The 70,146-nt window shown below is 44.0% G+C and overlaps 5 protein-coding genes and 1 non-coding gene across 7 annotated transcripts in view; 5 read left to right on the forward strand and 1 right to left on the reverse strand.

Moving 5' to 3' along the window:
• Nucleotides 1-803: 803 nt before the first annotated feature.
• Nucleotides 804-3,445, forward strand: LOC121581545 (B-cell lymphoma/leukemia 10). Its single transcript, XM_041897040.2, has 3 exons — nucleotides 804-1,548; nucleotides 2,055-2,343; nucleotides 2,561-3,445. Exons 1-3 carry the CDS (start codon nucleotides 1,498-1,500, stop codon nucleotides 3,022-3,024), a joined length of 804 nt encoding a protein of 267 aa, XP_041752974.1. The 5' UTR covers nucleotides 804-1,497; the 3' UTR covers nucleotides 3,025-3,445.
• Nucleotides 3,446-6,057: 2,612 nt separating this feature from the next.
• On the forward strand, nucleotides 6,058-18,073 carry mcoln3a (mucolipin TRP cation channel 3a). Its single transcript, XM_041897039.2, has 13 exons — nucleotides 6,058-6,263; nucleotides 7,029-7,288; nucleotides 7,582-7,749; nucleotides 8,071-8,224; nucleotides 14,977-15,058; nucleotides 15,159-15,255; nucleotides 15,568-15,667; nucleotides 16,092-16,204; nucleotides 16,399-16,548; nucleotides 16,632-16,733; nucleotides 16,901-17,023; nucleotides 17,268-17,474; nucleotides 17,711-18,073. Exons 2-13 carry the CDS (start codon nucleotides 7,052-7,054, stop codon nucleotides 17,831-17,833), a joined length of 1,656 nt encoding a protein of 551 aa, XP_041752973.1. The 5' UTR covers nucleotides 6,058-6,263; nucleotides 7,029-7,051; the 3' UTR covers nucleotides 17,834-18,073.
• A 3,878-nt stretch (nucleotides 18,074-21,951) lies between these two features.
• On the forward strand, nucleotides 21,952-30,725 carry ssx2ipa (synovial sarcoma, X breakpoint 2 interacting protein a). 2 transcript variants are annotated; one of them, XM_041896440.2, is made up of 14 exons: nucleotides 21,952-22,200; nucleotides 25,563-25,690; nucleotides 25,876-26,048; nucleotides 26,277-26,489; nucleotides 26,715-26,825; nucleotides 27,045-27,180; nucleotides 27,368-27,443; nucleotides 27,571-27,763; nucleotides 28,009-28,180; nucleotides 28,437-28,576; nucleotides 28,917-29,093; nucleotides 29,196-29,313; nucleotides 29,543-29,696; nucleotides 29,928-30,725. In XM_041896440.2, the coding sequence occupies exons 2-14, from the start codon at nucleotides 25,648-25,650 to the stop codon at nucleotides 29,953-29,955; spliced, it is 1,734 nt and encodes a 577-aa protein (XP_041752374.1). In that variant the 5' UTR covers nucleotides 21,952-22,200; nucleotides 25,563-25,647; the 3' UTR covers nucleotides 29,956-30,725. The 2 variants fall into 2 exon arrangements, with proteins under 2 accessions (XP_041752374.1, XP_041752375.1); XM_041896441.2 differs by having other exon boundaries at nucleotides 28,920-29,093.
• An 86-nt stretch (nucleotides 30,726-30,811) lies between these two features.
• LOC121581074 (guanine nucleotide-binding protein G(I)/G(S)/G(O) subunit gamma-5) lies at nucleotides 30,812-37,504 on the forward strand. The gene is made up of 3 exons (XM_041896444.2): nucleotides 30,812-30,987; nucleotides 36,284-36,447; nucleotides 37,229-37,504. The coding sequence occupies exons 1-2, from the start codon at nucleotides 30,907-30,909 to the stop codon at nucleotides 36,407-36,409; spliced, it is 207 nt and encodes a 68-aa protein (XP_041752378.1). The 5' UTR covers nucleotides 30,812-30,906; the 3' UTR covers nucleotides 36,410-36,447; nucleotides 37,229-37,504.
• On the reverse strand, nucleotides 37,228-40,430 carry LOC121581073 (sterile alpha motif domain-containing protein 13). The gene is made up of 4 exons (XM_041896442.1): nucleotides 40,133-40,430; nucleotides 38,920-38,962; nucleotides 38,706-38,817; nucleotides 37,228-38,599 (listed from the first exon to the last, which is right to left on the reverse strand). The coding sequence occupies exons 2-4, from the start codon at nucleotides 38,955-38,957 to the stop codon at nucleotides 38,450-38,452; spliced, it is 300 nt and encodes a 99-aa protein (XP_041752376.1). The 5' UTR covers nucleotides 38,958-38,962; nucleotides 40,133-40,430; the 3' UTR covers nucleotides 37,228-38,449.
• A 29,690-nt stretch (nucleotides 40,431-70,120) lies between these two features.
• The window catches only part of LOC121581718, a 79-nt gene continuing 53 nt past the window's right edge, over nucleotides 70,121-70,146 (forward strand). The window contains exon 1 of the small nucleolar RNA XR_006003253.1: nucleotides 70,121-70,146. This exon is cut by the window's right edge and continues 53 nt beyond it. This is a non-coding gene — a small nucleolar RNA (small nucleolar RNA SNORD79).

The following is a 70,146-nucleotide window of genomic DNA, read 5'->3' on the forward strand; positions in this document are numbered from 1 at the left end:
GCGCTGCCTGCTAATTATCTATTGGCTATGTTTTAACTAGTCAATTTCAAATTATTTTCTTACAATTTGTATTTTCTAACAGTTTGAATTGAGGAGTGTTCCGCCTCCTCATTGATTCACATAAAAGTAGCCCATTTCAGTGTTCCGGGCAATTTATGTTTGATGCTTTACTGAGCCGGACAAACTTCTTTCTTGGAGGAGAGCCCAAGCACTCCCCAGTGTTTCCGCAGATCAAGTATGCAGACATTTGTGCAGTCTTGCGTGAACTGGCACATTTTCTGGCTGGCGCTCGCATTGCGGGTTTGAGCGTACGCTGCAGGGACCACTGTAGAATGATCACACCCATTTGTTGGTACGTGTGAAAAGGTTAACCCTTTTAGCTAACCCTAACCGCAATCCTTTAACCTAACTCCTAACCTTAACCCCTAGCCTAGCTAACGTTAGCAAGCTAGCTAACGTTAGCCATCTAGTTAGAATTCGTAACATATCATACGTTTGGCAAATTCGTAAGATATTGTATATTTTGAAAATTCGTAACATATAATACGAATTGTCATTCGTAACATATCATACGAAATGAGTGATGTCTACAAATTCATATATACCATACGAAACGTAACATATCAACTAAATGTCCTGTCTCGATTTCCATACAGAATACAAAATGCACTGAGACCAGGTTGCAACACAACACAATAACATTGGTTATTAACACCGGTTTGTCGTTATGTTAGCTAATTGGACTGTCACGGTGACCAATACTGGTTATCTCTCCCTCGCCCATCGACATAAACATAACTTTCTTTTACAAGTGAACTACGCCATGCTGTTGTTGTTGATAGCTAGCCAGCATAAACTAGCTAGCTGGTAAGGGCTCATCAAGACGACTGACTGAACCCATTTGATTTGTCTCCACTCGACTCTCAGCTGTGCGACATACGTCAACAATTTGGGCAGGCGAGTCTGTGTAGCCTCGGCTCTCCCCAAATTCTATTGTGGCTAGCATAACATAGGTTCTAGTTTCTGTGTGCCAAATTAGAAAAATAGTTACCACGCTATGCTTCAGTTATTTGACCATGTCAAGGAAAAAAAAGTAGAATTCAGAGAATAACAATAGATTATTTGAACACAGGAATATACTGTTTATCCCTCAATGGAATAAACAGTGGTGATGCGATAGTTGCCGACTAGTATAGCGCTACTGAATGAAAAGCACTCATCATTAAATTGTCCATACATGACTTGCGTAAACTCATCCATGGAATCAGGAAGTAATAATTGGCAGCGGTTCACTAATGAGGAACTTATATTTACCAAGGCTCTGGAAGCTTATGTTTTGTATCGGCAAATAACTAGACTATAGGATATTAGACGAGTTACGCACTGGAAAATACAATATCCGTGTTCCGGAGCCTATCTTTTGGTTTAAATATTTTTAGTGTGCCTTTTTATTCTCGTGAAGTACCCGGAAGACTTTAATTTGACACCATAGGTAGGATGGATGTTCCTCACCTGACAGAAGATGACATGGCCGATATAAAAAAGGAAGTAAGTGGCTTATTTGTCTGACTGTCAATTCAACTGTTAGGGAGTCGGTTTTACAATAATTATTTACCATAATGTTATTAACTTATAGAGATGGGATCTTTAAATGTTGAAATGCGCATAATAAAGAAGTGAAAGTAACCAACTTATGCTGAACCCTCTATTGGCTACCCCATTTTCACAGTAGCCTATATGTGTGTATAGTGTAATTTTCACAGTAGCCTATATGTGTGTATAGTGTAAATAAAGTTATTCCTTTGCGTATTATACCTAACCCCTTAATCTTAATGATTAACAAAGGCATGTCCTTACTCTAATCATTCTTTGTCCACACGTTTACCTGTCCTTCAGTACAGTTATAGTATAGCCATCAGTAGTCAGTGCCCTGGTCACACACACTTGATAAAACACATATCAACTAATTATGGCCCAAATAACATACAGATGGTCTAGAACCCATCCTTCAACAAAACACACCCACAGTTTCCATCTTGCTCTTCTCTGTCTAGGTCCTAACGAGGCTGCGGCCGTACCTCTGTGACAAGATCCGGGCCGACCGTCAGTTTGACTACCTGCGTTCGCGTAAGATCCTGACGCGGGACGACACAGAGGAGATCAGCTGCAGGAGCACGCAGACCAAGAGAACAGGCATGCTCCTGGACTACCTGGCTGAGCACCCTCTGGGGCTGGACGCCCTGGTCGAGTCCATCCAACAAGGACGTACGCTCAACTTCATAATCACCAAGATCACTGATGAAGTGCAGAAGGTGAAGATCGAGAGGATAGAGGCTCTCAGAGGTACGTTGTGTGTGTGTGTGTGTGTTCAAGTGTTGTTTCCTATTCTTTTTTTGGTGACATCTAATGGAGGGGGTTCGGTGAACCACACTTGAGTGACAAGTAATCTTGCCTGAGACCTGACGATGTGTGTTAGCTCCCCGAGCTAATAGGCTTTGCTCAGTGGTCTAACACTGTCTTAGTACCATTATCATGACCATCTCCCATTGGCCCTCTACAGCAGGGGCATCCAGTTCCTCCTCGGGCTTCCTGCCAACTCAGGACACATCCGGGGCCAATAAAGACCTCTCCAGGACACTGTCATATGAGTCCAACCTGGCATCCACCATGTCGTACCACGGAGAGGGGAGCCCATCCACCTCTGATACCCTAAGTTCCCTCAACCTGCCCGCTGCCCCCAGCCAAGGGAAGGAGGTGTTGTCATCCATGGGAGGTGGTAGCATGGCTGTGTCTTCATCCCAGGTCTCTTCCACACTGCCCAGGCCTGGAGACCCAGGGGCTCCCCCCCTACCGCAGGGAGTGCTGCTACTGCCAGAGGCCTCATCTAACATGAACGCTGGACCACACAGGAGCACGGCAATCAGCGGAGGGGACACCAACTTCCAGCCCCTGAGGTCACGCTCCACCCTCACTTCCATGTCATACAGGGACCTCTCACCTCAGCCCCCACCAAAATCTTACTGAAATATCTCATTTACATAAGTATTCACACCCCTGAGTCAATACTTCGTAGAAGCATCTTTGGCAGCGATTATAGCTGTGAGTCTTTCTGGGTAAGTCTCTAAGAGCTTTCCACACCTGGATGGTGCAACATTAGCCCATTATTGTTTTCAGAATTCTTCAAGCTCTGTCAAATTGGTTGTTGATCAGTGCTAGACATACCATTTTCAAGTCTAGCCCTAGCTTTTCAAGTAGATTTAAGTCCAAACTGTAACTCTGCCAGTCAGGAACATTCACTGTCTTCTTGGTAAGCAACTCCAGTGTAGAATTGGCCTTGTGTTTTAGGTTATTGTCCTGGTGAAAGGTGAATACATCTTGCAGTGTCTGGTGGAAAGCAGACTGAACCAGGTTTTACTATAGGATTTTCCTGTGCTTAGCTCCATTCTGTTTATTTTTTAGCCTGAAAAACTCCACAGTCCTTAACAATTACAAGCATACCCATGACATGCAGCCACCACTATGTTTGAAAATATGGAGAGTGGCACTCAGTAATGTGTTGTATTGGATTTGACCCAAACATAACACTTTGTATTCAGGACAAAATGTTAATTGCTTTGCAACTTTGTTTTTGCAGTATTTAGTGCCTTGTTGCAAACAGGATGCATGTTTTGGAATATTTGTATTCTGTACAGGCTTCCTTCTTTTCACTCTGTCAATTAAGTTATTGTGGAGTAACTACAAAGTTGATCCATCCTCAGTTTTCTCCTATCACAGCCATTAAACTCTTGTCACCATTGGCCTCATGGTGAAATCCCTGAGCAGTTTCTTTAATCTCTTTCATCAACTGAGTTTGGAAGTATGCCTGTATCTTTGTAGTGACTGGGTATATTGATACACCATACAAAGTGTAATTAATAACTTCACCATGCTCAAAGGGATATTCAATGTCTGTTTTTTTTTAACCCATCTATCAATAGGTGGCCTTCTTTGCGAGGCTTTGGAAAACCTCCCTGGTGTTTGTGGTTTAAATTTTTAAATTTTAGTAATTTAACAGAAGCTCTTAGCCAGAGCGACTTGACTTACAGTAGTTTGTGCATACATTTTTGTAACAAAGGGGTTGAATACTTATTGACTCAAAACATTTCATATTTTCAATTTTAATACATTTTTAAACATTTCAAAAACACTTTGACATTATGGGGTATTGTGTGTATGCCAGTGACAAAAAAATCTAAATGTAATCCATTTTAAATGCAGGCTGTAACACAACAAAATGTGGAAAAAGTAAAGGGGTGTGAATACTTTCTGAAGGCACTGTAGGTACACTTTATTCTGGACTTGGACTAAGGTCGTAGGTCGTCATTCTCCAACACCGCTGCTCATCTCCTTTCCGGTGAATTATGGGTGTGTGAGTTCTTCATGAGAGACTGGCATCCATATTTATAAAACAATGATATACCTATGCTAGCATCAACATGCCACACCATGCCAGCTACAGTTGGGAATTGTCAAACTGTGGTAAGCCTATGTAGCCGGCGCGGTCTGCTCGTTGCCGACTACTGCGTTGTGTTCCGGTGCACTGAAGACAAGACACTGGCGTACTTGAAGGCACTTTATTGTGTACAACTCTCTCAATCTGTTCAACATCAAGGAGAGAAAATGTTCAAAACTCTACCCTCGACCAGAATCCGCCTCTCTCAGTCGAGTAGAATGCAGACTCAGTATAATCACATTCAAAAATCCAAGGAATAAAATACAACATAATTGGAAAATAAACATCGCATCTGGTGTATATCTTATGTATGTGTCATATTGCATGTTATCTCTGCCAAAAACTCTGAGCTTTTAGCCTTTACATTAATACTGTGCAACACGACATAAACCATCTTTCAAATAGGTAATACATACAGTAATATGCACGAAGCAACATGTAATCCTTCACATTTGAGCTTTTCAGTGCCATTAAACACTAATCAATACATGAAAACATTTTAAATGAACACATATTTTTAACCTGATATAGGGAATACATACCTGTTCAACATCAAGGAGAGAAAATGTTCAAAACTCTACCCTCGACCAGAATCCGCCTAACATAAAAAGAACTCTAAAAAATAGCTAAATTCACGACACAGCTTGATTAAATGTACGTACACTCATCATATAATATACATACAAGTTACTATGTGCACTGAAACGTTTTAGTTTTAACAGGTATATCAAGTTTATGTCACGCCGAAGTGAACACATACCTCTCTCAGTCGAGTAGAATGCAGACTGAGAAAATCATGAGACAACTCCGCATATAACCAAACCAACACTCTAGAGGGCGCACTTACACAACTAACTCTCCCAATATCTGTAAACTACACGAAATGCTGAACAATACAATATTTTGGTGAAATCAACTCACAGAATAAAAAATAGAAAATGAACGGTTGCAAAAATCTGTAATTCTTTGACCTGTTACACCTACACTGAAATGGTTTATGTTTTTACTCTTGACTAGAGTATTGTTGTACAACTTAAGATCAATTTTCTTATTGTGATAGGGCATGAATGAGTCATGGTACAATGGTGTTACTTATTATCAAAAAGAAGAATGATTATTTCATTTTAATACCTGCTATTTTGATAATTGTTGTATCTGTACTTTTTATGTTGGAGATCTTGATAATGTAGACCTATAAATAAATCAAAGGAATATGAGACACAGGAGACATTCCTAATTTCCGGTAAAATATGTTAATGTTTGTTAAAGATCTGAATACATTATATTCTTATTTTCTGTTTGCCCAAGTTTCATTATGATTGTATGATACTAAGACGTAAATTAGGCAATTACATGCAAATTGCACTGGGCCTTTACTAGTCCTGTATTAGTGACCAATATAGCCATCTGTAGCATGGGCAAAAATGTTTTTAGTTAGACAATTAAATTTTTTCACAAAAGTGGTGCACTGGTCCTTTACTAGTTCTGTATTAGCGGACACAAAAGTAGTGCACTGGGCCTTTATTAGTCCTTTATTAGCGGACCTATAGCTGTCTGTAGCACGGGGATTTTGTTTTTTATTCCCCACCCCAAATATCTTCCCGCTACTATGGAAAAACAGGAAAACCGTCGAATGACGCGCTAGAATGACAGTCACAGTGATTGAGTGTCTCTGTGTCTGTTCTGTCCGATGTTGACAGAAAAAATGTGCTTGTTCACGCGCTAAACAAGCTGCTCAGTAGATCGCGGCAGGTGCAGCTCTGGATTACAGGTAAATGTTCTACGTATGTGCAAACATTTAGTAGGAATGACCTAGCAAAGTGATAAAGCTGAAGACATTTAAATACAAAGAGCAATTAACGAGGTTATAACCTGATTTATATTTGGTAATTTGGGACAGTAAATGTTTGTCTTTTTTGCCACCTGTGTTAGACAGACAGTATAAATTATAGTTGAACAGGAACTTTATGTGGACCACATTACATTTTTTAAAGGTATTTACTAAAGTATTTTTTAAAGTTGTTTATGTGTTTGCTCTGCTGTAGGCCTACATTTTCATGCTAATGAGTACTGAAAAATAAGTAGGCTAACAGTTGCTTAGAGGTAATAACACTTTATTATCATTATCACAGGCTAGTGTAATTTGTCATGTTTTAGTGTAATTCATGCAGCCCATGGGAGCCCATGGGAGCAGAAAACGTGACAGTGACAAAAGTCATTGAATGCAGTCAAACCTGTTTAGATGAAGATCAGAATGAAAGGAATGGTTGAACACTATCTCTTTCATCACATTGAATTGTAAATAATCATTCTGCACTTTCAGAAACATGTCTGATTGACTCTGCCTGACTCTCTCTATATTAGTTTCAGTAGCCTAGTACTAGTTCATAATTCCAAGATGGTGAAATCCTGTGTTTCACTAAACACCAGCTGAAATGACAATCAGAATGCTGATTCATTTTAACCACTGCCACTTCTTCCCTTGACCGTGGCTGTCATGTAAATCTGTGTGTGACTAATCGAGTGGTACCTACAGTATAGAAGGATCGCCTTGCACAGATGGATGATGTGGAGCCCATTGTGCCCCAGGGGCCAGCAGAGGGGAGGAGCCCAAACGGCCACTGCACCCTGTGCCCCATCTCCAAACAGAACCCCAGTGATTCCAAAGTGGTGGAAGACTTCAGGAGGAGGCTCAAGTACTTCTTTATGAACCCCTGTGAAAAATATAGAGCCAGGGGCCGGAAACCATGGAAACTGATGTTACAGATTCTGAAAATTGCCATCATCACGTTCCAGGTAAGCTACTGTAGAATACAGTGTAGGAGGAGACTTAGGCTACTACTGTTGGTCATGTAAAATATAGGTACAATATACACACTTAGAGAGAAGTGAAATACCCAAAGATTTAACCATTTCCCCATTAAACCATGACTGTGCGCCAAAGTGGGATTTCACAATTATGGAAGTCCCTAGAAAGAGAATGTCTAAAATCAAAAATATTTTATTCACTTAATACAAGGAAAAAATCTGAAATGCTTTGTGTTATGCAGAATTGATGTATGTATCTATTACATGTTTGTTTTCCTCAGTTAGTGTCTTTTGGATTGAGTAACGAGATGATGGTGACCTTTAAAGAGGAAAACCTGATGGTGTTTAAACACCTCTTCCTGAAAGAATATAAGGACCAACATGTGGACAGATACGCAGTGTACACCAAAACAGATGTGTACGACCACATCTATTACATCATCGATACGGTAATGTAGTCTTCAATTTACATAAAAACAGTGAAGTCTTTCTCACTGTTTGTTGGCTGCCGGTGTAGATTAATTGTCTTCTGTAGATTACAGCACAGTATTTAAAGCATACAGTAGCTGATTCACCGATGTGTCATCTAAAATTGTTACACAGAGTCATATGAGACTTTTCAAACAGTGGAGTTTATAGTGAAATTATAGCTACCCTAAAAATGTTGACGACAAAACAATATAGTGCGTTTCCTCATTTGTGCCACCTGTGGCAAATCTGGCCAAGAACATGGTTGTATATCATGTCTCACTATATTTTCCTATTTTTAGTTTATAAACCTGCAGAACCTGACGGTAGGGAACCATGCCTATGAGAAGATAGAGGGGGAGTACACCCCTCTGACCCTCTGTCAGGAGTTCTACAGGAAAGGCAGCATCTCCCCTGGCAACGACACCTTTGACATAGACCCACATGTCGACAAAGGTACAAGAGCACACCATTTCATTATGTATTTATTTTTTAGTGATAGCCTCAAGTGTTCTATACGAGAGGATAATAACATGGTTTAGATATGTTAAAAAATATATACGATAAGGGAGAATAATTTTTAGTTTTAATATACACTACCAGTCAAACGTTTTAGAACACCTAAAAGGTTTTTCTTTATTTGTACTATTTTCTACATTGTAGAATAATAGTGAAGACATCAAAACTATGAAATAACACATATGGAATCATGTAGTAACCAAAAAAGTGTTAAACAAATCAAAATATATTTTATATTGGAGATTCTTCAAATAGCCACCCTTTGCCTTGATGACAGCTTTGCACACTCTTGAAAACATGACACTTTTTTGGTTACTACATGATTCGATATGTGTTATTGTCACGATCGTCTGAAGGAGGAGACCAATGCGCAGCGTTGCGAGTGAACATAATGACTTTATTAACTTAAAGCAACCACGAAGAAAACAACAAATGACGATACGTGAAGTTCTAAACTGAAATACGACTAACAGCAACAAAGAAACAATAACCCACAAAACAAAGGAGAAAACACACAGAATATATATGGCTCCCAATCAGAGATAACGAGCCGACAGCTGACACTCGTTACCTCTGATTGGGAGTCATCGACCAATCACCACATGACACAAACAAAATGAAACTCACCCATCCCCAACACCACCAAATGAAATACACCCAACACAAGAAAATGAACAACCCTGGCTCAATATAAACGTCCATAGAGCCAGAGTGTTACAGTACCCCCCCCTAAAGGTGCGAACTCCGGCGCACCAACATCCGGACTAGGGAGGGTCTGGGTGGGCGTCTGTCCATGGTGGCGGCTCTGGCCCCGGTCGTGATCCCCACCCCACCACAGTCACAACCTGCTTCGGTAGCCTCCTCCCAATGACCACCCTCCACCTAACCCCACCTGGACTAAGGGGCAACCCCGGACTAAGGGGCAGCATCGGCCTGAGGGGCAGCACCGGGATAAGGGGGCAGCACCGGATAAGGGGCAGCACCGGGACAAGGGGGCAGCACCGGACTACGGGCAGTACCGGACTAAAGGGCAGTACAGGACTAAGGGGCAGCACCGGGCTAAGGGGCAGCACCGGGCTAAAAGGCAGCACCGACTAAGGGGCAGCACCGGACTAAGGGGCAGCACCGGGCTAAGGGGCGGCACCGGAGCTAAGGGGCGGCACCGGACTCAGGGGCAGCACCGGACTAAGGGGCAGCACCGGGCTAAAGGGCAGCACCGGGCTAAGGGGCAGCACCTGACTAGATGGCGGATCCTGGCTGGCTGGCTCCTGGCGGATCCCTGGCGGGACGGCTCTGGCGGATCCTGGCGGGACGGCTCTGGCGGATCCTGGCGGGACGGCTCTGGCGGATCCAGGCTGGACGGCTCTGGCGGATCCAGGCTGGACGGCTCTGGCGGATCCTGGCTGGACGGCTCTGGCGGATCCTGGCTGGACGGCTCTGGCCGGATCCTGGCGGGACGGCTCTGGCGGATCCTGGCGGGACGGCTCTGGCGGATCCAGGCTGGACGGCTCTGGCGGATCCTGGCGGGGACGGCTCTGGCGGATCCTGGCTGGACGGCTCTGGCGGATCCTGGCTGGACGGCTCTGGCGGATCCTGGCGGGGACGGCTCTGGCGGATCCAGGCTGGACGGCTCTGGCGGATCCTGGCTGGACGGCTCTGGCGGATCCTGGCTGGACGGCTCTGGCGGATCCTGGCCGGGACGGCTCTGGCGGATCCTGGCGGGACGGCTCTGGCGGATCCAGGCTGGACGGCTCTGGCGGATCCTGGCGGGACGGCTCTGGCGGATCCTGGCGGGACGGCTCTGGCGGATCCTGGCTGGACGGCTCTGGCGGATCCTGGCTGGACGGCTCTGGCGGATCCTGGCTGGACGGCTCTGGCGGATCCTGGCTGGACGGCTCTGGCGGATCCTGGCTGGACGGCTCTGGCGGATCCGGCTGGACGGCTCTGGCGGATCCTGGCTGAACGGCTCTGGCGGATCCTGGCTGGACGGCTCTGGCGGATCCTGGCTGGACGGCTCTGGCGGATCCTGGCTGGGACGGCTCTGGCGGATCCTGGCTGGACGGCTCTGGCGGATCCGGCTGGACGGCTCTGGCGGATCCTGGCTGGACGGCTCTGGCGGATCCTGGCTGGGACGGCTCTGGCGATCCCTGGCTGAACGGCTCTGGCGGATCCCTGGCTGAACGGCTCTGGCGGATCCTGGCTGGACGGCTCTGGCGGATCCTGTCTGGCGGAAGGCTCTGGCTGATCCTGTCTGGCGGAAGGCTCTGGCTGATCCTGTCTGGCGGAAGGCTCTGGCTGATCCTGTCTGGCGGAAGGCTCTGGCTGATCCTGTCTGGCGGAAGGCTCTGGCTGATCCTGTCTGGACGGCTCTGGCGGATCCTGGCTCGGCGGCTCTGGCGAATCCTGGCTGGATGACGGATCTGGCTGCTCACGGCTGGCTGACGGATCTGGCTGCTCATGGCTGGCTGACGGATCTGGCTGCTCTTGGCTGGCTGACGGATCTGGCTGCTCATGGCTGGCTGACGGATCTGGCTGCTCATGGCTGGCTGACGGATCTGGCTGCTCATGGCTGGCTGACGGATCTGGCTGCTCACGGCTGGCTGACGGATCTGGCTGCTCGTGGCTAGCTGACGGATCTGGCTGCTCGTGGCTGGCTGACGGATCTGGCTGCTCATGGCTGGCTGACGGATCTGGTTGCTCATGGCTGGCTGACGGGTCTGGCTGCTCGTGGCTGGCTGACGGATCTGGCTGCTCATGGCTGGCTGACGGATCTGGCTGCTCATGGCTGGCTGACGGATCTGGCTGCTCATGGCTAGCTGTGACGGATCTGGCTGCTCATGGCTGGCTGACGGATCTGGCTGCTCATGGCTGGCTAACGGGTCTGGCTGCTCATGGCTGGCTGATGGTGCTGGCTGGGCGGCTAGCGGTGGAGGCGGACCCCAGCCTCGGATTGCAGTCATCACCTCCAGCAGGACGGCTCCCATCCGCATGAGCCGCTCCTGCCGTCACTGAACCCGAGCCTCCAGTCCAGCATAGGCTGCGTCGGCTCCTGCTGATTCCATAGCAGGTGTATGATTCTGTCTGGCGGACGGCTCTGAAGGCTCATGGCAGACGGACGGCTTTGCAGGCTCAGTACAGACGGGCGGCTTATGCAGCGCTTGGCAGACGGGCAGTTCAGACGCCCTAGGGCAGACGGCAGACTCTGGCCGGCTGGCGACGCACATCGTGGACCTGGTGCGTGGAGTAGGAACAGACCGGTCCGTACCGGGAACACCCACCACTGGCCTTAACTGGGGATCAAGAACGGACCGGACCAGACTGGGAACACACTTCAGTCTCTCATGCCGTGCCACAACAACTTCCCTCCTTCCACTCGCCAATGGCTCCCGTACTCCGTTAGCCTTCTCTCCTTTTCTCCCTGTGGCAGCCTCCTGCTGCCCAGCTGCCCAAGCCATGTGCCCCCCAAAAAATTTCTTGGGGTTGCCTCTCTTCCACGGGCTTCCAGCCTCGCCTTCGCGCTGCCTCCTCGTACCACCTCCTCTCGGCTTTGGCTGCCTCCAGCTCTTCACGAGGGAGGCGATATTCTCCCGGTTGTGCCCAAGGATCCTTTCCGTCCAATAACTCTTCCCATGTCCCGACCTTAGGAGGCGTCCATAACTCCTGTGTAGGTAGGTCCTGTTGCCGCTTGTTACGCTGCTTGGTCCTTTTGTGGTGGGTTATTCTGTCACGATCGTCTGAAGGAGGAGACCAATGCGCAGCGTTGCGAGTGAACATAATGACTTTATTAACTTAAAGCAACCACGAAGAAAACAACAAATGACGATACGTGAAGTTCTAAACTGAAATACGACTAACAGCAACAAAGAAACAATAACCCACAAAACAAAGGAGAAAACACACAGAATATATATGGCTCCCAATCAGAGATAACGAGCCGACAGCTGACACTCGTTACCTCTGATTGGGAGTCATCGACCAATCACCACATGACACAAACAAAATGAAACTCACCCATCCCCAACACCACCAAATGAAATACACCCAACACAAGAAAATGAACAACCCTGGCTCAATATAAACGTCCATAGAGCCAGAGTGTTACAGTTATTTCATAGTTTTGATGTCTTCACTATTTTTCTACAATGTAGAAAATAGTAAAACTATAGAAAAACCCTTGAATGAGTAGGTGTTCTAAAACTTTTGACCGGTAGTGTATGCGCCCACATTGACTGGAAATAAACAGTACAGTGAGGGAAAAAAGTATTTGATCCCCTGCTGATTGTGTACGTCTGCCCAATGACAAAGAAATGATCAATTTTAATGGTAGGTTTATTTGAACAGTGAGAGACAGAATAATAACCAAAAAATGAAAGGTGTTTCTTCCATTTGCGAATAATCGCACCAACTGTTGTCACCTTCTCACCAAGCTGCTTGGCGATGGTCTTGTAGCCCATTCCAGCCTTGTGTAGGTCTACAATCTTGTCCCTGACATCCTTGGAGAGCTCTTTGGTCTTGGCTATGGTGAAGAGTTTGGAATCTGATTGATTGATTGCTTCTGTGGACAGGTGTCTTTTATACAGGTAACAAACTGAGATTAGGAGCACTCCCTTTAAGAGTGTGGTCCTAATCTCAGCTCGTTACCTGTATAAAAGACACCTGGGAGCCAGAAAATCTTTCTGATTGAGACGGGGTCAAATACTTATTTCCCTCATTAAAATGCAAATCAATTTATAACATTTTTGACATGCGTTTTTCTGGATTTTTTTGTTGTTATTCTGTCTCTCACTGTTCAAATAAACCTACCATTAAATGTATAGACTGATCATGTCTTTGTCAGTGGGCAAACGTACAAAATCAGCAGGGGATCAAATACTTTTTTCCCTCACTGTACATGCCCGTCTGAAGTTTGCCAATGAACATCTGAATGATTCAGAGGAGAACTGGGTGAAAGTGTTGTGGTCAGATGAGACCAAAATCGACGTGTTTGGAGGAGGAGGAATGCTGCCTATGACCACAAGAACACCATCCCCACCGTCAAACATGGAGGTGGAAACATTATGCTTTGGGGGTGTTTTTCTGCTAAGGGGACAGGACAACTTCACCGCATCAAAGGGACGATGGACGGGGCCATGTACCGTCAAATCTTGGGTGAGAACCTCCTTCCCTCAGCCAGGGCATTGAAAATGTGTCGTGGATGGGTATTCCAGCATGACAATGACCCAAAACACACGGCCAAGGCAACAAAGGAGTGGCTCAAGAAGAAGCACATTAAGGTCCTGGAGTGGCCTAGCCAGTCTCCAGACCTTAATCCCATAGAAAATCTGTGGAGGGAGCTGAAGGTTAGAGTTGCCAAACGTCAGGCTCGAAACCTTAATGACTTGGAGAAGATCTGCAAAGAGGAGTGGGACAAAATCCCTCCTGAGATGTGTGCAAACCTGGTGGCCAACTACAAGAAACGTCTGACCTCTGTGATTGCCAACAAAGGTTTTGCCACCAAGTACTAAGTCATGTTTTGCAGAGGGGTCAAATACTTATTTCCCTCATTTAAAATGCAAATCAATTTATAACATTTTTGACATGTGTTTTTCTGGATTTTTTTGTTTTTATTCTGTCTCTCACTGTTCAAATAAACCTACCATTAAAAGTATAGACTGATCATGTCTTTGTCAGTGGGCAAACGTACAAAATCAGCAGGGGATCAAATACTTTTTTCCCTCACTGTATGTAAGTTATTTTGTTGGGTTAATCTATTCCAGCTGTTAGATATCTGCTTGGATGCTCAACCAAACACTGACTGTGGACTGTTCCTAATGTTTTGTACACTCAGTGTAAATCTATCACAACAACAACAAACAATCTGGGCACTGACAGCTGGGGGAAGCCAGGGATCTGTAAATAGGTATAGATCCCTGGCTTCCCACAGCTGTCAGTGCCCAGATTGTTTGTTGTTGTTGTGATAGATTTACACTGAGTGTACAAAACATTAGGAACACCTTCCTAATTTTGAGTTGCATACCCTTATGCCCTCAGAACAGCCTCAATTCGTCGGGACATGGACTCTACAAGGTGTCGAAAGCGTTCCACAGGGATGCTGGCCCATGTTGACTCCAGTGTAACCCACCGTTGTTGTCAAGTTGCTGGATGTCCTTTGGGTGGTGGACCATTCTTGATAGACAAGGAAAACTTTTGAGCGTGAAAAACCCAGCAGCATTGCAGTTCTTGACACCCTCAAACTGGTGCGCCTGGCACCTACTACCATTCAAATGCACTTAAATATTTTGTCTTGCCCATTCACCCTCTGAATGGCACACATACACAATCCATGTCTCAATTTTCTCAAGGCTTAGAATTACTTTTTTTTACCTGTCTCCTCCCCTTCATCTACACTGATTGAAGTGGATTTGACAGGTGACATCAATAAGGGATCATAGCTTTCACCTGGATTCACCAGGTCAATCTATGTCATGGAAAGAGCAGGTGTTCCTAATGTTTATACACTCACTGTATAGTATTTTGGAAAAGGATCTCGTTGTCAGTTCATTTGTGTGACTGCAGAAACAGGAAGTTTGGGAATTGTTTGTAACCATTACAAGTGTTTCCACTGAATCTTAAGCGTAGAGACCTAAATGTGTCATGTCATTAAAGTGATTTAAAGTATATTATGAAGACCTTTGTGTTTTTTCTAACAGAATGTATTTCCATATTTCCTCTGGAGCCATTGGAGGATAAAACTTTGTCAAGAGACATGAACTTTTCTCTGGATTTTAAAAGGTGACTGACCAGACCAACAGTCAAACTACAGTTGGTCCCCTATATTAGGTTTATTTTGTTGTACTCAATAATCATAAATGTTTCTCTGTCTCTCACTCAGGCTGTTGTCAGTAAACATCTACCTCACGTTGAAAGCCATCAACCTGCAGACAGTGCGCCACCATGAGCTCCCAGACTGTTATGACTTTAGTATAATGGTAGGTGGTGGGTTGTATGACTCAGGAAACCACTTCCTCAAGCTCTTTTAGGCATTTAAGTGTAGGCTTTTAAGTGTGTGGCAGCTGTCCTCTGTGTCAATGGAGAAGACAAATGGAAACCAGTAGCGAGTCCCCAAAGTTTAATGATTAATTTGTGTCATGGAATAACTAGTCAATTCTCTGTTTTCTAGTAATAGTGCATTTAAAATGTTACTTAAACCAGCAGAAATCCAGCTGTTGAAGCCTGGATACAGTCATCCTTGCTAGAACTCACTAACAATTGATGTCTCTGTCTGACTTTATTTTTGGCAGATAATGTTTGACAACCGTGCACACAGTGGGAGGATAAAGATTAACTTAGAAAATAATGTTGGAATCAATGAATGTAAAGACTGGAATGTTGCAAGCACTTGTAAGTATTTTATAAGACCATCCCAGTATGGTAAAAAATATATAAAAAATGCTTTGCTTGACTAACTGTATTAGTCAGCATACGATATGACTGAGTAATAGCTATATTCTTTGTGACCTCAGTAGTCAAGATTTAAAATGTTTAGTGAGCTGAGCCAGACAGTCTCGTCTCCTTATTTGTAACACACTGTAGTTCTAACAAGTGCTGTGCCTCTCAAAGCCAGAAGGGGGCACAATTTAAAACATTTAGGAAATGTTCATAATCTGTTGTTCAGCATGTTCATCCTCCAAGTTTCTACAGTCCATATTTCATAAATTTACTGTAGAGATCCTACCATATTCAGTGGCAGTAATCTGTCAGCCTCCATCCCATATGAATGAGGAAAAGTGCCACTAGCTAATTTACTGTTTGATTGAATTTGCAGCTGGGAAGAACAACCACCTCCTCTTGCTGTTCGATTCCCTCGTCATCCTCGCCTGCTTTACCTCACTCATCTTGTGCACACGCTCAGTCTGCAATGGATCTCAGCTCCAATTTGTAAGTTAAGAAGACCATTCTATAGGTTTTATAGGTTAAATATTATGGTTGTACATACCATGAATACGGTCAGGTATTCATACAATATACAAGTAGAAGCATACCCAGCTCATGATAGCATGTAGGCCTACTCACTATAGCAATAGCGTTAATATTGATGTGTTTTTGCTTATGGTGTGATTTCTCTCATTCAGCATTACACTGCATTCTTCCACACCTACTTTGGTAAAACTGTGTCCTGGTCTGAGCGCATGGAGTTTGTGAATGGCTGGTATATTCTGATCATCGTCAGCGATACACTCACCATCGCTGGATCCGCCCTCAAAATAGGAATACAGACTAAGGTGTAGTGGCTTCACCTGAGCACATACATTTTGATCATGTGTCTGTATGTCCAATATGACATTCATATTTCTGTATTTTTCAGGACCTTACAAACTATGATGTCTGCAGTATTTTGCTTGGGACATCCACAATGCTTGTCTGGGTTGGAGTTATCCGCTACCTGGGTTTCTTTAAGAAATATAACGTAAGGACTAACATAAGAAATTAACTAAATTGAACAGCAATGTTCCATCAGCACCACCGCAATGATTTGTTCTTTGAATAGGAACATTACAGTACATAGAGTTCATAAAGGACAGTACATATTCAAATAGTGAAACATAGATGGGTAAGGTTCCTTGTTCCTCCTAGATCCTAATTCTGACCCTGAGGGCAGCGTTTCCAAATGTGATCCGCTTCTCCTGCTGCGTTGGCTTGATCTACCTGGGCTACTGTTTCTGTGGCTGGATCGTTCTGGGGCCGTATCATGAGAAGGTAAGTAGGTACACTAAAAACCAAAAAGGTAATACAGTACCTGTATATGTGGGCCCAAGATCTTTTAGAATCCACATATATAAGGTCAGTCCAGTATATGAAGGGCTACAATTTTAAACAATGTGTTACCATGGTTTATTACATATAACTAATAACAGTTTATAAACTACTTATAAACCCTTTAAAAATCCTTTATAACACAACATACCTTAATGCAAAGTGTTACCAATTGATTTTCTACCAGTTCCGGACCTTGGACAAGGTGACGGAGTGCCTGTTCTCTCTGATCAACGGTGATGACTTGTACTCCACGTTCCAGAAGATGAGAGGGAAGAGAAACATGGTGTGGCTGTTCAGCAGGCTCTACCTCTACTCCTTCATCTTTCTCTTCATTTACCTGGTGCTCAGTCTGTTCATTGCCCTCATCACAGACACATACGAAACCATCAAGGTCAGCTTTGGACTTGAATTAACATGGCATGACATAATCAAAAGTAACCATCCCTGTTTATCTTGTGTATGCCTGTTCAATGAGAAAAGATGCTACTTGAATGATCTGGTATAATGTTGCTTCTCCTTCCAGGTATATAGGTATATGTAACGTTACAGCACACAATACAACATGGTAATAGTATAGTACTGTATGTAGATGTTCAGAAAGTTAACTGCCATACTGTTTCTTTTCAGCAACACCAGAAGGACAGAGTCCTGGTGTCCCAGCTGCAGGCCTTTATGGCTGACTGTAGAGACCAGCCTGACTCTGGGAAGTACAAGATAGACAAGGAACCCACCTGCTGCTGCTTTGGATAGACCCTATAAAGTAGCCGTGTGTGTGTGTGTGTGTGTGTGTGTGTGTGTGTGTGTGTGTGACATATCTTAGTAGGCATTAAAGCTCTATTCATGTGTTGGGAAATGTATTTAGAAAATTGTTTAGGGTTTCTATATGGTGATCAATAAGGAATATATTACTTTTTATATTTGATTGTATAATGTGTGAAGGTTATGTAATTATGTATGAACAATTAAATTGTGCTATGGGTGGTATTTTAATGTAACATGACTTTGTATTTGTGCTTGCATTTACTAGGTAACATACAGTGGGGGAAAAAGTATTTAGTCAGCCACCAATTGTGCAAGTTCTCCCACTTAAAAAGATGAGAGAGGCCTGTAATTTTCATCATAGGTACACGTCAACTATGAAAGACAAAATGAGAAGAAAAAAAATCAGAAAATCACATTGTAGGATTTTTAATGAATTTATTTGCAAATTATGGTGGAAAATAAGTATTTGGTCAATAACAAAAGTTTCTCAATACTTTGTTATATACCCTTTGTTGGCAATGACACAGGTCAAACGTTTTCTGTAAGTCTTCACAAGGTTTTCACACACTATTGCTGGTATTTTGGCCCATTCCTCCATGCAGATCTCCTCTAGAGCAGTGATGTTTTGGGGCTGTCGCTGGGCAACACGGACTTTCAACTCCCTCCAAAGATTTTCTATGGGGTTGAGATCTGGAGACTGGCTAGGCCAGTCCAGGACCTTGAAATGCTTCTTACGAAGCCACTCCTTCGTTGCCCGGGCGGTGTGTTTGGGATCATTGTCATGCTGAAAGACCCAGCCACGTTTCATCTTCAATGCCCTTGCTGATGGAAGGAGGTTTTCACTCAAAATCTCACGATACATGGCCCCATTCATTCTTTCCTTTACGGATCAGTCGTCCTGGTCCCTTTGCAGAAAAACAGCCCCAAAGCATGATGTTTCCACCCCCATGCTTCACAGTAGGTATGGTGTTCTTTGGATGCAACTCAGCATTCTTTGTCCTCCAAACACGACGAGTTGAGTTTTTACCAAAAAGTTATATTTTGGTTTCATCTGACCATATGACATTCTCCCAATCCTCTTCTGGATCATCCAAATGCACTCTAGCAAACTTCAGACGGGCCTGGACATGTACTGGCTTAAGCAGGGGGACACGTCTGGCACTGCAGGATTTGAGTCCCTGGCGGCGTAGTGTGTTACTGATAGGCTGATAGGCTTTGTTACTTTGGTCCCAGCTCTCTGCAGGTCATTCACTAGGTCCCCCCGTGTGGTTCTGGGATTTTTGCTCACCGTTCTTGTGATCATTTTGACCCCACGGGGGTGAGATCTTGCGTGGAGCCCCAGATCGAGGGGAGATTATCAGTGGTCTTGTATGTCTTCCATTTCCCTAATAATTGCTCCCACAGTTGATTTCTTCAAACCAAGCTGCTTACCTATTGCAGATTCAGTCTTCCCAGCCTGGTGCAGGTCTACAATTTAGTTTCTGGTGTCCTTTGACAGCTCTTTGGTCTTGGCCATAGTGGAGTTTGGAGGTGACTGTTTGAGGTTGTGGACAGGTGTCTTTTATACTGATAACAAGTTCAAACAGGTGCCATTAATACAGGTAACGAGTGGAGGACAGAGGAGCCTCTTAAAGAAGAAGTTACAGGTCTGTGAGAGCCAGAAATCTTGCTTGTTTGTAGGTGACCAAATACTTATTTTCCACCATAATTTGCAAATAAATTCATTAAAAATCCTACAATGTGATTTTCTGGATTTTTTTTCTCCTCAATTTGTCTGTCATAGTTGACGTGTACCTATGATGAAAATTACAGGCCTCTCTCATCTTTTTAAGTGGGAGAACTTGCACAATTGGTGGCTGACTAAATACTTGTTTCCCCACTGTAGTAGAGGAAATGCGTGCATTCACTCATATCACTCATAGGTAGGCTAAATCAGTGGACTAATGGCGAGTTTCCAGTTAGGATTTATCCTGGTGTTTTACCCAAAAAACAGATTTTTCTGTTTCCATCTATGTGGGCCGGCACCCGTGTCTCACTGGGCCATGGCTCCGGCAGACATGCCCAGACTTGGGTACTTTTCAGAATGCATTTACATAACAATGGCTAACTGTGAACTTCAAAACCTTATCACAAAGCAACTGTCTTGAATGATGCAGAGGTTGTTGATTGTGCTCGCCCCAAGTCTTTAGTGTCACACTCCGGATGGAAACACAATTACACTAGAGCAGGTCTTCTCAAACCTTTGGGCTTGGTGTGCCAAAACATAATCTGAGTGGTGGGCCGCGGGCCAAACAAATAGACGTTATGTATTTAGAAATCGTGACCTTGGGACAATAAGGTTCTGAATACGCAATGCAAAGTTCTGAGATAATGATTATCAATATTTTCACATCCCAGATCTCAGAACTGTTTTGTAGTGAATTCTTCTTTCATAACCCATTAAGGTCCTCACCTTAAAGGTACCTAAATGGCAGAGTATCAAAATCCTGAGACATTTGTAAATCTGTTTTTTTAGGGGGGAGCAATCTCAGATACAGTATAACCTTATGGCTCTGAAATGTCAATCTGGGTTCAGCAATAAGGTTCTATCTAACACTTCTGAATTCGTTTTTAAGAAAACTGTAGCTATTTGAATACATCAATTATAGAATAATACTATTTTACCAAGATTGAGTCTGAACACATCAAATACATGTATTATGATCATCAGACAAATTACTATAATAAATGATGTGACATCTTTTTTTTTTTTTTTTTGTGTATGGGTGGTCCCGGGGATCGAACCCACTACCTTGGCATTACAAGTGCTGTGCTCTACCAGCTGAGCTACAGAGGACCACGATTTAAGATGTCTGATAGTGTTGTTTTTTTGCTTGCGTGGTATTATTGCTCTCTAGACTAGCCTAGACCATACTACACCTTCTAGCGCCAAGTTCAAATAGGTTTATGCAGTTCGAACTTTCTAGTTTCTTTCACTTTTCATTTTTTTCACTTAACATTTACTTTTTGAATATGTTTCAAATCACTTGACTATGGGAAAGGTTTAACAATTTGTCTTTGCAGCAGTAAGTCACTAAAATGCATTGGAAAGTTGAGAAAAACATCAGAGCTCATCAGGCATAAGCGCCTCTAGCCTTTATGCGGCCCTAAGCGACATTTGGTTTGGTGTCCCCCCCCTCCTCTTGGCAGTGGATACTTTTTTTAATAATAATAATAATAATATGCCATTTAGCAGACGCTTTTATCCAAAGCGACTTAGTCATGCGTGCATACATTTTTTTTTTTGTGTATGGGTGGTCCCGGGGATCGAACCCACTACCTTGGCGTTACAAGCGCCGTGCTCTACCAGCACTACCAGTTAAAGTACATTTTCTGCAATCCTACACATTTTGCCATGTGGTATAGAGAAAATGTTGCGGTTTTAAAACGAATTTCATGCAATTCTACTCATTCTGCCATGAGGTTCATATTTTTTTGGCAGTTTTAAAGCTAATTTCCTGCCATTTTACACATTTTGCTATGGGGTGGTGAGAAACTTCTGCAGTTTTAAAGCTAATTTCCTGCAATTCATATATGTTCATATTAGATAGAGTGACTAACAACATCAATGGGGGCCCCTGGGCACATGCCCTGCATGCCTGGTCAGTAATTTGGTGATGATTAGCCTACTACAAGGTTTAGAGAGCTGGCTAGACTCTTACCTAGTGATCTAAATAATGTTAGCTGACATGGGCTCATTGAGTGGCAATCAGTGACTGACATAAGAAGTGGAAAACTGCAGATGCACTACCAAATTTCGAAAGTGCACCTTGTGTATTCTAATTTTCTAAATCTCAACAGTAAATTGACACCCAGACTAAGTTCCTAAAAATTAAAATGATATTTTTTGGGAAACTGGCGGCCAAACTGAACCGCGGGCCCGAGTTTGGTCGGCCCTGCACTAGAGCCTACATTAACATAAAACACTAGCGACCCACTTGTGTGGGTGTAAATCACATTACAAAAGAACTACAATGCACCTGACTTCTTTATTTTGCATAAATAGTCCGTCAATGGTCTGCGCATGATCCAATACAGCGGACTGATACTGATTGCTTGACAACGCATTCGCCAATGACCGTGGTGTTTATTTTGAAGCCAGAAAGAGGTCCCCTTTTTAAAAAAAAACGTTTAAAAAAAAACTTTGTGAATGTGGGATCAACTGGGCCACAGTGAGTCAATGTGAGCGGAATCATTCAAGTGGCTTGGCATTCACTGTCAAGAACTAGACATAGACGACATTGTATGCTACGCTAGCATTCTCGGATTCGCATAGAGTTGCCTGTGCAGGCACTAAGGCAGGCTAATCAAGTCAAGTGAGTATCCACTATTCAGCCATGGCCTTGCTAGCTTCGTTAGCTAGTTAACTTTATACACACATAGCTATTATACAACCAACGTTTCATCAAAACGGAGTTAGCTAGCTACTGCAGGAGCTAGCAGCTTTCTATCTGGCTAGGTAAAGTAACTGTAGGTAAACCAGTTCAAGAACAGATTAATAGTAGCTAAAAATAGTGACTAGTTAACGTTAGACAGCTGACGTTTGCTAGCTAACTTTAACTTGGCTTGTAACTACATTTGTGACTACGTTTTCAAATGAGCCCCGTTTGTTTATTTGACTCAGTTGCAGATGATAAGAAGAAGCAAACAGTAGGAATGTTATAGCTACTGCTTTTCGACTGTAATACCAGTGTTATACTTGTATATACACACCCTTATGTTATACTAGGGAAATTATTTCTTCATAGCTAGGGCTGACAGTGAGGACTTACAGTCATGTGTGCATACATTTCTACATATGGGTGGTCCCGTGTATCGAACCCACTACCCTGGTGTTACAAGCGCCATGCTCTACCAATTGAGCTACAGAGGACCAATCAGAATCAATAATCTATGCATAATCAAAGCAGTCGCTTTGTGAGAAGGTGTTAAAGTTCACAGTTAGCCAGTGTTATGTAAATGCCATCTGAAAAGTACCATTGGCCTGGCTTTGTCCCCATAGATGGAAACAGAAAAGTCTGAGCCTTTTGGGTAAAACACTGCGTTAAATACTGTATGAAAATGTGCCTAAGTGTGTTGACTGTGTATTCACCCAATGATAATGTCAACACTAGCTAAAATGTTTGCTTCTTGTTAGCTAGCTAGTTGGTTGCTCTTCTTGGATTTAGATGGAGGCACAGTGGATGTGGTAACTTTGCCTCCAGTGTGACATAGGGCAAAGTTAAATCAGACAAAAGAGGAAACCAGTATCTTTGGTTAAATAGGAGTGAGTATCAGTGTACATAAGATGCAGCCTGGGTCAGTGGATAAGGGCGCCTTAGAAGGTGTTTTCCCACTGCTTTCTTACATGGCTGTTGCCACTGTGGCTCGACTTACCTTCTACTGTGGTGGTATCACGTGTTGCCCAAGGCAATTGAGACACTCAGGTCTAGATTTACATTTACATTTTCGTCATTTAGCAGACGCTCTTATCCAGAGCGACTTACAAATTGGTGCATTCACCTTATGATAGCCAGAGGGACAACCACTTTACAATATATCCCATTTTTTCTATATCAGTTTTATTTGTATTATTTTTGGGGGTGGGGTAGGGGGAGGGTAGAATGATTACTTTTATCCTATCCCAGGTATTCCTTAAAGAGGTGGGGTTTCAAGTGTCTCCGGAAGGTGTTGAGTGACTCCGCTGTCCTGGCGTCGTGAGGCAGCTTGTTCCACCATTGGGGTGCCAGAGCAGTGAACAGTTTTGACTGGGCTGAGCGGGAACTGTGCTTCTGCAGAGGTAGGGGGACCAGCAGGCCAGAGGTGGATTAACGCAATGCCCTCGTTTGGGTGTAGGGACTGATCAGAGCCTGAAGGTACGGAGGTGCCGTTCCCCTCACAGCTCCGTAGGCAAGCACCATGGTCTTGTAGCAGATGCGGGCTTCAACTGGAAGCCAGTGGAGTGTGCGGAGGAGCGGGGTGACGTGAGAGAACTTGGGAAGGTTGAACACCAGACAGGCTGCAGCGTTCTGGATGAGTTGTAGGGGTTTAATGGCACAGGCAGGGAGCCCAGCCAACAGCGAGTTGCAGTAATCCAGACGGGAGATGACAAGTGCCTGGATTAGGACCTTTGCCGCTTCCTGTGTAAGGTAGGGTCGTACTCTGCAAATGTTGTAGAGCATGAACCTACAGGATCGGGTCACCGCTTTGATGTTAGCGGAGAACGACAGGGTGTTGTCCAGGGTCACGCCAAGGTTCTTTGCACTCTGGGAGGAGGACACAACGGAGTTGTCAACCGTGATGGCGAGATCATGGAGCGGGCAGTCCTTCCCCGGGAGGAAGAGCAGCTCCGTCTTGCCGAGGTTCAGCTTGAGGTGGTGATCCGTCATCCACACTGATATGTCTGCCAGACATGCAGAGATGCGATTCGCCACCTGGTTATCAGAACGGGAAAGGAGAAGATTAATTGTGTGTCGTCTGCGTAGCAATGATAGGAGAGACCATGTGAGGATATGACAGAGCCAAGTGACTTGGTGTATAGAGAGAATAGGAGAGGGCCTAGAACTGGGGGACACCAGTGGTGAGAGCATGTGGTGCAGAGACAGATTCTCGCCACGCCACTTGGTAGGACACAATCCAAGAGTGAGCCGCGCCGGAGATGCGCAACTCGGAGAGGGTGGAGAGGATCTGATGGTTCACAGTATCAAAGGCAGCAGATGGGTCTAGAAGAATGAGAGCAGAGGAGAGAGAGTTAGCTTTAGCAGTGCGGCGAGCAAACGTGACACAGAGAAGAGCAGTCTCAGTTGAATGACCAGTCTTGAAACCTGACTGGTTTGGATCAAGAAGGTCATTCTGAGAGAGATAACAAGAGAGTTGGCTAAAGACGGTACGCTCAAGCGTTTTGGAGAGAAAAGAAAGAAGGGATACTGGTCTGTAGTTGTTGACATCGGAGGGATCGAGTGTAGGTTTTTTGAGAAGGGGTGCAACTCTCGCTCTCTTGAAGACAGAAGGGACATAGCCAGTGGTCAAGGATGAGTTGATGAGCGAGGTGAGGTAAGGGAGAAGGTCTCCGGAAATGGTCTGGAGAAGAGAGGAGGGGATAGGGTCAAGCGGGCAGGTTGTTGGGCGGCCGGCCGTCACAAGTCGATACTACTATACTTAAGTCTACAATGCACAATGTATGTTTAAACAGAGTTTGTCGAGAACTGTACTGTTACCTATTTAAAGGGGAGTGGCGAGAGTGTAGAATGTGGTTGAGCTTGTTTCACCAGGAAAATCTTAAGGATCATATTATAGAGTCAAAGGGAACAATTAAGTGCGAGTCTGCAGTTGCCTCTGTTAAAGCCATTTTTCTCAAACTAAGCATTTTGAATTCAATGCCACTGACATTGTTAATTAAACCTTTCACACACCGCAGTCAGTGGCCTCTCTGTGTGGGTGTCTAAAAGCCATCCTCTGGCATACAGCCACAGACAGCCTAGTTAAAGTTAACATGCAAACTATCTTTACTCAAGCTCAAAGTATCACTCTACTACAATCCAGTGTAACAGCCAAGGCCTGAAAGCCCTACCCACCCCCAACCCGTCCCATGCTGGCACAACACACAGATTACGTTTAATTCCGCATGGCGTTAGTGAAGAATCGACCCAGATTATCCTGCATTGGAGTCTTATGTCACTGACTTGATGCTCTATTTCAGGATTCTGTTCCAGTGAGTGCAGCCTCCGGTCGGTCGGTCTGTCATCTCGCGGATGACCTCCCAAGGGTCCTGACGCTGTGTTGACATGGGAGACTGGTGGACGACAGCAACCATAGAGCCATCAATAGGTAATTTAATTCAAATGGGGACCCGGGGACAAAATAGACAATTGTTTGTTTTTAAATGGATTTTTGTTAGATGGTGTGGGATTTAGCCCTATTTTTGTGCACTTTTCTATTTTTTTGCCTCATAGCTGCCTGTCAACTTGTGATTTATCAATTGGTTGTTATCTCTATTTCCCTGCTGTGTTTAGAAAACCATGAGATCTCCAGCATATCAAGAATGACGATGTCCCCCTCGAAGCATCATAACAACCTTCCTACAATGCACTCCTCCACCATGACACTGTCCAAGAGTTCTTACAATGTGTTAAGTGCCTTCTGCACTGAGGAGAATGTTCCCCAGTGTACCTCATACATCAATCAGGTACTGAAATTAATATTATTTAGGCTACATTTGGAAAAATCCATACTCTTTCAATACTCTGAGTGGCTTTGCGTAATGTGCTACTTGTTTATGTACTTGATGCTTATTTTACTGCTTGATTTGTGGTTTTGTGTATCTGAAGTTGCTCAATGATTATTCATTGATCTAGTTTAATTTTCACTGTATGCTGCTAACCCATTTGTCTGCCCTCTTTTGGGGCTTGTACAGGAGATGGAGTCTCTGGGGTTCTCCTCTGCCTGTATTGAGTCCAGTTCACCAGAGGGAAGCGGGGGGCTGAACACGGTGCCAGCCCTGAACGTCATGTATGAGCTGCTCCAGATGCACCACCGAAGCCAGCGCAGCCTGCAGGAGCAGGAGACCGAGCAGCTGAAGTGCTCCAGCGCCCTGGAACACCTGCAGATTACCAACTCCAGACTCAAGGTCAGTGAGGCAGTCTTCCCCATAGATCGTTTTCCAGGCAGGGTGCAAAATGTCAGTAAATACTAGCTTGGGGAGCTAAGTTGAGGTTTGAGGGTGTCCTGAAAGGTGCTTACTGCTTAGAATACAACATGCTATTGTTATGACCTTGTCGTCAAGGTGAGCACATATTGAGTATGCAAAATTGTGTTGATGTAACATGTACAGAAAGTATGTAATTGTCCAAAGGATCAGCTGGAGCTCTACAAAAGAGAGAAGTCAATACTGCACGAGGCAGAAAGGCAGCTGCAACTCAAAAACAAGACTCTGCAGAACTGCCTGAAAACAGAAAAAGATGAGGTAAAATTGTTAATCATTGAGTGATGTGCTTACGTAGCTGCAAGCATCCATGGGAAATTTAGTTTTGAGTGTGTGAGTCTTAACCAGCATCTTGCTCAGTAGTGCACACCATAGCAAAACATTTTGTAAGCGAAAACAAAACTATTGTGTTCTTATTGGATAGATTCAGGTAGTACATCCCAGTTTCAAAATGTTTTCTCCCTACTGAACACACCCCAGGTGCAGAAGCTCCAGAGCATCATCGCCAGCAGAGCCTCTCAGTACAGCCATGACGCCAAGAGGAAGGAGAGGGAGAGCGCCAAGCTCAAAGAACGCCTCAACCAGCTACTGGTGGACAAGAGGGATAAGAAACTAGGTAGGGGTGCTGGAGCATGATCTCAAGACAATTGTTTCCTCGTCCTTATTCCAAAGGTCGTTGGAAATGTGAATATGTTTGCAACCAAGTGTCCTCTTTTATTATTTTTTACTGAGAACACTGAAAATGATGTAGGCCTATATAGCAAGTCCCTCATTCCCATTTTCCCTCCCTTTATCTCTACTAGCGATTGATGTATTGAACTACTTGGGACGGGCTGATGGGAAGAGAAGCCAATGGAAGACTGGAAAGGTGGAGGCCAGGTAGCAACACTCATCTAACTGAACCATGTCTGTTTTGGGTGCTTTCATCAACTCTTGATGCAACAAATCCTACATAGCTTTGGAGATCCCACTTTGACGAGTATGTGTTTATTTGCCATGATTGTAGACATGAGGGGGAGATGTACAAGTCCCTGCTGAGTGACTACGAGGGTCGTCAGAGGGCCCTGATGCTGGAGAACGCTGAGCTAAAGAAGGTGCTGCAGCAGATGAAGAGGGAGATGGTGTCCATTCTGAGTCCTAGTCCTAGGAAATCCTGCTCCAGCTCCAGAGGAGACCGTGTGGAAGACAGCCTGGAACGGGTAAATTGATGGATTGTCCTATCTGAGACACCGTAGCAATAGTCTACATAGTTATTTTTACGTGGTAATAGATGGATTAGATAAATGTATTTAAAAAAAATACTCCTGCAAATGTTAATCAGGAATCATGTCTATGCAGAGCCATTCACAAAATCTCAAAGCGTTTTACATAGTATGGAATTGACATTTCGCTATAAACATAGTAGAGAGTAGAGGAGTGATCATGCCTATCGTTGTGCTTTCAGGCCAGCCCAGACAGGGAGGAGGAGGTTGGTGACTGCAGTAGGGAGACCCTGGATCAGTCATGTGATCATGCTAGGGACCAGTCCTGTGAGCACGCCCGGGAGAAGCTGACCAATAGCATCCGACAGCAGTGGAGGAGACTAAAGAGCCACATGGAGAGACTGGACAGCCAGGGTACCAACACATATCATGCATATTATCATGGAAGTAGACAATCTGTAACTCCCCTAGTAGTCATCACTGGCTTTCTCTGGTCATCAACTGGTGTTACATGAAGGCAAATGAAATAATCCATTTATGGCTGACTGCCATAAAATCACTACCAGTACGACTGCATTTTAAACTACTCTGCTACCAAGACATTCTATATGTCACAGGGAGCTTTCTTCTCCACCATTGATCATAATGTGTTGTATCATCCACCTCCCAGCCTCCCTGGTGCAGCAGAGCCAGCAGTGTGCTGGTAAAGAGCTGGTCCCCAGACAGATCCAAGAGGAGGAGATGGAGAGGATGAGACTGGAGGTCCAGCAGTGTAAAGACTTTATCCAGACCCAACAGCAACTCCTACAGGTTAGTTAGACCCACAACGCAACACAAGACTCTCTTTTCAAACCGAGCTACAAGTATCTGCCTTCATGTACATATCTACCTCAAATATATCTTACCTCTGCACATTGATCTGGTACTGGTACTCCCTGTATGTAGCTCCATTCTTGTGTATTTTATTTTATTCCTTTTGTGTTACTATTTTATTTTTATTATGGTAAAGTATACACCAGTTGTATTTGGCGCATGTGACATAAGATTTGATTTGATCTACAGTACATCTGTTGTTATTGCCTTGAATTTGACCCTTACAGGAGTTACTCAGTCAAGTGTTATATCCGTTTCCCTTTCCTTGTGTGCGTAGCAGCAGCTCAACTCTCCCTGCTATGATGACGAGACTGCCGCTCTGCTGAATGACTGCTACACTCTGGAGGAGAAGGAGCGTCTTAAAGAGGAGTGGAGGCTCTTTGACGAGCAGAGGAGGAACTTTGAGAGGGAGAGAAAGAACTTTACTGACGCTGCCATTCGCCTCGGTCATGAGGTATCCATTTTGTTTTTGGCAAGTTCTCGAGTTGGAACTGTTATATTTTGTTAAGTTGTCACTTAACTGCGTCTTACCCCTTTTTCCTTTGTGTTTTGACAGAAAAGGGCTTTTGAGGAAGACCGTGCCTCGTGGCTCAAGAATCAGTTCTTGAACATGACTCCGTTCGTGGACCGTAAAAGACATTCCACGTCAGAAACTCCTCGTGCCTTATCAATCAGTAAGTCATGATGATTGCCACAGCAACAATTCGTATTGCTAATCCAGATCGGGATTAATGGAAAATGAATATTGCTGATTCTATTTGGAAATTTGTGTAGAAAATATTGCATTGGAAGATGGGCAGCAGACTGTTTAATACGGCATCGCCACAAAAAACCCACACGAATGATATTTTGTGAATCATATGGTGTTTTGAGTGGTTGGTCACAGTCCCTGTTCCCCTCTAGGTAGTGAACCAGAGATGAATATCCCCTCCACCCCTGCCATGCTGACCAAATCCCGGACGCACACTGCGTTCTCGACTCCTAAATCTGCATCTGACGCTGGCATGCCCTCCACAGCTGATCTCTACCGCACATTATGCCTCATACCAGACAGGAGGTACAGTTTACTAGTTACTTCGCTCTATACCAGCTCACTGTAGTAGTCATCAGTCAGGGTGATATTTGGTAGTCATTATGGTTTTGTGAGATAAATCCCTTTTTTAATTTTGATTCCTACATTAGATAATAGTCTCAAATCCAATCAAATCGGTATCATTGATCCTCACTAACTTAAGTTCTCTCAAACAAACTGTGGTTAACGCTTGTTTGTTCTCTATCAATCCCTAAGCTCCTCTTCCGTAGGCAGTTCAAAATGAGGGAGCTGGCAGGAGTCCAACACCATCCACAGTAGAGAAGACACTCCGGTCAGGTCAAAGCACAGACAGGGAGGTGGAGACTGTTGCAGTATCTTCTCGTTAGGGTCAGAGGAAAACAGCCTCACCTGAAGACACACTCCAGTACCATTATATTACTGTGGACTCAACCGACAACTCAGATGACAATCCATGGCGTAGTTAATTAGGCACCAAACAGAAGACAATGGACTGAAACAGGGAAAGAATATCTGGATTTGTCCAATAAGATGCACTCATTTTTTTTTTTTCTGTTGCAAAACATTTTCTGTTGCGTGCCCTAATGAACATGACCCATGTTTCAACACCACCACTGCCTCAGGATGCCACGGAGACCTATTTTTGTGCAACTCATGTTGCTTGATCACGGACTAATAATACTGAACAGTGGCACATTGTCATTCACCAAAACTTGATTCAATCAGAGAGCACTTTATTGGACATGCCAATGTTTTTTATTTCTCTTCTATATAGATTTTTATTAAGCAAAGCATCTCCAAGTCTCTAAGCTTTAGCCAAGTGGCAGCCAAACCTGAAATTGGGGTTCCATATCACTACAGATATTTTCCAATTTGGGAAAAGCTATCAATAGGCTACTGACTATCCATGGGAATGTTTCACGCCAGATAGAACATGAATATTTTAATGAGAACTTTATTATAAATGTTTAACATTTTAAGTGCTATCATAAATGCTGCTCTGAAATTGCAATAAACGTATTGTTTTTGTTTCTATCAATTTTCCAACATTTTGTGCTTGGCGCCCCCTAGCGGTTTATAACATGAGGTGCGGTCGCTTACTGTGCCACGCTGCGACTGCGCAAAAGAGTCACAACCGGATGTGTGATCATCGGTGCTTTGTCTGCGCGTTCGTCGAGCTAACAGCCCATCGCTTCATTTCTAGAAAATAGTAAAGATGTCTGGGCCATCAAACCTCGTTGCGATGAAGAAAGTTGTCCAGCAGCTACGTTTGGAAGCGAGCATAAACAGAGTGAAGGTAATAATATATTTCACACGTAAATCTATTTGGTAAACATGCCCAGGAAACTGGTCCGCTAGCATCAGTAGCTTGCTAGCGCTAAGGGCGTGGAGTCTAGGCACACAAATGGAGATATAGCCATGAAAACCTAATCTTCTGCTAAATTATCTCCAATTAAATTGTTAGTTAATGGGTCTAGAGGCTAATGGCCGAGATTGAGTGTGCCTGTGTGGCATAACGCCCCAGGATAATTATTCCCAACAGTCATTGAACAGCAGGAAAAGCCTAACGTTAATTCAAGGATCTGTTTTTTTTAATTTAAGCTTTATTCTTATTTACAATGACGGCCTACACACCATACTGTGTTCACACCATATTATTGTATGTTTGTACCATGTCTTGTGCTGCTACCATGCTGTGCTGCTGCCATGTTGTTGCCATGCTATGTTGTCTTACAGTGCCTTGCGAAAGTATTCACCCCCCTTGACATTTTTCCTATTTTGTTGCCTTACAACCTGGAATTAATTTTTTGGGGGTTTGTATCATTTGATTTACACATGTCTACCACTTTGCAAAATATTTTTTGTGTGTGAAACAAACAAGAAATAAGACAAAAAAACAGAACTTGAGCGTGCATAACTATTCACCCCCCCATTTTGTAGAGTCACCGTTTGCAGCAATTACAGCTGCAAGTATATTGGGGTATGTCTCTATAAGGTTGCCACATCTGCTGGTGTACAGCAATCTTTAAATCATACCACATATTCTCAATTGGATTGAGGTCTGGCTTTGTCTAGGCCATTGCTAGATATTTAAATGTTTCCCCTTAAACCACTTGAGTGTTGCTTTAGCAGTATGCATAGGGTCATTGTCATTTTACATTTTACATTTTAGTCATTTAGCAGACGCTCTTAACCAGAGCGACTTACAGGAGCAATTAGGGTCAAGTGCCTTGCTCAAGGGCACATTAACGTCATTTAGCAGACGCTCTTAGCCAGAGCGACTCACAAATTGGTACGTTCACCCTATAGCCAGTGGGATAACCACTTTACAATTTGGGGGGGTTAGAAGGATTACTTTATCCTATCCCAGGTATTCCTTAAAGAGGTGGGGTTTCAAATGTCTCCGGAAGGTGGTGAGTGACTCCGCTGTCCTGGCGTCGTGAGGGAGCTTGTTCCACCATTGGGGTGCCAGAGCAGCGAACAGTTTTGACTGGGCTGAGGGGGGAGCTATGCTTCCGCAGAGGAAGGGAGCCAGCAGGCCAGAGGTGGATGAACGCAATGCCCTCGTTTGGGTGTAGGGACTGATCAGAGCCTGAAGGTACAGAGGTGCCGTTCCCCTCACTGCTCCATAGGCAAGCACCATGGTCTTGTAGCGGATGCGAGCTTCAACTGGAAGCCAGTGGAGTGTGCGGAGGAGGGGGGTGACGTGAGAGAACTTGGGAAGGTTGAACACCAGACGGGCTGCGGCATTCTGGATGAGTTGTAGGGGTTTAATGGCACAGGCAGGGAGGCCAGCCAACAGCGAGTTGCAGTAGTCCAGACGGGAGATGACAAGTGCCTGGATTAGGACCTGTGCCGCTTCTTGTGTAAGGCAGGGTCGTACTCTCCGAATGTTGTAGAGCATGAACCTGCAGGAGCGGGTCACCGCCTTGATGTTGGCGGGAGAACGACAGGGTGTTGTCCAGGGTCACGCCTAGGCTCTTCGCACTCTGGGAGGAGGACACAGCGGAGTTGTCAACCGTGATGGCGAGATCATGGAACGGGCAGTCCTTCCCCGGGAGGAAGAGCAGCTCCGTCTTGCCAGGGTTCAGCTTGAGGTGGTGATCCGTCATCCATACTGATATGTCTGCCAGACATGCAGAGATGCGATTCGCCACCTGGTTATCAGAAGGGGGAAAGGAGAAGATTAGTTGTGTATCGTCAGCGTAGCAATGATATGAAAGGCCATGTGAGGATATGACAGAGCCAAGTGACTTGGTGTATAGGGAGAAAAGGAGAGGGCCTAGAACTGAGCCCTGGGGGACACCAGTGGTGAGAGCGCGTGGTGCGGAGACAGCTTCTCGCCACGCCACTTGGTAGGAGCGACCGGTCAGGTAGGACGCAATCCAGGAGTGAGCCGCGCCGGAGATGCCCAGCTCGGAGAGGGTGGAGAGGAGGATCTGATGGTTCACAGTATCAAAGGCAGCAGACAGGTCTAGAAGGACAAGAGCAGAGGAGAGAGAGTTAGCTTTAGCAGTGCGGAGAGTCTCCGTGACACAGAGAAGAGCAGTCTCAGTTGAATGACCAGTCCTGAAACCTGATTGGTTTGGATCAAGAAGGTCATTCTGAGAGAGATAGCAAGAGAGTTGGCTAAAGACGGCACGCTCAATAGTTTTGGAAAGAAAAGAAAGAAGGGATACTGGTCTGTAGTTGTTGACATCAGTGGGGTCGAGTGTTGGTTTTTTGAGAAGGGGAGCAACTCTCGCTCTCTTGAAGACGGAAGGGACATGACCAGCGGTCAAGGATGAGTTGATCAGCGAGGTGAGGTAGGGGAGAAGGTCACCTTCCTGCTGGAAGGTGAACCTCTATCCCAGTCTCAAATCTTTGGAAGACTGAAACGGGTTTCCCTCAAGAATTTCCCTGTATTTAGCGCCATCATCATTCCTTCAATTCTGACCAGTTTCCCAGTCCCTGCCGATGGGGAAAAACATCCCCACAGCATGATGCTGCCACCACCATGCTTCACTGTGGGGATGGTGTTCTTGGAGTGATGAGAGGTGTTGGGTTTGCGCCAGACATAGCATTTTCCTTGATGGCCATAAAGCTCAATTTTAGTCTCATCTGACCAGAGTACCTTCTTCCATTTGTTTGGGGAATCTCCCACATGCCTTTTGGGGAACACCAAACGTGTTTGCTTATTTTTTTCTTTAAGCAATGGCTTTTTCTGCCGACTCTTTGGAGTGTACGGCTTAAAGTGGTGCTATGGACAGATATTCCAATCTCCGCTGTGGAGCTTTGCAGCTCCTTCAGGGTTAACTTTGGTCTCGTTGTTGCCTCTCTGATTAATGCCCTCCTTGCCTGGTCTGTGAATTTTGGTGGGCGGCCCTCTCTTGGCAGGTTTGTTGTGGTGCCATATTCTTTCCATTTTTTAATAATGGATTTTATAGTGCTCAGAACAGGTGTACAGTGGGGAGAACAAGTATTTGATACACTGCCGATTTTGCAGGTTTTCCTACTTACAAAGCATGTAGAGGTCTGTAATTTTTATCATAGGTACACTTCAACTGTGAGAGACGGAATCTAAAACAAAAATCCAGAAAATCCCATTGTATGATTTTTAAGTAATGAATTTACATTTAATTGCATGACATAAGTATTTGATACATCAGAAAAGCATAACTTAATATTTGGTACAGAAACCTTGACCAGGCACACACTGCAGCAGGGATTTTGGCCCACTCCGCCATACAGACCTTCTCCAGATCCTTCAGGTTTCGGGGCTGTAGCTGGGAAATACGGACTTTCGGCTCCCTCCAAAGATTTTCTATTGGGTTCAGGTCTGGAGACTGGCTAGGCCACTCCAGGACCTTGATACGCTTCTTACGGAGCCACTCCTTAGTTGCCCTGGCTGTGTGTTTCGGGTCATTGTCATGCTGGAAGACCCAGCCACGACCCATCTTCAATGCTCTTACTGAGGGAAGGAGGTTGTTGGCCAAGATCTCGCGATACATGGCCCCATCCATCCTCCCCTCAATACAGTGCAGTCGTCCTGTCCCCTTTGCAGAAAAGAATCCCCAAAGAATGATGTTTCCACCTCCATGCTTCACGGTTGGGATGGTGTTCTTGGGGTTGTACTCATCCTTCTTCTTCCTCCAAACACAGCGAGTGGAGTTTAGACCAAAAAGCTATATTTTTGTCTCATCAGACCACATGACCTTCTCCCATTCCTCATCTGGATCATCCAGATGGTCATTGGCAAACTTCAGACGGGCCTGGACATGCGCTGGCTTGAGCAGGGGGACCTTGCGTGCGCTGCAGGATTTAAATCCATGATGGCGTAGTGTGTTACTAATTGTTTTCTTTGAGACTGTGGTCCCAGCTCTCTTCAGGTCATTGACCAGGTCCTGCTGTGTAGTTCTGGGCTGATCCCTAACCTTCCTCATGATCATTGATGCCCCACGAGGTGAGATCTTGCATGGAGCCCCAGACCGAGGGTGATTGACCGTCATCTTGAACTTCTTCCATTTTCTAATAATTGCGCCAACAGTTGTTGCCTTCTCACCAAGCTGCTTGCCTATTGTCCTGTAGCCCATCCCAGCCTTGTGCAGGTCTACAATTTTATCCCTGATGTCCTTACACAGCTCTCTGGTCTTGGACATTGTGGAGAGGTTGGAGTCTGTTTGATTGTGTGTGGACAGGTGTCTTTTATACAGGTAACGAGTTCAAACAGGTGCAGTTAATACAGGTAATGAGTGGAGAACAGGAGGGCTTCTTAAAGAAAAACTAACAGGTCTGTGAGAACCGGAATTCTTACTGGTTGGTAGGTGATCAAATACTTATGTCATGCAATAAAATGCAAATTAATTACTTAAAAATCATACAATGGGATTTTCTGGATTTTTATTTTAGATTCCGTCTCTCACAGTTGAAGTGTACCTATGATAACAATTACAGACCTCTACATGCTTTGTAAGTAGGAAAACCTGCAAAATCGGCAGTGTATCAAATACTTGTTCTCCCCACTGTATATATACTGAGATCATGTGGCACTTAGATTGCACACAGGTGGACTTTAACTAATTATGTGACTTCTGAATTTAATTGGTTGCGCCAGATCTTATTTAGGAGCTTCATAGCAAAGGGGGTGAATACATAAGCACGCACCACTTTTCAGTTATTTATTTTTTGAATTTTTTGAAACAAGTAATTTTTTTCATTTCACCAATTTGGACTATTTTGTGTATGTCCATTACATGAAATCCAAATAAAAATCCATTTAAATTACAGGTTGTAATGCAACAAAATAGGAAGAACGCCAAGGGGGGTGAATACTTTTGCAAGGCACTGTAGGTCTCTCTTTATGTAGTGTTGTTGTCTCTTGTTGTGATGTGTGTTTGGTCATATATACGTTTTTGTCCCTTTTTGGTAGGCTGTCATTGTAAATAAGAATTTGTTCTTAACTGACTTGCCTAATTAAATAAAGGTAAAAAATATTGACAACACCCATTTGAGTATATTTACAGACTTGTAGGAGTCTAGCTAGTTAGGAGTGCAATAAGTTGCAACCGCTAGAGCTTCCTTTTCACAGCTATAATACTGGATTATCTTTTCAGGTGTCCCAGGCAGCTGCAGACCTTCAGCAGTTCTGCATGCAGAATGCCCTCCATGACCCCCTGCTCACCGGGGTCTCCTCCAGCACAAACCCCTTCAGACCACAGAAGGTGTGCTCCTTCTTGTGAGAATGACCCATAGGACAGACAGACCGCAGCATTCTTTGGTGAGTACCTCTTCTCTTGTCAAAACCTCCATGGGTTTGGTGTATGTAGTCCTTGGGAGAATATAAATTGCATACTCCTCGTGTCCTCTCTCCTCACCTTCTCAAAACCCATTGAAGGCGATTGTTGGAGGTAGCCTGACGACTTACACAATTTTTCTACTCTGTCGTCGTTTGCTACATACTTTAGTCTGAGACTGCCATCATTTAAGTCATTTATGGTGACGAAGGGCATTGTACGAAAGTAATTAGCGATTGAATTGTCTCTAACCAATCAGAGTATCAAAGACTATTATGAAAATGTATGCACTCACTAACTATGTCGCTCTGGATAAGAGTGTCCGCGAAATGACAAAAAAAAAGATTTTTCAAACCACCGCTTTACCCACGTGTGTTCTGGCTCTGGCCTAACCCATCGGTTTCTGGACCAATCAGACAGCCCCGAATGTGTTTGCATTCGGTGAAAGGTCAGGGAGGTACTCAGATCCAGATTCATTGCGGAGAATTAACTAACGTCCATGGGTGGAGCGTTTGGGTGGAGCAAGGAGTCTGGGTAGCAAGGTCAGAGGGTAAGACCTCTTGCTTTCTCAGCCAATGGGTTTTGAGAAGGAGGACGAGGGGCGTATGCAATTGAGATTCTTGCCTTGATTGGCCTGTAAGCCACACTAAAGTGAAAGATTCTCTATGCCATGCTAGTCTTTGATTGCATTACAGATAAATACCTGTTTCTTTAATGTGCAAGTATCGCAGTGTCTCTGTACCTCTGTATTTTCCTGTCTCGCAGGCCTTCGTTTTGATGCTACAGGGAAAAAGTTGACCTCAACACTGCTCCTCATTGCCAACGGCAATCCACTGCCACCGAATCTTATGAAGTGTAGAACATGTCAGGAAGACTTGCCATCTATTTTCAGCCAACCACCTTAGAGGATACGATGAGACGGGTTTATTTTTCATGGCACAGTGTGGTTTTCAAGTAAATTATTGTGCCTTTTCTATGATTCTATTTTATTCATCATTGTTCTTGACTTTTTGTATTTAGAAATTAACACTTCTTTCTCTACATGATTGTGTTTTGCTAATCGTTCTTGGGTAAGACTGACAGTGGTACATCTCAAATCATTACTTAAGATGCAAGTAGTTTTATAACAGCAAAATGCGAACAGAGTACCTTTACAATACAAAAGGAAGCAGCATGCCACTGTTGATATGCGTGATAAAAACATCCACATCAAACACAAAAGTAAAATGCCATTTTAAGATAAAATAATTAAGGAAATCAAAGAACACATTCATCAACCTATATCCCCTGTGCTTAAATTGACCATTGAAGTGCATAGTTCTCATATATACAGCTTTGATCAAGTGAAATAGTGTCTTATTAGGAAAAGAAAATGGCAGTAATGGAGGAACAGGAAGTATAGTTCAAACGTACATTTCCTCCAACTAATTACCATCCAGTCTTAGCTGGCATCAAACTGTTCGATAGTTTGGTATATACTGATCATATCAATGGGACAAGGGTAGAAGATGGATCAATCAGACATCTAGTGCACCTTTGCATCCATCTGAAAAGGATCGTCCACTATTAAATAACCCATTCAGTTGAATCTGCTTCAAGAGCTTGATTTGCTTTGAGACTAACTCTTAGAAAGAAAATATGAAACCTGTACTTTTTAAGACCTGTAAAATGTTCTTATGATGTCCAAGACCTCAAAGAATTAAAGTCTTTGTTTCATTTCATAAACTGATACCACTCAAGTTAAATACCAAGAAACTGATCACCGTCTTTGTAAAAGGACGGAAAGGCTCAAATCATTTGGCATCTGTTAACGGTTTAAGTAAAATAAACATTTCATTTTCATAAGGATGCAAGATGCAACCACGCAAGAGTTTTCTAAGCTATGTCATCCTCCACTGTCCTCTAGGGTCTATAAATGTCTTCGGACTGCTCTGGCCGTCCTGCCTCATGATTATCTTGTTACACATTGAGGAGTATGCAGTGATGCTATGATGCATTAGCATTACTCTTCAGGTGCTGAGTTTGAAGTGGTTTCACGTGGTACTCGTAGATCTTCAGTGCTGGCCCCAGTTTGATAGACAGGCCAGTCAGGACATCATTCCGAGTCATCAGAAGCAGAGACTTGCCATCGATTTCCTACGAGAATAACAAGTAGAAGGGATTGGGAAGCGCTTACCCACAAGAACGAGAGGGAAGAACAAAGCGCAACTTGCAAGGTTAGTAAATGACTCTGTTCCTTTACCTGGTCCTGGAAAGCAGTAGCCTGCTCTTCAAAACCTGCAGCTTTGAAATAGTTGACGACATCAGTGAATGCCCAGTCTGCAGGGTCCGGCAGCTGGCCATTCTCCACCACACTAGAAAAAGTGGACAGAACATGAAAATGGGTATAGGAGGACGGCACAATCTTATCCCTCATCTACAGCCTCACAAGAACAACCCCTAGACTCTAGACTTACAGTTTGGCTTCCACTGATCCATTTGTTTTGTTCTCCATTCCAGCTAGAGGAAAAAGAAAATGGTGAGATGGAGACATGGATAAGGAAAAATACAATAATCAAATAAAAGAGTTTAGGTTTATGAAGAAGTCTGAGGTCTGTCATGAAGTGAACACATTCACTACTTGCATGAAGTGTGTGTTCATTTGTATTTATTATGAATCCCCATACTCTTCCTGGGGTCCAGGTAAATTAAGGCAGTTATACATTTAAAAAACATTACAATACATTCCTAACAGATTTCACAACATTAAGTAGGATGTATCAAGAGGTTATCTGGAAACTGGCAATTGTATTTCTGAAACCAACTACTGAGCGTCTGATATACTGAGTGTTGAATAGAGAAGGCAGAGGTGTTTTGGAACAAATGTATTTCAAATGCTGACATGCATGAGTAGAGTACTCAGTTGCTAAGCAACATGGATGTGGAGCGCTTGATACTGTGGAAATACTATGGTGGAAATACTATGGTACAAATGCATAGAACATTAATCGCATTCAATAATGCTAAAAAGCAAACAGTCTTCAATGGATGATGGGCAATAGGGTTCACATAACATGGAGGATATAATCATCACATCACAGTAATGGGCATACTGTGGTCTGTGGATTCTGCCCTGATTCAAAGCCATGGAATGCCTTGCACTCAGATTAGAGTCCAAATTTCAGAGACAGGATCAATTTAAAGCTCCCTGATCTGCATTCTTAAAACTTCCTTATTCAGTCAACATCGTCTACATGACCATGTGGTTTTATCATGAGCCGAATACTTGTGAAGTATTGTATAGCTACTGTACCTACGAGACTACCAGTCTTGGATTTTCAGTAGTTAATCTTTGGAGGGATAATTTCCACCAGAAGCATTACTCCCATAGTTTTAACTTTAGACACTGCATTTCATTCAGGGCTATACACGTCCGTGGACAGAAAGATAGCTGATGGTGATGATGACATTGTGGACTGTTGAGTGTAATATTACAATGTGTAACAGAAGTCAGATGCAGTATGACATATGTAGTAATTGAAGAATGGGTATACATTACGAACTTGGAATAATGAGTCATTTAGAATACTTTATTCCAATATTACTATAGCTTACTACTGAAATTCAATAATTGATACGTTTTGCCAATATGTCTTGCTAACGTGCTGGTTCAGTCTATTAGACACTTACCTTTTTATTGCTAAGTAGCGAGCTAGTTCCTCTGACAGCGTAAATAAATATCCGGTTTATTCACGGTCGTGTGCTTGGCGCTGCGTATTTCATCTATAAACTACCTGAATTGCTCATTAAATTACTCTGTTCTTATGTTAAAGGATCTGCGAGTCGGCATGCGCCACCTAGACAAGAAGCTCATGAACAGGCGCACACACCATTCTCGAACCTGACCTGCCAATTCGCAGCCAATGGGGCAGGGTTCCGGTCTAGAAGCACGGTTTCTACTGATCCTACAGTTTTGCTTCTGTACTGCAGTTTTGCTTCTGTACTTCTGATTGCCGGCCCAGAAAGACAATTTCAATACATGGACACATAGAGAAGTCAGATTTGAAAATTCCTAATAAGACACTTTAGTCATCACAGTTTGAGCACTTAACAACCATTGAATTAATGAAATAATTGTCGCTGAGGACGATTTTTTTTCTCCATCACTCAGCCGAAGATGTTAACATTTTATATTCATCCAATGTCTGCCATTTTTTTGGATAAGGTGAAAATGTATTTGCTGCTCCCTGTGCACACTGAGTGGTGGTGCACATGTGATGTTGGTATAAACAGTGAGGAAGATATTTCTGAGCTCTATCATACTATCAAGGTCTGTGCCCAAACAGTTCTAAAAATCCACCTTTCCATAAATAAGTCTCTCACTGTTGCCACTTGTTACAGCCCCCCCTCAGCCCCCAGCTGTGCCCTGGACACCATATGTGAATTGATTGCCCCCCATCTATCCTCAGAGTTCGTATTGCTTGGTGACCTAAACTGGGTTATGCTTAACACCCCGGCCGTCCTACAATCTAAACTAGATGCCCTCAATCTCACATCAAGGAACCTACCAGGTACAACCCTAAATCCGTTAACATGGGCAACCTCATAGATATCATCCTGACTAATTTACCCTCTAAATACACCTCCGCTGTCTTCAACCAGGATCTCAGCGATCACTGCCTTATTGCCTGCATTCGTAATGGGTCCGCGGTCAAACGACCACCCCTCATCACCGTCAAACGCTCCCTAAAACACTTCAGCGAGCAGGCCTTTCTAATTAACCTGGCCCGGGTATCCTGGATGGATATTGACCTCATTCCGTCAGTAGAGGATGCCTGGTTGTTCTTTAAAAGTGCTCTCCATCTTAAATAAGCATGCCCCATAAAACAATTCAGAACTAAGAATAGATATAGCCCCTGGTTCACCCCAGACTTGACTGCCCTTGACCAGCACAAAAACATATCCTGTGGCGTACTGCATTAGCATCGGACAGCCCCCGCGATATGCAACTTTTCAGGCAAGTCAGGAACCAATATACACAATCAGTTAGGAAGGCAAAGGCTAGCTTTTTCAAACAGAAATGTGCATCCTGTAGCACTAACTCCAAAACGTTTTGGGACACTGTAAAGTCCATGGAGAATAAGAGCACCTCCTCCCAGCTGCCCACTGCACTGAGGCTAGGAAACACTGTCACTACCGATAAATCTACGGTAATCGAAAATTTCAACAAGCATTTTGCTACGGCTGGCCATGCTTTCCACCTGGCTACCCCTACCCCGGCCACAAGCTCTGCACCCTCCGCTGCAACTTGCCCATGCTGAGCTGGTCATGGGTGCACCTCAGCCACGCTCAAGGTCCTAAATGATATTATAACCGCGATCGATAAAAGACAGTACTGTGCAGCCATCTTCATCGACCTGGCCAAGGCTTTTGACTCTGTCAATCACCGCATTCTTATTGGTAGACTAAATAGCCTTGGTTTCTCAAATGACTGCCTCGCCTGGTTCACCAACTACTTCTCAGATAGAGTTCAATGTGTCAAATCGGAGGGCCTGTTGTCTGGACCTCTGGCAGTCTCTATGGTGGTGCCACAGGGTTCAATTCTCGGGCCGACTCTATTCTCTGTGTATATCAATGATGTAGCTCTTGCTGCTGGTGACTCTCAGATCCACCTCTACGCAGACGACACCATTTTGTATACATCTGGCCCTTCATTGGACACTGTGTTAACAAACCTCCAAACAAGCTTCAATGTCATACAGCACTGCTTCCGTAGCCTCTAACTGCTCTTAAATGCTAGTAAAACTAAATGCATGCTCTTCAATCGAACGCTGCTTGCACCCGCCCGCCTGACTAGAATCACTACTCTCAGCGGGTCTGACTTAGAATATGTGGACAACTACAAATACCTAGGTGTCTGGTTAGACCGTAAACTCTCCTTCCAGACTCACATTAAGCATCTCCAATCGGCTTCCTATTTCGCAACAAAGCCTCCTTCACTCATGCTGCCAAACATGCCCTCGTAAAACTGACTATCCTACCGATCCTTGACTTCGGCGATGTCATTTACAAAATAGTCTCCAACACTCTACTCAGCAAATTGGATGTAGTCTATCACAGTGCCATCCGTTTTGTCACCAAAGCCCCATATACTACCCACCATTGTGACCTGTACACTCTCGTTGGCTGGCCCTCACTACATATTCGTCGCCAATCCCACTGGCTCCAGGTCATCTATAAATCACTGCTAGGCAAATCCCCGCCTTATCTTAGCTCATTGGTCACCTGCGCTCCAGCAGGTATATCTCACTGGTCAACCCCAAAGCCAACACCTCCTTTGGCCACCATTCCTTCCAGTTCTCTGCTGCCAATGACTGGAACGAACTGCAAAAATCTCTGAAGCTGGAGACTCTTATCTCCCTCACTAACTTTAAGCGTCAGTTGTCCGAGCAGCTTACCGATCACTGCATCTGTACACAGCCCATCTGTAATTAGCCCACCCAACTACCTCATCCCCATATTGTTATTTATTTTGCTCATTTGCACCTCAGTATCTCTATTTGCACATCATCTTCTGCACATCTATCATCCCAGTGTTAATACTAAATTGTAATTATTTTGCACTATGGCCTATTTATTGCCTTACCTCCATAACTTACTACATTTGCACACACTGTATATAGATTTTCTATTATGTTATGGGATAAACACAACGTACAGTCAATATGTAACTCTGTGTTGTTGTTGTTTTTATCGCACTGCTTTGCTTTATCTTGGCCAGGTCAGGTAAATGAGAACTTGTTCTCAACTGGCTTACCTGGTTAAATAAAGGTGAAATAAAAAATATATATCTGAAAAGGGCAGAAACAAACAAAAATATGTGATGTTGGTCCATATAAACCACATGTCAAACTCATTCCAGAGTGGAGTGTATGGGGGTAGATGCTCCTCCGTTGTACTTGACTGATGAATTAAGGTCACTAATTAGTAAAGAACTCCCCTCACCTGGTTGTCTGTCATTGAAAGGAAAAACCAAAAACCCACAGTCACAAGGCCCTCCATGGAATGAGTTTAGCACCCCTGGTGTTTACAGAGAGGAAGTCGAAGAGATATCTAAAAAGGGCGGAAACAACCAAAAGGGGGAAGAGACCAGTAAATTACACAAGACCAATCGGTCCTATAGATGGACTAAGAATAGCATGGAAAACTACCAGAAAGTAATTGTCAATCCTAAATTAAATCCCTCCTAGATACATTTATGGCCCACACATATCATAACAATAAGGAAGTTGTAAATTTGTCTGTACAAAACATAAACAACATTTTGACAAATTGGCATCCTTATCCAATTTCAAAGAGACCAAAAAACAATCAAAAAAAGACATGATAAAATGGTTTGATTATATGATTGCAAATCAATAAGAAAAAAACATAGGACTCTATCCAGCCAAAAACATAGAGAACCAGAATCTGCGCCTTCAGTATTGGGCAACCCTAAAATAATACAGACTCTCAGAACAAAAAAAGAACAACACATCAGACACAAACTCAATCATCAAGTTTGCAGACGACACAACAATAGTAGGCCTGATTACCAACAATGACGAGACAGCCTACAGGGAGGAGGTGAGGGCCCTGGGAGTGTGGTGACAGGAAAATAACCTCTCACTCAACGTCAACGAAACAAAGGAGCTGATCGTGGACTTCAGGAAACAGCAGATGGAGCACGCCCCTATCCACATCGACGGGACCACAGTGGAGAAGGTAGAAAGCTTCAAGTTCCTCGGCATACACATCACTGACGATCTGAAATGGTCCACCCACACAGACAGTGTGGTGAAGAAGGCGCAACAGCGCCTCTTCAACCTCAGGAGGCTGAAGAAATTTGGCTTGGCACTTAAAACCCTCATAAACTTTTACAGATGCACAATTGAGAGCATCCTGTCGTGCTGTATCACCGCCTGGTACGGCAACTGCACCGCCCGCAACCGCAGGGCTCTCCAGAGGGTGGTGCGGTCTGCCCAACGCAACACCGGGGGCAAACTACCTGCCCCCCAGGACACCTACAGTCATGGTCAAAAGTTTTGAGAATGACACAAATACTAATTTTCACAAAGTCTGCTGCCTCAGTTTTTATGATGGCAATTTGCATATACTCCAGAATGTCATGAAGAGTGACCAGATGAATTGCAATTCATTGCAAAGTCCCTCTTTGCCATGAAAATGAACTTAATCCCCAAAAAACATTTCCACTGCATTTCAGCCCTGCCACAAAAGGACCAGCTGCCATCATGTCAGTGATTCTCTCGTTAACACAGGTGAGAGTGTTGACGAGGACAAGGCTGGATATCACTCTGTCATGCTGATTGAGTTAGAATAACAGACTGGAACCTTTAAAAGGAGGGTGGTGCTTGAAATCATTGTTCTTCCTCTGTTAACCATGGTTACCTGCAAGGAAACACATGCAGTCATCATTGCTTTGCACAAAACGGGCTTCACAAGCAAGGATATTGCTGCTAGTAAGATTGCACCTAAATCAACCATTTATCGGCTCTTCAAGGAGAGAGGTTAAATTGTTGTGAAGAAGGCATCAGGGCGCCCAAGAAAGTCCAGCAAGCGCCAGGACCGTCTCCTAAAGTTGATTCAGCTGCGGGATCGGGGCACCACCAGTGCAGAGCTTGCTCAGGAATGGCAGCAGGCAGGTGTGAGTGCATCTGCATGCACAGTAAGGCGAAGACTTTTGAAGGATGGCCTGGTGTCAAGAAGGGTTTTTTCTCTCCAGGAAAAACATCAGGGACAGACTGATATTCTGCAAAAGGTACAGGGATTGGACTGCTGAGGACTGGGGTAAAGTCATTTTCTCTGATGAATCCCCTTTCCGATTGTTTGGGGCATCTGGAAAACACCTTGTCCGGAGAAGACAAGGTGATCTCTATCATCAGTCCTGTGTCATGCCAACAGTAAAGCATCCTGAGACCATTCATGTGTGGGGTTGCTTCTCAGCCAAGGGAGTAGGCTCACTCACAATTTTGCCTAAGAACACAGCCATGAATAAAGAATCGTACCAACACATCCTCCGAGAGCAACTTCTCCCAACCGTCCAAGAACAGTTTGGTGACGACCAATGCCTTTTCCAGCATGATGGAGCACCTTGCCACAAGGCAAACGTGATTAACTAAGTGGCTCTGGGAACAAAACATCGAAATTCTGGTTCCATGGCCAGGAAACTCCCCAGACCTTAATCCCATTGAGAACTTGTGGTTGATCCTCAAGAGGCGGGTGGACAAACAAAAACCCACAAATTCTGACAAACTCCAAGCATTGATTATGCAAGAATGGGCTGCCATCAGTCAGGATGTGGCCCAGAAGTTAATTGACAGCATGCCAGGGCGGATTGCAGAGGTCTTGAAAAAGAAGGGTCAACACTGCATAAACGTAATGTAATTGTCATTAAAAGCCTTTGACTCTTATGGAATGCTTGTAATTATATTTCAGTATACCATAGTAACATCTGACAAAAATATCTCATAACACTGAAGCAGCGAACTTTGTGAAGACCAATACTTGTGTCATTCTCAAAACTTTTGACCACGACTATACAGCACCCGATGTCACAGGAAGGCCAAAAAGATAATCAAGGACAACAACCACCCAAGCCACTGCCTGTTCACCCCGCTATCATCCAGAAGGCGAGGTCAGTACAGGTGCATCAAAGCTGGGACCAAGAGACTGAAAAACAGCTTCTATCTCAAGGCCATCAGACTGTTTAATAGCCATCATTTAAAAACATTTTTTAGTCATTTTAGCAGACGCTCTTATCCAGAGCGACTTACAGTTAGTGAGTGCATACATTTGTCATACTGGCCCCCCATGGGAAACGAACCCACAACCCTGGCGTTGCAAGCGCCATGCTCTACCAATTGAGCTACAGGAGGGCCATCACTAGGCGGCTTCCACCCGGTTACGTAACCCTACACCTTAGAGGCTGCTGCCCTATATACATATACTTGAAATCACTGGCCACTTTAATAATGGAACACTAGTCACTTTAATAATGTTTACATATTTTTGCTTTACTCATCTCATATGTATATACTGTATTCTATTCTACTGTATTTTAGTCTATGCCACTCTGACATTGCTCGTTATTTATATATTTATTTTACTTTTAGATTTGTGTGTATTGTTGTGAATTGTTAGATATTACTGCACTGTTGGAGCTAGAAACACAAGCATTTCACTACAATTTGATTTGATCTTAATGAAATTGAGGAATCCATTGATTCAAACAACTTTTGGGAAAATTATAACTCCCTAAACAAATAACACAGAGGAAAAATGTGGGGATTTATTGAATGCTCACTTTGAAGAACTATATAGACATATTCAAATGAATTTGGAACAAAAAGAAATCTATAAAAAACTGTGAGTTCGTGAATCAGTCATTAAAGACAACTAGAACCCGTTGGATTCCCCAATAACACAAAAATAACTATCGTAGAAAAATACAGGCCCTGTAACCCAGAAAAGCTTGTGGTCATGATGGATTTTTTAACGAAATGATAAAATACACAGACCACAAATTTAGCACTGCCATACTCAAACTATTTACAGTTTTGAGTGTAGGCTATTTCCCTGACATCTGCAACCAAGGACTAATAACAATATTTTTACAAAAATGGAGACACTTTTTTCCAAACAATTACCGTGGCATTTGTGTGAACAGCAACCTTGGGAAAATATTCAGTGCCATCATGAACAACAGATTACTGCACTTTCTCAGTGAACACAATGTCCTGAGCAAAAGTCAAATTGGATTCCTACCATATTATCGACCATCAGATCACATTTATACCCTACACACCCTAATTGATAAATGTGAATCAAAACAAAACTTTTCTCCTGTTTTGTCGATTTCCAAAAAGCCTTTGATTCAATTTGTCATGAAGGCATTTTTCACAAATTAATTGAAAGTGGTGTGGGTGGAAAAACAAATGTAATCAAATCAGTATATAAATAATGCAGTCATAATTGGAAGTAAACACACACATTTATTTTACCCAGGGGCGCAGAGTGAAACAGGGGAACAACTTGAGCGCAAGTCTATTTAACAAATACATGAATGAATTGGCAAAAACACTAGAACAATCAATAGCCCCCGGTCTCACTCTTAACGACACATAAATAAAATGCCTCCTGTATGCAGATGGCCTGGTGCTGCTGTCCCCCACAAAAGAGGGGTTACAGCAACAAATAGATGATCTGCAACAGTTCTGTCAGACCTGGGCCCTGACAGTCAAGCTCAAAAATACAATTTTACTGGGCTTCACGCCTATAGAACATACCTACACATACTTGGGACAAAAAAATCAGCTCTACAGGGAACTTCAACCTGGCCGTGAATGAACTGAAAGACAAAGCAAGGAGGGCTTTCTATGCCATTAAAATATCTATCAAATTAGACATACCAACTAGGATCTGGCTCAAACTATTCAAATCAATAATCGAACCAATTGCACTATGGCAGCGAAGTGTGTGGTCCGCTTACAAAACAAGAATTTGACCAAAGGGACAAACACCCAATTGAAATCCTGCATACGGAATTCTGTAAGCGCATCCTCAGAGTACAGGCAAATCCCTCTTCTGATTAATTAATATCCAAAAAAGAGCAACCAAATGTTAGAATCATTTAAAAACAAGTGACCCCCACTCCTACCATTACAAAACCCTCAACTGCCAAGAGGTGACCTTAGATAAGAGTCCCCTCAGCCAGCTGGTCCTGAGGCTCAAATCACTGACCACTACCAACCCAACAAAACCTCAGGACAGCACATAGAAAATCTGGCCCAACCAAATTATCACAAAGTAAAACGAAAAATATATCACCTATTGGAAAGAAATCACAAAAAATCAAGGTAAACTTCAATGCTATTTGGCTCTAAACAGACAGTATACGGAGGCAAACTATCTGACCACTGTGACTGATAGAAAACTGAGGAAAACACTATGTACAGACTGTGAGCACAGCCTGGCCATAGAAACCAGTTGTCACAGGCAAACCTGGCTGCCCCCAGGAAGAGAGAGACAGTGCTGCGTTTTCTGTCAAACTGTGACAGATATACTGACATAAGAAATACATTCTTCCCCAAATTTATAAAACAGTAAGAAGAATTTGAAAACCTAAATACTTGGTGAAAAACCAGAATGCTGTGTTTTAGCAGCTACATTTGTGGCCTCCTGCCACAACCTGAAGTATTGTGTGATTATTCATATTTGCCTATTCTTTTAATTGCTGTTCCAAATCAAATCAAAACAAATCAAATTGCATTTGCCACATGCGCCGAATACAACAGGTGTAGACATTACATTGAAATGCCTACTTACAAGCCCTTAACCAACAATGCAGTTTAAGAAAAAAATAAAAATAGCAAATATTTAAAGAGCAGCAGTAAAATAAAATAACAGTAGGGAGGTTATATACAGGGGGTACCTGTACAGAGTCAATGTGCTGGGGCACTGGTTAGTCAAGGTAATTGAGATAATATGTACATGTGGGTAGAGTTAAAGTGACTATGCATAAATAATAAACAGAGTAGCAGCAGCATAAAATAGGGGGTTGGGGTGGGGTGGTGGCAATGCAAATAGTCCGGGTATCCATGATTAGCTGTTCAGGAGTCTTATGGCTTGGGGGTAGAAGCTGTTAAGAATCCTTTTGGACCTAGACTTGGCACTCCGGTACCGCTTGCCGTGCGGTAGCAGAGAGAACAGTCTATGACTAGGGTGGCTGGAATCGTTGATCATTTTTTGGGCCTTCCTCTGACACCGCCTGGTATAGAGGTCCTGGGTGGCAGGAAGCTTGGCCCCAGTAATGTACTGGGCCGTACGCACTACCCTCTGTAGTGCCTTGCGGTCGGGGGCCAAGCAGTTGCCATACCAGGCAGTGATGCAACCAGTCAGGATGCTCTCGATGGTGCAGCTGTATAACTTTTTGAAGATCTGAGGACCCATGCCAAATCTTTTCAGTCTCCTAAGGGGGAATAGGCTTTGTCGTGCTCTCACGACTGTCTTGGTGTGTTTGGACCATGATAGTTTATTGGAGATGTGGACACCAAGGTACTTGAAGCTCTCAACTAGTTCCACTACAGCCCCGTCGATGAGAATGGGGGCGTGCTCAGTCCTCTTTTCTTTCCTGTAGTCCACAATCATCTCCTTTGTCTTGATCACGTTGAGGGAGAGGTTGTTATCCTGGCACCACACGGCCAGGTCTCTGACCTCCTCCCTATAGGCTGTCTCATCATTGTCGGTGATCAGGCCTACCACTGTTGTGTCATCGGCAAACTTAATGATGGTGTTTGAGTCGTGCCTGGCCATAGAGTCATGGGTGAACAGGGAGTACAGGAGGGGACTGAGCATGCACCCCTGAGGGGCCCCTGTGTTGAGGATCAGTGTGGCAGATGTGTTGTTACCTACCGTTACCACCTGGGGGCGGCCCGTCAGGAAGTCCAGGATCCAGTTGCAGAGGGAGGTGTTTAGTCCCAGGGTCCTTAGCTTAGTGATGAGCTTTGAGGGCACTATGGTGTTGAACGCTGAGCTGTAGTCAATGAATAGCATTCTCACGTAGGTGTTCCTCTTGTCCAGGTGGGAAAGGGCACTGTGGAGTGCAATAGAGATTGCATCATCTGTGGATCTGTTGGGGTGGTATGCAAATTGGAGTGGGTCTAGGGTTTCTGGGATAATGGTGTTGATGTGAGCCATGACCAGACTTTCAAAGCACTTCATGGCTACAGATGTGCTACGGGTCGGTAGTTATTTAGGCAGGTTATCTTAGTGTTCTTGGGCACAGGGACTATGGTGGTCTGCTTGAAACATGTTGGTATTACAGACTCAATCAGGGACATGTTGAAAATGTCAGTGAAGACACTTGCCAGTTGGTCAGCGCATGCTCGGAGTACACGTCCTGGTAATCCATCTGGCCCTGCGGCCTTGTGAATGTTGACCTGCTTAAAAGTCTCATCCACATCGGCTACAGAGAGCTTGATCACATAGTCATCCGGAACAGCTGATGCTCTCATGCATGCTTCAGTGTTGCTTGCCTCGAAGCGAGCATAGAAGTGATTTAGCTTGTGTCACTGGGCAGCTCGCGGCTGTGCTTCCCTTTGTAGTCTGTAATAGTTTTCAAGCCCTGCCACATCCGAAGAGCGTCAGAGCCGGTGTAGTACGATTCAATCTTAGTCCTGTATTGACTCTTTGCCTGTTTGATGGTTCATCTGAGGGCATAGTGGGATTTCTTATAAGCGTCCGTGTTAGGGTCCTGCTCCTTGAAAGCGGCAGCTCTACCCTTTACCTCAGTGCGGATGTTGCCTGTAATCCATGGCTTCTGGTTGGGGTATGTACGTATGGTCACTGTGGGGACGACGTCATCGATGCACTTATTGATGAAGCCAGTGACTGATGTGGTGAGCTATTTTAGAATTGGACAAATAAACATTATTTGGAAATCTGAATGTCTAACATCAGTTTGATGCTACAGAGCCCTGTACAGCTTATATAAATATGTTCTGTGAATCCATAAAGGCAGACAAGTTTTGAAGATTGATAGAAAATATCCATATTTGTTTTATGGTGGTTCTACATGGTCTTATGCTGAACCACACTGTCCTTTATTCGGCTTCGGCACACTGGCAATGGTGTTTGGCATGATGGGCTGGGGAAGCTGAGACTACTTGTGCTTGTGACGAATGCTCTTGCCCTGTATGCGGTGTACGGCCAGCTGGATAGGACTCTGCCCGAAGTAGTGGCTTGTATTGTGTGAGGGCGGACAGTTGCTGTGGAAATGTGAGTGGAGTCAACTTTGTTCACTTTAGCTAGCTAGATAGATAGCTAGCTAGTTTCCAGCCACACATTCACATTGCTCCGTCTTTTGGTAGAATAGCCAGCTTGCTAACATTACCAAGTTTAATTTGAGCATATCGTCAGAGTTTCTAAACAATCTTTGATATCGTTCTGTTTATAGTGAAAAGTTTACCACTAGCTTGCTGCTAGCTTTAGCTGACCTGAAAACAGTGAAAGAAATTGCTAATATTTTGCTTGTTTGCTTAGCTAGCTAGCTATGTATAGTAGCTAGTAACCGATTAAACTCAACTCCATGATTTAAGTTGGAGTTGAGCAGTGGGGAAAAAAAACATTTTACGTGACGTCGGAGCTCCAGTCTGCCCACACTAGTCGCCGCTCAACGCCATCGTAAATCGTGGCGTTGAGTTTAGTTGGCTAAGTAGGTACAGTTGAAGTCGGAAGTTTACATACACCTTAGCCAAATACCTTTAAACTCAGTTTTTCACAATTCGTGACTTTTAATACTAGTAAATCTTCCCTGTCTTAGAACAGTTAGGATCACCACTTTATTTTAAGAATGTGAAATGTCAGAATAATAGTAGAGAGAATGATTTATTTCAGCTTTTATTTCTTTCATCACATTCCCAGTGGGTCAGAAGTTTACATACACTCAATTCGTATTTGGTAGCATTGCCTTTAAATTGTTTAACTTCCACAAGCTCCGACAATAACTTGGGTGAATTTTGGCCCATTCCTCCTGACAGAGCTGGTGTAACTGAGCAGGTTTGTAGGCCTCCTTGCTCGCACACGCTTTTTCAGTACTGCCCACACATTTTCTATAGGATTGAGGTCAGGGCTTTGTGATGGCCACTCCAATACCTTGACTTTGTTGTCCTTAAGCCATTTTGCCACAACTTTGGAAGAATGCTTGGGGTCATTGTCCATTTGGAAGACCCATTTGCGACCAAGCTTTAACTTCCTGACTGATGTCTTGAGATGTTGCTTCAATATATCCACATAATTTTCCTTCCTCATGATGCCATCTATTTTGCGAAGTGCACCACTCCCTCCTGCAGCAAAGCACCCCCACAGCATGATGCTGCCACCCCCGTGCTTCACGGTTGGGATGGTGTTCTTTGGCTTGCAAGCATTCCCCTTTTTCCTCCAAACATAACGATGGTCATTATGGCCAAACAGTTCTATTTTTGTTTAATCAGACCAGAGGACATTTCTCCAAAAAGTACAATCTTTGTCCCCATGTGCAGTTGCAAACCGTAGTCTGGCTTTTTAATGGCGGTTTTGGAGCAGTGACTTCTTCCTTGCTGAGCGGCCTTTCAGGTTATGTCGATATAGGACTTGTTTTACTGTGGATATAGATATTTTTGTACCTGTTTCCTCCAGCATCTTCACAAGGTCCTTTGCTGTTGTTCTGGGATTGATTTACACCTTTCACACCAAAGTACGTTCATCTCTAGGAGACAGAACGCATCTCCTTCCTGAGCGGCATGATGGCTGTGTGGTCCCATGGTGTTTATACTTGCATACTATTGTTTGTACAGATGAATGTGGTACCTTCAGGCATTTGGAAATTGCTCCCAAGGATGAACCAGACTTGTGGAGGTCTACAATATTTTTTCTGAGGTCTTGGCTGATTTCTTTTGAATTTCCCATGATGTCAAGCAAAGAGGCACTGAGTTTGAAGGTAGGCCTTGAAATACATCCACAGGTACACCTCCAATTGACTCAAATTATGTCAATTCGCCTATCAGAAGCTTCCAAAGCCATGACATAATTTTCTGGAATTTTCCAAGCTGTTTAAAGGCACTGTCAACTTTGTGTATGTAAACTTCGGACCCACTGGAATTGCGATACAGTGAATTATAAGTGAAATAATCTGTCTGTAAACAATTGTTGGAAATGACTTGTGTCATGCACAAAGTAAATGTCCTAACCGACTTGCCAAAACTATAGTTTGTTAACAAGACATTTGTGGAGTGGTTGAAAAACGAGTTTTAATGACTCCAACCTAAGTGTATGTAAACCTCTCACTTCAACTGTACATGTTTAAAGGTGCACTATGTAGAACTCACTCCGCCATTTCCTGGTTGCAAAAATTCTAATAGTTAGCCTAATTTCAGTTCGTGACAAAACAAGCAAATAGAGTGTAGAGAATCATTGTAGCATCTAAACCGCTGTGAAATATATTTTCCATAACCAAGTCTATTGTATTTTTAGTTGTTTGAAGCTGGTGTACAAAACTGAAAGTAAAAGATGCAAAAACAAAACTTAGGAATGGGAAGCATAGAAATAGCACACATCTTCCTTGACTTGCTTTCAATGAGAATGACAGATCTATAACATGTCTATGTGAATTTGGTCTGGTCGCCCAAAAAGTGACATATTGCAGCTTTAAAAGGTGTCTTCAAATACACATCTGCGAGTATGCATTCTGTAATCACTAGCTATTATCTTGTTGCAGGCATCTGCTCTGGTCTTCTTGCAAGTGCACTGTAACCATGGACTAGAGCTGAGTCTTCTCCTTCATCAAACCAAAGGACCAGTGGATGGTTCAGGAGGACAGTGCCTGGCCACCCCAGCCCCATGATGCTCCAACAGGCTGGCTCTGTGCAGCTCCTTTGCCTCACGGCTAACAGCGGGGTTCCCCTCTTCACCCGGAGGGCCTCCAAGCAGCTCCTCTTCTCCATCCTCATCTCCCGGAACAGGGTGCACATGTTCAGAGTGGGCCAGGGGATGGTGCTGGCCAGCTGTGAGACAGACTGTGGAGGCAGTGTGGTGTGGAGGGAGTTTCAAGACAGCATAATAATAATAATAATAATATGCCACTTAGCAGACGCTTTTATCCAAAGCGACTTACAGTCATGTGTGCATACATTTTTGTGTATGGGTGGTCCCGGGTATCGAACCCACTACCCTGGCGTTACAAGCGCCATGCTCTACCAGCTGAGCTACAGAGGACCACAATGTGACTCATAGCGGTGAGCAGCGGTGGACAGGCCCAGCAGGGAGATGGTAGTTGTCAAGTCCTCCTCTTGTTCACCATCCAAAGGACACAGGGACAACTCAAATTTCTGACTCAATCTTTTTTATTTTTAGTTTGCTTTCAGTTGATTGGTCTGTCCAGTAAATTAGCCAGTAAATTAGCCAGTAAATTAGGTTGTAAACCTTTAAAGACAGAACAAAAAGTTACCATTTTAATTAAACATTTTAATGAACTTAAATTAGTTTAAACATTTAAATAAACATTCTAAATAACTTCAATGAATTAACCATTTACCATTGGCGTCTTTGGACTGAACCTGTGAGTGAACTTGGAGTCTTCTCTCTGAAGTTTGTTCTTCTGAATGACTGAGCCCTGCCATGCCTTCACAGGTGCTCCAAATCAGTGAAAATGACTGATCAGGTGACAAGCAGCCGGTTTGCTGCTGCTGGTGCACTCTGGGAAGTGTAGTTCTTTGACTCACTCCTGAGATTCAGCTCAACACCTCCCACTTGAGCTCCTGGTTTTTTCAAATCCAGAGAGGTCACACAAGCCCTTCACACCTCTGTTTGTTCTTCAATGGGAAGTAAAATGACAAGGCGTCTGACATCTCTATGAAGAATTGTGGCTGGGATTTTGGTTTGAAGCCTCTTCGTTCTTTCACCGTTTGCTCTTGTGGGCCCTTTTTTGCTGTTTGACTTTGTGATGTGAACAGGATAGCTGGGAAAAGTCTTCACAAGCACATCTCTTACGATGCCTTTGCTGTCAGCATTGACACCGACCACTCTAGCCAGCTTGTACTGTCCTCTTAGGGCGTTTTGGTCAGCCAACCAGACCACATCTCCAACAGCAACATTTCGCTCTTTGGTGTGCCATTTGTTCCTTATGAACAGATTCGGTCCAGCCAATTGGCTCCACTTCTTCCAGAAATGGCTTAACTCTGCTTGAATATGTTTAAGTCTTTTGTAAGGGTAGCCATCAAACTGGAAATCTCCAGGGTCTCCCTTTGGATTGGTACGTCCTAAAAGCAGAGAATTCGGGGTGATGTACTCTACACAGTCTTCTCGGCTTTGAGTTCTTGCATCGATGGGTCTCTCATTAGCAAGGTTGGCTGCCATGAAGAGAAAAGTTTGGAATTCTCCCCACGTGAAAACACCATCTCCACCAAGGTTGCTCAACGCCCGCTTCACTACTTTGACAGCTGCCTCTGCGGCACCATTCCTATGGGGAGAGTCTGCAGGGTGGATCTTCCATGACCATTCTGTACCATGCTTGGCAGCTGTGTCTTCAATTTCAGACTTGTTTAGTTGGTTAAGGAATTTTTGAAGTGCGGGTTTGGCTCCCACAAAGTTAGTGCCAGGGTCTGACCAGAGTTTCCTGGGGTGTCCTCTCAGTGAAGTGAACCTTTGATAGGCTAGCAGGAATCCTTCAGATGACATGTCACTCTCCACTTCAGTGTGTATGGCTCGGGAAGCCATGCAGCAGAAGACTATTCCCCATACTTTAAGTCTAGTTCTCTTCTTGACCTCATCTTTCACTTCATAAGGGCCGAACAGGTCCATGGTGGTGAATTCAAAAGGTGCAGCTGGGCCTGTTCGCTCTAGAGGCAGGTCAGCCATGATTTGTTGACACTGTTTTGCCTTGTTTTTCCTGCAGACCACACAGCTGTCAACCATTTTCTTGGCAAGTCTACGGCCTTTTATTACCCAGGCTTTCTTCCTCATCCGGAGAAGGGTTCCCGCCACTCCCTCGTGGTTTGCTTTGTGGGATTCTTGTGCCAGCAGTGTAGACACCCATGCTTCAAAGGGTAAAACTGGCACTGCTGTCTTATCTTCGTTGAATGTCTGAATTCTGCCTCCACAAACTAGCAGCCCAGAGTTCACATCTTTGTACACTGTCAGTCTGCTTAGAGTTGTGTCTGAAAAATCTGTACCTTCTTGAGCTGCGAGGAAAAGGTATTTGAGTGCATCTTCATGTTCTTTGACAGTCAGCACAGGTTGCTTGGGTGATCTTACCTCCCTCTTTGCCTGTTTAGGGGCCCGGCCCTTCCTCTTCAGCCACTGCTTGGCTGCTAGACAAACCCAGGCAACGACTCTCACCAGTTTGGACAGGCTACTGAATCTTCTTACTTCCACAAGATCTTTAACCCAGCCAGTGGGCTTCCTTCTAAGAAGAGTTGGGTTTACCACAGGTATTCCCTCTTGAGTTTCACTCTTTGGACTTTCCTGAGTGCCTTGTAGGTCTTCTTTCTGCTGACTACTTCTTGCTTGAGCTCTTGTTAATGCACCTGAGAATGCCTTCCTCTGGAGCTTGTTTACACTCTCCCTGGCATGAGCTGCAACCTCTCCAGCTGATTTTATAGGCCACTCCTCCACTGGCCACTTTAGGAACTCTGGTCCATTTTGCCATGTGGAATTCTCCTTCAAATCTTCAGGAGCACCCCCTCTTGTTATGATATCAGCTATGTTTAGATCCCCACGGATCCACCAGTCTTGCACTTGTCCAGCCTTCTGGATTTCACCCACTCTATTTGCAAAGAAGGTTTTGTACCCATAACTGACTCTTTGAATGGCTCCCAAGACTGTTTGACTGTCAAGTAGATGGAACCATCTCTCGATCTTCATTCGAGCATGCTTTTCCACATACTTCCTGATCCTGGCTGCGAAGACAGCACCACATATCTCAGCTTTTACAGCTTCTCCCTTCTGATCCAGGGGTGTCAGCTTGGCCTTTGATTCAACTAATCGAACTTTAGTGCCTTGACATGTCTCCCATCTTAAGTACATCACAGCTCCATAGGTTTTGTCTCTTCCATCAGAGAATGTGATGCCCCAAGGTTTCCCTTCCCAGCCAGCTGGTGTGAGGCTCCTGTGGAATTTCACCTCTCCAAGCTGCACATATTCTTCAAAAAGCTGGTTGGTTTCTTCTCTGAGGCTTTCTGTGAGAGGTTGGTCCCAGGTTTATTGGGATAGTTTCCCACCCCCTCCCTCTTGGAATGCTTTTCGAACAAGAATTGCTCCCTTCTGTTTGGCAGGTGTAACTAAGCCAATTGGGTCGTACAGTCCAGCCACTTGGCTTAAGAGAGCCCTCCTAGTCAGTGGGTTAGGTGTCTCAGTTCTCACCTCCTCCTTGAGAAGATTTTTTCCAACTCTCATCTTCTTTTTCCTTTTGGAAAAGTTAACTGAGGTTAACATGTAGAGCTTGTCTTCATCCATTTGGTAGCCGATACCCAAGGCTTTGTTGTCTTCGTCCCTCATTTGATTTGGAAGAATTAAGGTTTTACTTTGCGTCTTTGTTAGAACCTCCATCTCCATTCCTTGCCTCCCACTTTGCCCTGACCGGACCCATGGTTTGAGGAAGAACCCTCCAGCTTTCAAGATCTCTTCGACATTCGCTGTGATCTTGTCAAGTTTATTCAGGTCATATAGGGAGGTTAAGAGGTCATCCACATAACTGTCCTCTTCAATGACTCTGCGCTCATCCTCCAAGTGAAGAAAGTTGGGCAGGCGCGCTGTTTCCCTCATAGCCAACTGAGCAATGCAACCAGCAGGTCTGTCCCCAATGTTGACTCTGGTTATTGCATATTCACTTATCTCTTCATCTGGGCTGTCCCTCCAGAGGAACCTGTGAAGATGCATCTCACGCTCCTCCAGCCATACAGAGTTGTACATCTTTTTGATGTCTCCTAGAGATGCATACGTCCCTTCTCTGAACCTCAGCAAGACAGCTCTTATAGGGTTGAGAACGTCTGGTCCCTTCAGAAGAAGATCATTCATACCCACGCCTTTGTATTTCTGGCTACTATTCCATACAATACGAACCGGTGTAGTCACCGAATGAGGGTTTGGTGCCACCAGGTGGCTTACGTACCACACTGGTCCGTTCCACTCGTCCATGATTTTGTTGGTGAGTTTTATGGCTGCGCCTCGCTCGACCATTTCATGGATCTGGGTAGCATATGCGACTTTCCAGTCTGGCTCTCTGCTTAGTTGCTTTTCCATCCTTAAGAAACAAGCCTGGACTGCACTTTTGTTGTTCGGGAGAGAGTCTGGATCTACCGTCCAAGGATACTTTGCATCCCAATGTGGAGCCGGTGTGTGAGCATCCCCCTTCTTGTAGGTGAGGCCTTCTTTAATGATCTCCAGTTCCCTTTCCTCTGCCAGGGTCATTTCTTTTCCTCCTGGTGGACAGTTTCCACATCGGCATCCTCCACATCTTGGCTCACATGCAGCTCCGATGCTGTCCCAGTGCCACCACTCAAGGAACTCACGGTTACTGGCAGCTGTAAATTTGGTCTGAGTCACAGCCTCCTGCTGTAGCTGGGCTGTGTCAGTTGTTGGACTTGTGATTTCTTGATATTTGACAGCTGCTGTCCTCATGGAGCGAGCGAAGTGTGTTTTGGACTCATATGCTGCAACCTCCACTTCTTCAAATAAGTCGGGATGTGCTCCACCCACTGTTTTCCCCAATGGACCCTCCCACAAGACAAGGTCTCCGATGATTTTTACCCTCTGGGGAGCGAGTCTTCCCTCTCGGTGGCTAATGAGAAGTTCAACCTCTTCTGGCCTTTCCAATTCTGTAAGTTTGACTTCTGGGAAGAATTTTTTCAACTTCTCAGGTTCAATTACTTGATGCACTCTGGCGATTTCATCCAAGCCGTAGCAGACCATTTCATGAGCTCTCTCTGTCCCTTTAGGTGTCTTGACTCTGACTTTGAGGAGATACCTTTGTGTGTTCACCTCCATGGTCTTACCACCAACCCCATGCACAACTAAAGTTATCTTCTCATGTCTTAACCTCAGTCTTTCAGCAGCCTTATGGGTAATGTAGTTTGTGTCTGAAGCAAGGTCAATTAAAGTCCCAATCTTCTGCCCTGCGTTTGCCGTGACTTGCATCAACATCATGATGACAGGAAGTTCAGAGAGCCCATTTCTCTGCGGTAGCTCAGACTGGCCTGAAGCATCGAGTGTCACTGCGGTTTTGTTGGTGTTGGTGAAAGCCTTTCTGCATCGATCTGCCATTTCCTGGGAAAGTTCAGACAAGATCTCCTCTTGTTCCTCCGTTAGCTTGCTTTCACCTTTGCTGTCTTTTCCACTCTTTCTCTCTTCCCCTCTTTTGACTTCTCCTTTTGGGCAGAGGAAAAAATGGTGGTCTGGGGCACCACCTTCCCTTTTACAGTCTTTGTTTCTGCATAGGAAAGTGTCTCTGCAGTATCCATCTTCATCATGGCATCCGAGACATTTTCTGCATGCTCCCAGCTTTCTCAATACAGTTTTCTTTTCAGGTAGCTTAAGTCTTTTGAACTTTCTACAGAAGAAGATTTTGTTGTTGTGCCCACTATCACCACATACACCACATACCTCATCAAGCTCTTATTTCTTTGTGGTTTTTGTTGAGGCAATCTTTCTGTCATACTTCTTGTCCAAACGATCTGATTTTTCCACCTTCTCCACAGTTCTGAGCTGGTCGAGTCTCTCTAGTATTTCTTCTTGACTTTTCAGGAACTTCAAGAGCATGACAAAGTGGTTGTCTGATGTGACATTGTTTCTGGGTTCAACCATGAACATCACCCAGTCTCTTTTAATGAAGTCAGGCAACTTGCTTTCAATGGATCTAATTACCAGTGGGTTATTTATGGCTCCAGAGTTTCCTAACTCTGTGAGATCTGCTAGAGCCTTCTCCACTGACTGTATGAGATCAATGACCTTTCTTGGTTGGTTCCCTTTCACATGTGGCATCTTCTCCAGCTCTTCCAGGATTTCCACTATGATGGTTGACTTGTTGCCATACCTGTTCTCCAGGACTCTGAACATGTCATCGGCAGTGGTGTAGGTTGAAAGTCTGAGGTCTTTTGAGATTTTGTCATCCACACTCTCCAGGAGTTGAATTTTCTTAACTTCAGTTGATCCGGATGGCTCTCCCTGCTTTTGTAGCCTTTCCCAGTCTTTCCTCCATCTGTGATATTCTCTATTGCTTCCATTGAAGATAGGTAGAGAGATTGGCTTGATTCTCACTATTGGTGTGGATGTTGCCGGTTGGGGTAGTAGTTTCCCTCCTGTGCCTTGCTCATTGATCGTCCGTGCAGTGGCAAATTCAGGTCTCCTTAACTCAAGCCTGTAGTAGAATGCTCTTACGTCCTTGACTCTTCCATCTAATTCGTCCTTTAATCCTACAGGGATCCATCGCTCCCCATGTTGACATTGCTGAGATGGCCTCTTTTATTCTCTTGTCCAAGAGAGCGAGGTGCACTTCATAGCCCTCTAAATTGGCACTTTCCACAGGTACATCAGCCGCTTTATCATTGGCTTTTTTCTGCTTCCAGGATTGCCACAAGAAGTTCACTCCTTCCATACCTCGACCACAGGTTTGTTTGAACAATGTCTCTTATCTCCGCCAACTTTGTTTCACCTTCATTTACAGATCTATCAATGTCAGCCTCTTGCTGTTCATTAAGACCTGGTTCCTTATCCTCAGTCATGTCAGCCTCCAGTCCAATCCTGTAGTCATCGTTGGCATCAAGCATCTTTCTGAAACAATCTGAAAGCTTAGCGAATTCCTCCTTTAACTCCACTTGAAGCATGCTGCTTGCTCCACTTGAAATGAAGTTGGCTTGTCTGGTGAAGCTGCTTTTTGCAGTGGTCCTCTCCTTTTTGAGCTGCTGGACCGACTTCCCCAGGACATCTTCCGCCATCTTGACTTCCTCTGCGTCAACAGCTTATTTCTGGATCTGAAGCCGTTTATCCTCAGGGCCAGGCCGCTCCGTGTGGTTTACAACTGTCAAGTCCTCCTCTTGTTCACCATCCAAAGGACACAGGGACAACTCAAATTTCTGACTCAATCTTTTTTATTTTTAGTTTGCTTTCAGTTGATTGGTCTGTCCAGTAAATTAGCCAGTAAATTAGCCAGTAAATTAGCCAGTAAATTAGGTTGTAAACCTTTAAAGACAGAACAAAAAGTTACCATTTTAATTAAACATTTTAATGAACTTAAATTAGTTTAAACATTTAAATAAACATTCTAAATAACTTCAATGAATTAACCATTTACCATTGGCGTCTTTGGACTGAACCTGTGAGTGAACTTGGAGTCTTCTCTCTGAAGTTTGTTCTTCTGAATGACTGAGCCCTGCCATGCCTTCACAGGGGCTCCAAATCAGTGAAAATGACTGATCAGGTGACAAGCAGCCGGTTTGCTGCTGCTGGTGCACTCTGGGAAGTGTAGTTCTTTGACTCACTCCTGAGATTCAGCTCAACAGTAGTGGTGCAGGGGAGGGAGACCTCCACCTGCGGTTCCTGCTGGAGAACATATGGAACTGTATGGTGCCGGTGCAGGACCTGCTTCAAGAGGCCCTGGACGGATTCACCCAGGCTGCAGACAGCGGGTTTGGCTGCCTGATGATCCACAGACGGATAGCTGCCGCCAAATGGTGGCATTTGGCGCAGCAGGAAATAGTATTAGTAGTATTTATTGGGATCCTCAATTAGCCGCTGCCAAGGCAGCAGCTACTCTTCCTGGGGTTCGAACAGAAAGCAAAACAACAAATAAAATACATCATATATATCATATACATAACACTACATAATACTACATAATCTCCTGCCTCTGCCTCACGCTTCAGAAACGGAACATGGCTCCTGCCCTATAAGCCGTTCCAGATCTTGAGTATTTTGGGGGGTATTTATTAGGATCCCCAATTAGCTGCTGCTGAGGCAGCGGCTACACTTCCTGGGGTCCGAACAGGAAACAACACAACAAATAAAATACATAATATACAGAAATATACATCCATAGCACTACATTTGCATTACAATTTAGCCATTCAGAAGATGCTCCCATCCAGAGCGACCCACAGCTAGTGCATTCATCTTAAGATAGCCAGGTGAAACAACCACATATCACAGTCGTATCCCAACCACATATCACATACATAATACAATGCAAAATACAATACAAAATGTAGAAGAATGTCTGTGCCCCTCTTTACCTGGGGTGACAGAGAGTTCCATGTGGTCATGGCTCTATTTAATACTGTGCATTTCCCATCCTCTGTTCTGGACCTGGGGACTGTGAAGAGACCTCTGATTGCATGACTTGTGTTGTACCAATGAGTGTCCGAACTGTGTGCCAACTGCTTTAACAGACAGTTTGGGACCTTCAACACCTTGCACAAAGACCAATAGTGATGCAGTCAATCTCTCCTCAACTTTGAGCCAGGAAAGATTGACATGCATGTTACTGGCATTCACCCTCCGTGTACATCTAAGTGCAATACATGCGGCTCTGTTCTGGACCAACTGCAATTAACCAATGTCCCTCTTTGCTGCACATGACCATACAACTGGGCAGTAGTCCAGGTGCGACAAAACTAGGGCCTGTCGACTGATGTCAAGCAGAGCAAAGCCTTATCAGACCTCTTCCCATTTTAGCAACCATTGAGTCTATATGTTTTGACCATGACAACTTGCTATCTAGGGTTACACCCAGCAGTTTAGTCTCCTCATCTTGCTCAATTGCCACATTTATTCAATAATAGATCTAAATGAGGTTTAGCATTGAGCGAGTGATTTGTCCCAAAATCGCTGCTTTTAGTTTTTTAGATATTTAGCACTGGCCTATTGCTAGTTGCCCATTCTAATACTGACTGGAGCTCTATGTTAAGGGTGTCAGTTATTTATTTTACTGTCATAGCCGAAGTGTATACTGTTGAGTCGTCAGCATACAGTGGGGGAAAAAAGTATTTAGTCAGCCACCAATTGTGCAAGTTCTCCCACTTAAAAAGATGAGAGAGGCCTGTAATTTTCATCATAGGTACACGTCAACTATGACAGACAAATTGAGAATTTTTTTCTCCAGAAAATCACATTGTAGGATTCTTTATGAATTTATTTGCAAATTATGGTGGAAAATAAGTATTTGGTCACCTACAAACAAGCAAGATTTCTGGCTCTCACAGACCTGTAACTTCTTCTTTAAGAGGCTCCTCTGTCCTCCACTCGTTACCTGTATTAATGGCACCTGTTTGAACTTGAACTTGTTATCAGTATAAAAGACACCTGTCCACAACCTCAAACAGTCACACTCCAAACTCCACTATGGCCAAGACCAAAGAGCTGTCAAAGGACACCAGAAACAAAATTGTAGACCTGCACCAGGCTGGGAAGACTGAATCTGCAATAGGTAAGCAGCTTGGTTTGAAGAAATCAACTGTGGGAGCAATTATTAGGAAATGGAAGACATACAAGACCCCTGATAATCTCCCTCGATCTGGGGCTCCACGCAAGAACTCACCCCGTGGGGTCAAAATGATCACAAGAACGGTGAGCAAAAATCCCAGAACCTGCAGAGAGCTGGGACCAAAGTAACAAAGCCTACCATCAGTAACACACTACGCCGCCAGGGACTCAAATCCTGCAGTGCCAGACGTGTCCCCCTGCTTAAAGCTAGTACATGTCCAGGCCCGTCTGAAGTTTGCTAGAGTGCATTTGGATGATCCAGAAGAGGATTGGGAGAATGTCATATGGTCAGATGAAACCAAAATAGAACTTTTTGGTAAAAACTCAACTTGTCGTGTTTGGAGGACAAAGAATGCTGAGTTCCATCCAAAGAACACCATACCTACTGTAAAGCATTGGGGTGGAAACATCATGCTTTGGGGCTGTTTTTCTGCAAAGGGACCAGGACGACTGATCCGTGTAAAGGAAAGAATGAATGGGGCCATGTATCGTGAGATTTTGAGTGAAAACTTCCTTCCTTCAGAAAGGGCATTGAAGATGAAACGTGGCCGGGACTTTCAGCATGACAATGATCCCAAACACACCGCCCGGGCAACGAAGGAGTGGCTTCGTAAGAAGCATTTCAAGGTCCTGGAGTGGCCTAGCCAGTCTCCAGATCTCAACCCCATAGAAAATCTTTGGAGGGAGTTGAAAGTCTGTGTTGCCCAGCGACATCCCCAAAACATCACTGCTCTAGAGGAGATCTGCATGGAAGAATGGGCCAAAATACCAGCAACAGTGTGTGAAAACCTTGTGAAGACTTACAGAAAACGTTTGACCTGTGTCATTGCCAACAAAGAGTATATAACAAAGTATTGAGAAACTTTTGTTATTGATCAAATACTTATTTTCCACCATAATTTGCAAATAAATTCATTAAAAATCCTACAATGTGATTTTCTACATTTTCTTTTCTCATTTTGTCTGTCATAGTTGACGTGTACCTATGATGAAAATTACAGGCCTCTCTCATCTTTTTAAGTGGGAGAACTTGCACAATTGGTGGCTGACTAAATACTTTTCCCCCCACTGTACATAGACACACAGGCTTTATTCATGGTCAGTGGAAGGTCATTATTAAAAACAGAAAACAATAATGGCCCAAGCTGGCTGCCTTGCGGTACACCACACTCAACCGAATTTTCATTAGAGAGGCTTCCATTAAAGAAATCCCTCATTGTTGTATTAGATACATTAGGTGACTCTCAATCCATGATAAGGCAGAGGATGCAAATCCATAACATCTACATGAGTGCCCTTCCCTATAAGCCTGCTGAAAATCTGTTGTTAATTTGTTTTCTGTAAAATAACTTTGTATTTGGTAAACCACAGCTTTTTCAAAATGTTTGCTAAGCACTGGATGACAGGCTGATTGGAACCGTTAAAGGATGCTCTGCTATTCTTGGGCAGTGGAATTACCTTTGCCTCCCTCCAGGCCTGAGGGCACACACCGTCTTCTAGGCTTAAATTGAAGATGTGGCAAACAGGAGTCGCAATGTATTTCGTACCAGAGTTTTTTACTATCAATCTTTATTTCATTTATCTTTGTTTCATAGTATAGTTTCTTCTTCTTTTCGTTTAGTTATGTGATTTCACAATGTACTGTATGTTTTGCTAGTCTGTTGCTATTCCCTTTTCCTCATCCCTCTCAGCCATAGAGTTTTTTTTAAATTAATCATCTATCCATGGGGATTTGGCAGTTCTAACAGTCAGTTTCTTCATGGGCGCATGCCTATCAGTAACCGGAAGAAGCAGTTTCATAAATGTTTCAAGTGTGGCGTCAGGTTGTTCCTCATGACACACATCAGACCAAATATTTTTCACATCTTTGTCATAGGAATCATTGTAAAACCTCTTGTATGATCGCTTATACATAATCTTAGGTCCAGTCTTTGGAACTTTGGTTTTTCTAGATATGGCTATTACATTATGACCACTACATCAGATAGGTGTGGACACTGCTTTACAGCAGATTTCTGCCACATAAGTAAAGATGTGATCAATACACGTGAATGATTTAGTTCCTGTTCTGTTTGTAAATACCCTGGTAGGTTGACTGAAAACCTGGACCAGATTACAAGAATCGGTTACAGCTTCAAGCATATTTTTGAGTGGATGGCTTGAAGACAACCAGTCAAAATTTAGGTCACCCAGAAAACATTCCTTCTCTGTTGATAACACATACATTATCTAGCATTTCACATATAGTCCAAATACTGACTTTTAGCACTCTGTGGTCTATAACAACTTCCTATGAGAATAGGCTTTAGGTGAGACAGATGAACCTGTAGCCTTATTATTTCTTCATCTGACATAAGATCTTCTCTCAGCCTAACAGGAATATGACTCTGGACATACAGTGGGGAGAACAAGTATTTGATACACTGCTGATTTTGCAGGTTTTCCTACTTACAAAGCATGTAGAGGTCTGTAATTTTTATCATAGGTACACTTCAACTGTGAGAGACGGAATCTAAAACAAAAATCCAGAAAATCAAATTGTGTAAGTAATTAATTTGCATTTTATTGCATGAAATAAGTATTTGATACATCAGAAAAGCAGAACTTAATATTTGGTACAGAAACCTACGTTTCCTGTAGGTCTTGACCAAGTTTGCACACACTGCAGCAGGGATTTTGGCCCACTCCTCCATACAGACCTTCTCCAGATCCTTCAGGTTTCGGGGCTGTCGCTGGGCAATACGGACTTTCAGCTCCCTCCAAAGATTTTCTATTGGGTTCAGGTCTGGAGACTGGCTAGGCCACTCCAGGACCTTGAGATGCTTCTTACGGAGCCACTCCTTAGTTGCCCTGGCTGTGTGTTTCGGGTCGTTGCTACGACCCATCTTCAATGCTCTTACTGAGTGAAGGAGGTTGTTGGCCAAGATCTCGCGATACATGGCCCCATCCATCCTCCCCTCAATACGGTGCAGTCGTCCTGTCCCCTTTGCAGAAAAGCATCCCCAAAGAATGATGTTTCCACCTCCATGCTTCACGGTTGGGATGGTGTTCTTGGGGTTGTACTCATCCTTCTTCTTCCTCCAAACACGGCGAGTGGAGTTTAGACCAAAAAGCTCTATTTTTTTTCTCATCAGACCACATGACCTTCTCCCATTCCTCCTCTGGATCATCCAGATGGTCATTGGCAAACTTCAGACGGGACTGGACATGTGCTGGCTTGAGCAGGGGGACCTTGCGTGCGCTGCAGGATTTTTATCCATAATGGCGTAGTGCATTACTAATGGTTTTCTTTGAGACTGTGGTCCCAGCTCTCTTCAGGTCATTGACCAGGTCCTGCCGTGTAGTTCTGGGCTGATCCCTCACCTTCCTCATGATCATTGATGCCCCACGAGGTGAGCTCTTGCATGGAGCCCCAGACCGAGGGTGATTGACCGTCATCTTGAACTTCTTCCATTTTCCTTCTCACCAAGCTGCTTGCCTATTATCCTGTAGCCCATCCCAGCCTTGTGCAGGTCTACAATTGTATCCCTGATGTCCTTACACAGCTCTCTGGTCTTGGCCATTGTGGAGAGGTTGGAGTCTGCTTCATTGAGTGTGTGGACAGGTGTCTTTTATACAGGTAACAAGTTCAAACAGGTGCAGTTAATACAGGTAATGAGTGGAGAACAGGAGGGCTTCTTAAAGAAAAACTAACAGGTCTGTGAGAGACGGAATTCTTACTGGTTGGTAGGTGATCAAATACTTATGTCATGCAATAAAATGAAAAAAATTAATTACTTAAAAATCATACAATGTGATTTTCTGGATTTTTGTTTTAGATTCCGTCTCTCACAGTTGAAGTGTACCTATGATAAAAATTACAGACCTCTACATGCTTTGTAAGTAGGAAAACCTGCAAAATCGTCAGTGTTTCAAATACTTGTTCTCCTCACTGTACATAGCAACACTTCCACCATTTGCATTTATATCTTTCCTGTATATTCTATAACCATGTATAGCTACTACTGCATCATCAAAGGAATTATTTAAGTGTGTTTCAGAGATGGCCAGAATATGAATGTTTTCTGATGTTAGTAAGTTGTCAATTTCATTAACCTTTTCTGGGTTGCTTGTTGCTTGTTTGTTTTTCGTGCTATTCTGAGAGGCTGATCTGAGGCAGACATGTCAGTGACATTAGCTTTTTAGATTTTTATTTTTTATTTCTGATCAACAAAAACATACATAGACATAAACAATTGACAACCTAACATTTACATACATTGACATCACACTTGCTCAGACCCACATGTTCCCAATCTATCCACACCCAATGTTGTTTCTAATGCTTGTAAGACTCTGCCTCGTATGACTTCAAATTGTATTGTTGTTTCTGTCTGTAGACAGATTTATTTTCAATATTTAAATAAAGCATTTGATTCTTCCATTATATTAACATTGTAGACATGTCAGTGTCATTTACATTTAAGTCAATGGTACTGAGTGGGCTGCTCACAGTGGGCTTCTTCTTAAGGCAGACCGTTTCAGTGCAAACAATGGAATTCAATTCTATGGGCATATAATTATTGCTGACAATACCCTGGGAGCTAACAGTTAAAGGAACATAGATTAGGTTAGTTACATTGACTGCACTTATATTTCTCAGGGATATAATATGATTTCCATGTCCTTTGTTGCTTATTATGACAGGGAGGACTGGAGCGCTACCAACCCCAGACCATCAGTCTCTTAAGAAGTTCACTATGTTGATGGAGATAATCCTGGAAACCCTGCGGTTAGGGTGAATCCTTTCTCTTTTAAAGAATGTCGTTAAAGCCAAAGTGTGTGACGATGTACAACAGTAGTTGGCTAGAACTGTGGGCAGGAGGGAGTTGATGTCTTGGACATGGGTGCCTGGCCGTAGGCAGGCCAAAGTCTCTCACCATCAAGCTGCCCACGATGACGGTGGTTGTGATGGAATCCGATGGGGAAGGAAGAGGGGGAACAGAATGGGACTGCCTCAGGCAAGGGGGAGAAGGTGTGCTTCGATCCATGCCAGCCTGACTCACCGCACATGCACCAGTAGCAGCGGATGGCGTCAGAATCCCCAACGCTCCCTCACCGGCTCTGTATCCTGCGACGCCCCTGTCTTCCTGTCCCAGGGCAGCCCCACGGTGGCCCATTGCCTGCTCCGCTTACATCTGCCTCCGGGGGTGGACGTGTGCGTGCTGTGTGGCCCCAGTCCCACCATGCACAGGGCTGAGAGCGAGCTGGTGGGGCGTTTCTGGTCTCCTCTAGTGGAGGCCCTGAGAGGCAGACTGGCTGTGGGAGAGCGCTGCCTGCTAGGCTCTGTGATCCTCTGCCCTGACATCCTGGCTCTGCTGCTCATCAACAGAGTCCCGTCGCTCAGTCCCCCGTGTGAAGACAATCACTACTAACCACAACCCTCCTCTGCCCTCCAAGTCATGCTGCTGGGAGCTGCTCAGGCTTTTCTACACCATTACCACCACTCGCTACTTTCCCCTGGAGGAGACTCCACCAGCCCTGGCCCTGACCCCAGGGTAGAAGGCCCAATGTGGGGACAGGGACTCCCTCCAGGAGTACTTTGCCCTGGGCTTCTTCCACCAGCCCTTGCAGTGCTACCTGGTTTCGGCCTGTATACGGCCCAGCACCAGTTCTACCTACTCACCCCCCTCTCAGTGCCTACCTTTGCCCTACGCTCCGTGGCTACACACTCTTTCCACAACCACAGGATTTTAGGCCAACTTTTTAAATATTATTATGCTGTGAAATCTAAGGATAGTGTTACACTGTTTATAGTCTTGCGTTGCCATACCTCCAAAATCACGTCGTTGTCACACCTCCCGTTTTAGGGAAGCCTGGTTAGCGATGAGGCTACACTGTTTATTATATGTAGCCTACCACTTTCATCATAGCCAACTGTTATGGAGCAGGAAATGCTCCTTTTACCTCATTTTGTTACCCCTGAATATTCTCCTCTATATTTACTTTAGAATACTCTAGAAGGCTTTAGAATGTTTCCTTTGTTCAGTTATTTCCTTTCACCTCATATACTTGACTCCAGAACTACTTTTGGAGGATCAAGGGAAAGTGTACTGGTGACCTGGTCCAAAACAATACCAGCAATGCTTATTACACACATGCCTTACTAGTTTTTGGAGTAGATGCAGAACCACTGTGTATGATGTTTATCAATTTTACACTTAAGTCCAATGTCAAGTGCTTGACACCTAAGTGCTATTACTGTATATATTTTCTTACGATCATTAGTATTTTTGTTGTGAAATATTGTTTAAAAAAACTCAAATGTTTCCATTGTGTCTGTTGCTGTTGCTAGAGATCATGGATATTTTTTCTGTTTTTATATATCTATCTACTTCTACAAGTTTGTTTGTGTGGCTGAATAGATAAAATACCTTGAGTTGACAGTTCTTTCTTTGTGTGGAATTCAATGAGAAATAGGCCTACTTATATCATAGCTAAGATTGCCCCTTGCTGTTCAGGAGAAACATCTTGTTGCTGATCCTGTGAGAAACCAAGACATTCCCCAATCCTGGGTAGATGTTTTTACATTGAAATCCTTAGCCATTTTGGATTCTTGGCGTTTTTGACTACCTATACCGTTAATGATGTTGAAAATATCA

The sequence above is a fragment of the Coregonus clupeaformis genome, chromosome 14 (genome assembly GCF_020615455.1).
Source record: "Coregonus clupeaformis isolate EN_2021a chromosome 14, ASM2061545v1, whole genome shotgun sequence".
Lineage (NCBI taxonomy): Eukaryota > Metazoa > Chordata > Actinopteri > Salmoniformes > Salmonidae > Coregonus > Coregonus clupeaformis.

Bases quoted from the DNA above. Each gene is read 5' to 3' on its own strand.
- LOC121581545 (XM_041897040.2), top strand. From the start codon at position 1,498: ATGGATGTTCCTCACCTGACAGAAGATGACATGGCCGATATAAAAAAG. The intron at 1,549-2,054 runs GTAAGTGGCTTA...TTCTCTGTCTAG, and splicing joins TGGCCGATATAAAAAAGGAA to GTCCTAACGAGGCTGCGGCC. The intron at 2,344-2,560 runs GTACGTTGTGTG...GGCCCTCTACAG, and splicing joins GAGGATAGAGGCTCTCAGAG to CAGGGGCATCCAGTTCCTCC.
- mcoln3a (XM_041897039.2), top strand. From the start codon at position 7,052: ATGGATGATGTGGAGCCCATTGTGCCCCAGGGGCCAGCAGAGGGGAGG. The intron at 7,289-7,581 runs GTAAGCTACTGT...TGTTTTCCTCAG, and splicing joins TTGCCATCATCACGTTCCAG to TTAGTGTCTTTTGGATTGAG. The intron at 8,225-14,976 runs GTACAAGAGCAC...TTTTTCTAACAG, and splicing joins AGACCCACATGTCGACAAAG to AATGTATTTCCATATTTCCT.
- ssx2ipa (XM_041896440.2), top strand. From the start codon at position 25,648: ATGGGAGACTGGTGGACGACAGCAACCATAGAGCCATCAATAG. The intron at 26,049-26,276 runs GTACTGAAATTA...GGGCTTGTACAG, and splicing joins GTACCTCATACATCAATCAG to GAGATGGAGTCTCTGGGGTT. The intron at 29,314-29,542 runs GTAAGTCATGAT...GTTCCCCTCTAG, and splicing joins TCCTCGTGCCTTATCAATCA to GTAGTGAACCAGAGATGAAT.
- LOC121581074 (XM_041896444.2), top strand. From the start codon at position 30,907: ATGTCTGGGCCATCAAACCTCGTTGCGATGAAGAAAGTTGTCCAGCAG. The intron at 30,988-36,283 runs GTAATAATATAT...TTATCTTTTCAG, and splicing joins CGAGCATAAACAGAGTGAAG to GTGTCCCAGGCAGCTGCAGA.
- LOC121581073 (XM_041896442.1), bottom strand. From the start codon at position 38,957: ATGGAGAACAAAACAAATGGATCAGTGGAAGCCAAACT. The intron at 38,818-38,919 runs GTAAGTCTAGAG...CACTTTTTCTAG, and splicing joins GGATCAGTGGAAGCCAAACT to TGTGGTGGAGAATGGCCAGC. The intron at 38,600-38,705 runs GTAAAGGAACAG...TTATTCTCGTAG, and splicing joins CTACTGCTTTCCAGGACCAG to GAAATCGATGGCAAGTCTCT.